Source organism: Myotis nattereri (genome assembly GCF_964212035.1).
Source record: "Myotis nattereri genome assembly, chromosome: 8".
Classification (NCBI taxonomy): Eukaryota; Metazoa; Chordata; class Mammalia; order Chiroptera; family Vespertilionidae; genus Myotis; species Myotis nattereri.
The window spans coordinates 19820249-19892337 of record NC_138083.1 but is presented as its reverse complement, the minus strand read 5'-3'; the positions used below and the strand labels follow the sequence as shown (position 1 = coordinate 19892337).

General features: G+C 41.5%; 3 protein-coding genes across 3 annotated transcripts; 2 read left to right on the top strand and 1 right to left on the bottom strand.

Moving 5' to 3' along the window:
• Positions 1-36400: 36400 nt before the first annotated feature.
• Positions 36401-38731, bottom strand: LOC308523685 (pleckstrin homology domain-containing family G member 5-like; the record flags this gene model as incomplete). Its single annotated transcript, XM_081097696.1, is given in 5 exon segments — positions 36401-37018; positions 37020-37239; positions 37241-37479; positions 37483-38629; positions 38631-38731. Coding segments are annotated over 5 exon segments (2274 nt in total). The 5' UTR covers positions 38681-38731.
• Positions 38732-51310: 12579 nt separating this feature from the next.
• SNRPB2 (small nuclear ribonucleoprotein polypeptide B2) lies at positions 51311-59829 on the top strand. Its single transcript, XM_081096979.1, has 7 exons — positions 51311-51359; positions 53230-53319; positions 53705-53877; positions 56309-56449; positions 57223-57273; positions 58912-59000; positions 59471-59829. The coding sequence occupies exons 2-7, from the start codon at positions 53256-53258 to the stop codon at positions 59628-59630; spliced, it is 678 nt and encodes a 225-aa protein (XP_080953105.1). The 5' UTR covers positions 51311-51359; positions 53230-53255; the 3' UTR covers positions 59631-59829.
• A 6476-nt stretch (positions 59830-66305) lies between these two features.
• OTOR (otoraplin) lies at positions 66306-68785 on the top strand (the record flags this gene model as incomplete). The annotated part of the gene is made up of 4 exons (XM_081096980.1): positions 66306-66420; positions 66791-66930; positions 67843-67953; positions 68762-68785. The coding sequence occupies 4 exons, from the start codon at positions 66306-66308 to the stop codon at positions 68783-68785; spliced, it is 390 nt and encodes a 129-aa protein (XP_080953106.1).
• Between the last annotated feature and the right edge of the window lie 3304 nt (positions 68786-72089).

The following is a 72089-nucleotide window of genomic DNA, read 5'->3' as shown; positions in this document are numbered from 1 at the left end:
GTTCCCCTCCACTCTCCTCCCGCCTCCCTGTCTTCCCATCTCCTCCTTCACTAGCTCCCTCCGCTGCAGCTGGTTTCCCGCCATGTTCTACATCACCTCCTGGTGGTCAGAGCACATCGTAGCAAGCGATCGAACTCCCTGTCTCCCAGTCAAACTCCTGAGGGGACACTTTGCATATTAGCCTTTTATATAGATTCTGATGCTTTGCCAATCCCTATAGATAGTAAATAACTCACCCATGAGTACACTTTCCAAATACAAGCCAATCAACCCAGAGCCCACCCCTCCACCCCCCTTATCAGGCTCTTGCACTTGGGGCCTCTATCCACCTGCCTCATCATCCCAGGGCCAGGTACCAGACAATCACATACAGTCTCAAAGTCCCAGAGCCCATTGAAATTATTCAAACCATCCAACCCTAAACCTGCTTACCTTGCCCCTCCTATTCCCTCCTGTGGAAACAGCAATGAAGGCTCTTGCCCATAGTCCTCCTCACTCTCTGCCTGTGACCAATCTCATGTTTTCTCCTATGGTCCCTATGACATGGTGTTTCACCTCCTCTTGGGAACTGTGAATAGCAAACTCTCTTTTTAGTAACAACTGTCTCCTGATATGTTGGTGTTTCTATATCTCAAATTTTCAGTTAATACACTATATTTAAAAGCAAGTCTCTAGATATTAGAGCCTGGCTTTACCTTCTTCTGAATATTGAAAGTTTTTTATCTTAGTGATCATGCTGATGATAGCCTCTGTCACTGTTAATTTTATCATTATATGAACAAGTTCAAAGTAATCTGTGGAGGCTTATTTTTTCAAAGATGGTTGCAATATTGTCATCCATTTATCATGCTCTTTTTAATAATGTGGCTTTGTATTCCTTCCACATATTTCCTCCCCTTGAATCTTGTGATCATAGCAGAAGTGATGCAATATGACTTCTGAGGCTAAGTCATAAAAGGCAGTATAGCTGCCATCTGGCTCTTTTGTGGAACACTCACCCTAGGAACCTGGCCACCATACTGTGAGGAAGCTCAAGCAGCTTGAGGAGAGGACAACAGGGAGAATAACCAAAGCTTCCAGTCCACACCCTGGCTGAGCTCTCAACCGACAGAGAACCACCTTGACAGCCATGTGAGTGCACTATCTTAAACGTGAATCCCATAGTCCCCAGGTGAGCTGTCCCAGCTGATGCTGATTGGAGCACAGATTAGTGGCCCTTGCTGACACCTGTCCAAATTGCAAATTTAAGAGCTCAATAGTGTTTATTGTTTTAAGCCACTGAGCTTTCAGGGTCATTTATAATGCAGCAGTATATAACTGGAAAGCAACCCCGTCAAAGAGGTTCCTTTCATCCCACACTAAAATAGACAGAAGATTGTGTACTTACAAATGTCGCACTTGTCTGTTTGGTATACTTCATTGAATCATTTCATACTAAAAAAGTGATACTAGACAGCATGTTTGGGAAATAAAGGGAAAAATTAACCCCTAAACTCACTTTTAACTCTTATTCCATGTGTAAGTCTCTTAACCTCACTTTTCTCATGTTTAAAAAAGAGGTAATAATAGTTACCCTTGTAACTATATGTTTTTTTTTTTTGGGGGGGGGGACATGGGGTCATGGACATGAGGCTTAGAATATGGGATAGTAGATTCTCGCTGCCAGAGCCAGGCCATCTTTGTAAAGAAAATGGTCAGGAGAGCACTACTCGGGTCTGCTCAGACAGAAAGGGAGGCCAGAACAAGGGAGATTAAGGCAAATTTCTTTTGCAAGAATCTGAATTTGAGGACTTCAAGGCTGATTAAGATTTATGTGAGTGGGCTTATCATCTAAAGGGAGAGAAACGTTTAGACATAGAAATAACGGTAAGAAAGTTTATAATATTACACATCATATTTGCATTTCACTTATGTGAGTTCAATTATGCACATTTGGCAAATTTACACAAACACGGAGCTCTGGAAGGGAGCATGAGTTAGGAGATGAGCATCATCTGTCCCCAACTCCCACTCAGTTCTCTCTGTGAGACTTCTCGGTGACAAGTGTAATTCCAGTGTTTAAAGAAGCAAGTATTTTCATACCACACAGCCTCTAACTGCACACCAATGACTCTACGTCAATCACTCACGGTCAGGTGGCAGCAGTAAAATGGGCATCACTGTTGGGTGCATGTGTCAAAGCTTGCAGAACTGGTATATAAAAGAAAGTTTCTCTTTATAAAACTTCCAGCCATTAAGTGAAGAAGAATTATAAAATTGGAATAGCACCTTTTGTTGCAACTGCTAATGAACTGATGGATCTTGGCACCGAACATCAATGGTGACTAACATCACAAGAAGAGACCACCAGACGTATGTGCCTATTGATGGAAGAATTCAACACTCCCTATGAAGTGTTACTGGCAAAGAAAATCAAACCTCTCTGTGATCAAGCCTTTAGATCAAAAAAACAATTTACAGGAAATACAAGGGACAAAGGGACCTGTTAAATTACACCACAGGGATAACATCAACAAAATTCAAAAGGTGACAAACAATCCATTTTCTTTAATAAATAAATCACAAGAAAAAGGGGAGAGAAAATGAAGGGGAGCCTGTGGATTTAAAAAGAAACCAAAAGACATATCAATAAACTACCATGTGTGGACTTTATCTGGATCTTTATTTTATTTTAAAGGTTTTTAAAAAGGTTCTGACATTTATGAGATAATTGTAAATTTGAACATTGCCTGGATATTTGATGATGCTAAGGAATTATTAATTTTCTTTGTGTTCGAAAAGGTATTGTCATATTAAAAATATCCCTATCTTTTCAAGAGGCATACTGAAAGATATATACACGAATGTGTCAGACATGTGACAGAATGAGGTGTCATGTGAAATGATTTGTCAGACATGTGTTTGAAAATTGTATAAGAGGAAAGAAAGTGGATGTCGGTGTGGCTAGGAACAGTGGTGGTTGATGGTTGTTGGGTGATGGATACACAGGACTATGGTTCATTATTCTATTCTGTTACTTTCATTTATATTTGTTCAAAATTCTCCATAAGGAAAAGTAAAAAACAAACCAAAAAAAACCCCCACAAAATAAACCAGGCAACCATATAATATGGTGTTGGTGGCATGAAAGAAAACCCTGTGGACAATAGTGGAGCACATGGTTTAAGGAGTGCTTCATCACCATACTCTGGTATAAAAGCTCTGGCAAAATGGAGTTGAAAGGAGTCAGAATTAAACTCCAGATGTGAAGAAGTCTTAAGAATACCTTAAATATTTATTTCTGTATACTTTCCTTTTCTAATACATGAGAGTAATAGATAATAAAGAATATGCTTAAAAGCTCTAGCCCAATGGTTCTCAACCTGTGGGTTGCGACCCCTTTGGCGGCCAAACGACCCTTTCACAGGGGTCGCCTAAGACCATCCTGCATATCAGATATTTACATTACGATTCATAACAGTAGCAACACTACAGTTATGAAGTAGCAATGAAAATAATTTTATGGTTGGGTCACAACATGAGGAACTGTATTTAAAGAGCCAGAAGGTTGAGAACCACTGCTCTAGCCAATTTGACTCAGTGGATACTGCAGTGATGGCGAACCTATGACACGCGTGTCAGAGGTGACATGCGAACTCATTTTTTTGATTGATTTTTCTTTGTTAAATGGCATTTAAATATATAAAATAAATATCAAAAATATAAGTCTTTGTTTTACTATGGTTGCAAATATCAAAAAATTTCTATGTGTGACATGGCACCAGAGTTAAGTTAGGGTTTTTCAAAATGCTGGCACGCCGAGCTCAAAAGGTTCGCCATCACTGAGATAGAGGGTAGGCCCACAGACTGAAGGTCCCTGGGTTCAATTCTGGTAAAGGGCATGTACTTGGGTTGCAGGCTTGATCCCCAGCCCCGGTTGAGGCATGTGTTGAAGGCAACCAATCGATTTCACATTGATGTTTCTCTCTCTGTGATTCTCCCCTTCCCTCCTGTTCTCTCTAAAAATCAATGGAAAAATATCCTCACGTGAGGATTAACAAACAAACAAACAAACAAACAAACAAAAAAGAATATGCTTAAATGAATTGAATTCATTTAACAGGGATAAAAAATTCAATAGGGACAAAAATTCTCTTTCATTAGGATAAAAAATTCTAACTGATAGAATGCATCATGTCTGAGGGAGAATTGGTGATTTTTTTGTTTTGTTTTTTTTTGAGTGGTACATAAAATAATAGTGTTATTAATAACTTTTTTAGTTTTGATGAAATACAAAACTTCATTCAGTGGGCCAGTTAGCTTTGGTGACTTATTCAAATGCCAGATGAGGGAAGAAACTGCTTTAATGGATTAATTGACAAATTTTCCTGTGCTATTCTTACTTGGCAATTTAATAGTTTTTAAGGGATTCTTTGGCTAGTGACTGATTTGAATATATACAATACTCCTTCCTAAAGTCTGGTCAAGATGGGAAGGCTCTGGGGGACTCTATGGTGGCAACCTTGGTGGCAGCTTTTATATAGATACTTATCATCTCTCTTGCTTACCCACTTAAAACAGGAGAAGAAAATATAAGAAAAGATGCTGGTGTCAGCTAAGAACTCCTGTCTGTAGTAGTAAGTTTTACAGTGTATGCATTAGTTACAACAGAAATATTAGGGTACTGCTGGCTTGTAGGAGACATATGACTATAGGAGTTGGTAAGAACTTTAGAGGTCATCTAATCGTCCATCATCATTTTACAGATGAGGAAATGATGCTTAGATTTCTGAAGGTTAAACAGCAAGTTGAACCATGGCTAGAAATAGGTCTCCTGGACTCTAAGAATCTGATCTGTGCTAACGAACACGCTTCTGAGGCTCCCTAGAGGCAGAGCCTGAAATGGGTGTTTTGTGAAGGTGATTTGTTGGGGAAGAACTCTCAGGAGAAAGGAAGTAAGGGGATCAGGACAGGGAATAAAAACTAAGCAAGGATGTGCTTTCAGGTGCAGAAGAGCTTCAGACTGAGCCCATGGGAAGTGACGAGGAACGGATTCACCTCAGGGTGGGTATGATCATAGGCAAGAGGGCTGCCTCTGGAACCCTGTGCCAGCAGTTGTCTGTGGGCAGCTGGGATTGGGCAGTCACAGTGCCCTGTAATTATGGGTTAAAATACACCCCCCCCATTCATATGTTGAAGTCCTAACCCCCAGTACCTCAGAAAGTTACTGTATTTGCAGACAGGGTCTTTAAAGAGGTAACTAAGTTAAAATGAGTTCATTAGGATGGGCTCTCATCCAATGTGACTGGTATTATTATAATAAGAGGAAATTTAGACACAAACATACACACAGAAGGAAGGCACCGGAAGAAGATGACCATCTACCAGCCAAGGAGAGAGGCCTCAGAGTGAAACCGATGCTGCTGACACCTTGACCTCAGACTTCTAGCCTCCAGAACTGTGAGGAGATAAATTCCCGCAGTCTAAGCCACCTAGTGTGTGGTGCTTTGTTATGTCAGCCCTGGCAAGTGACTGCCCCTTGGACCAAGGGCAATTCTCTGGAGAAAGAAGAGGCTGTGCACAGTGTTATCCACCAACACTCCCAGCAGCAGCGGGATAGCTGGTCTGGTTGGTAAAGAGATCTACTATCTAAGGTTATGGGGCAGTACCAAGGGATCTCTTAAGAGGGTGCTCTGTGAGCCTTTAGAAACCAGCATTCATTCAGCTTCTACTCTGGGTCATTCTCAGAGGATTCAGGAGAGAAGGGGAGATGCAATGGGTTATTTGATTGCTGTGATCTTGCAGTGTGATGCTTCCAGCATTTTTCCAAAGCAAAAATGGACGGAAGATGCAGTCTGATGTGAAGCAGGGGAGGGAGAGGGTATGGCACTTTTCTTAATTAGGAAGTAACAGAACTTAATGTGTAAAGAGGGGCTTCTAGAACAATCTGCTACCTCTCTTCAGATCACCAAATAAAGTATGAATCATATTAATGACATAAGTTGGGCATTATGGGGCAGTCGGCCTTTCCTCATTACTGCCATCCACTCTCTCCTCTAATGTTTTTACCACAGTTTTTACTCTTGCCTGCTGGGTGAAAATTTTTCAAGAAGGCGGATTAAATTATGGCTGAGGTTTATCAAGTTGATTTTTCTACGCACTCACTTTCTGTGCTTAATAAAGTGAAGGAAAAGTTATTGATTAAAAAACTTCTGGAGGACACGTTATGAGCAGGATAGTGAAACATGATTCTTCTTAATAGTTAGAAAGTTGGCTACTTCAAACCTGCCATATGATTTGCAGCAGTGAAACAGAACTCATCTTTTCAAGTATGTATTCCATTTTTGCTTTTTACCAACTGTATTAAATTGCTACTGAGCAAGAAAAATTCCTTCCATAATTTGGATAGCATATTTGGGGGCAAGATCACCTAAATTTTACTGCAACAAGGAAGCTTTCTTCACCTGGCATAGCAAGGCCATCATAAAGGAAAACGGTTATGCCCCTGGAGGGGGAAGAATGCTCAATGGCTCCACTAAACAGAGTCAAGTCTTCCTATGTGAAAAGACAGGTGGAATCCTAATGCTTTTCCTATCTGTGCAGAAGTGGATATACTATAAAGCAAGTTAAACTTAAGCTTACATGATCACTTTCAAGGCTCTGTACCTAATTTTGTGTTCATTAAAGCTTTCTGTTCATTTCTTCTAAAATGGAGCCCAAATTGAATCCTCACCAGGATGGAACTGCCCCATATTTTGCCAAAAGAAATTATTATGGGTAACACACGTAGACCAGTGCCTCTGAGGCACCGCAGCCTGCAAGGGGAAATATCCAGTAAATACACCCATTGCTTTGAGTACATAAAACAAACCTCACTCCTCGAAAGTGACTATTGTGGGGAGCCCTCCATCAGCTACTTGCTGGTACACATTGTAAATCCATTTAGACAACCACATGAAGATAACACTTTCTGAAATACATTTATAAATACTTAGTCTCTTTGTTGACCAGTGTTTCACAAATGGAGGTGATTTTGCTTTTCAGGGGACATTTAGTAAAGTCTGGAGACATCTTTGATCACTGTGACTGAGGGAGTGCTACTAGCATCTGGTGGGGAGAGAGAGGCCAGGGATGCTGCTGAGCATCCTACAACATGCAGATCAGCTCTCTGAACCAAATAAACATCTGGTCCCAAATGTCAGTGGTGCCACAAGCAGACAGCAGAGGTGAAGATTCTGGCCTTGGAGCTTATAGATCCAAACTCAGGCTCTTTCACTTGCTGGATCTTGAAACCTCAGTTTCCTCACCTGAAAACAAGGATAATATTAATATCACTCTCACAGGGTTATTAAGAGGGTAGCATGAGGTAAAGAGGTAGGATGCTTAGTCCAGTGCCTAGCCGGTAGTGCTCATAAAGTGCTGGCCATTCGTGCTATTATTAGATTTATATCTTACTATTTTATGTTCTTGGAACAATTATAAATCTTTTCTTCTTTCCAAGCATTAACCACTTAAGGAATCGATTTATTTAAAACAATAAGAAGGAACTTAATAGTGGTACTTAAACTTGGCTCAAAGGAGTCAGGAGATTTAGTAACGATGTTCCTTCTCCCTTCGCCCCAGAAGTCCCCAATGGGGGAAGGGGCAGGGTGAGCCAGTGAACGGAGTTAGAAATCCCCAGCTCTGATTCAGGTAGATCAATTAACTTTTATCTGTTTTGTTTTTGCTTTGAGTAAGGGTTTAAAAAAAAAAAACTTTGAAAAATCATTGAACTAAAAGGGTCATTCCAGCTAAAACATTTTATGACCATGTGATAATTTTAAATACTTTCAACATCTGTAAGCACACATAAATGTCTGAAGCATTTTGAGTAAGACAAAAGATATCGAGGGACATCTTTTTCCTTGGAACTTTAACAAGTTTTTATGTGAAGCATCATAAATTCCGAGAGAAAAAGATCTTGGCCAAAATCTTGATCCTCTTCTTCATACAGGAATCACCTCATCCAGGTAACCATGTAGAAACACGCAAACAGTGGTTCATTGGCACCTGGGTTGTTGTCTGCAAGGAGAAATCTGCCTTGTGTTGAGTAAACAAACATCACCAAATAGAAAGATCCTACAGTGGGTTCTGGTAGGAGTCTCCTGTCTTTAACCAGGGGCGTGCTCTGGGCTGAGCTGGACTTTCTGGTGCATTTCCCAGTCTCACAGGCTGGTCTGCTTGGGATCATCTGCTTTGTGCTGCTAATCGCCCATGTTGAGGGCTGTGCCTGTGGCTCCAGGAAAGACTAACTTGCAGATGCTGACATGGCTCTGTGCCTGCTCTCTTTTTGGAGGGACCACTATTCTTTTCTGGAGCGACACCTCTCAGTGTGCAATATTCTAAAGACTCTCTGCTGGGAACAGGTTCCTTGGCCTGAAGACTGAACAGAAAAAAGAATCATGCCTTTGTGCAGAACTTGCTGCCTCCTGGGCAACAACATTAATTACCTTCACAGCCACACCGGCTCAGGGTGTCCTGATCATTGGTCCAATGCACCATGCCTGTGATGGCCTGCTTTTCATATGTGTAGGACTGCCACAGGGATACAAAAGGGCCTCGGCTATGGTCTGCCCTTTCTCTTCTTACCCCTGCATCCATCCTGCACAGAAAGGGACCTTGTGCACATAGTTGTGGACACCCCAGCCTACAAGTCCAAGCCCCATCCATATCCTCACTTTCTGCCCAAGGATGTATAACCTAGCATGGCCAGCCTTGAGAGGAAAGACTAAGGAAAGAGGTTGAAACTGGGTCAGGGCCATGTGAGCAAGATATTACAGGAACTCAAAGTCTGAATGAAGACACACTGGCTCTGGGTGGGCATGTCCCTTGAGCCCTGCACAACCACTTTGTGGAGGGGGTCCACCTGGAACAGGGCCAGAATAAAGTCCTCCAAATCACAGCGCCCAGAGCAAGGAATCCTCTTGCCTAGGTCTAAGGATGGTACTGCACTCCAGAAATAAGATTATATCATACCAACTTTCTTCTTACTTTAGTCATTCAGTAACCACAAGTAAATCCTTACATGGCCTCTGTTATAGCTCTAATTTGTTCTTTTTCATGCCTGTATAATATTTGGTCACATAGATGTATCATAATTTAGCCAGGCATTTCTCTGTTAATAAACACTGATCTTGTGTTCAAATTTTAGCTATGAACACTGCTGGTATAAGTAGAATTACTTACACGTCATGGGGTTATTTCTTTGGGGTGTATTTCTAGGAGTGGAACTGGTACATGAAGAACATAATTTAAATTCTATGGATGTTGCCAAGTAGTCAACAGGCATACAAAAAGATGCAAATTCACTAGTTATCTGGGAAATGCAAATTAGCCTAACTAAGAAACATTGTACCCTTCACCTTGGAAAACTGTGAAAAAGAGTTATTACATCTATATACCTCTGGGGAGAAGCATAATCTCATGCACTGCTGATGGAAATACGAAGTGCACCAGCCTGCCAGGCAGGCAGCTTAAAGATTATGTATAGGGTCACAAAAATAAAACCGAAGTCCCTCATCTTTTCCTGTTTCTTTCCACTTCTGTGAATACATACACGTTGACACTACGAATGCTCTCCCTCACAGGGAGTGCGATGGAAAGGCTGAAGAACCGGGGACCCTATGGACCTTCAGCATACCTCACGCGAGCTCTTAGAAGCTTGTCTCTTGATATTGTTCTGTGGGACCCAGAGGAATGAAATGAAAGTGAAAAGCTACTGAGGGATGGGGACTCAACAGGTAAGTTCTGAGGAAAGCCCTCCTTTCCTTGGATTAGCACGTTTTCCGTGCAAAGATCCTCTCCGGACATGCGGAGGTCCATGATCCTTTTCCAGAGGACTCTCCAGCTGACTGCGTCCTTTCTAGCCATCAGTGAACAGTGGCCTGTCTTTTCTTCTGGGTCAAACAGGCTCCCAGCCTTGGAATCCCCCCACCCCACCCTGTCTAGCAATGCTATTGATTTTCGGCAGGGTTGATAAAACACAGAGAACAAAGGCCCAATTTAATTTCTATGATAAATAAGACTAATTAACTATAAATGTCAAGTATCCACCATTTAATTAATTCCAGTTTATTTAACTACTATAATTAGATATTTTCACAAACAAAGCAGCAGTCTGTTTTCGAAGGTCATAGACTAATACTACAATGAACAAGGCTGAAAGGCCTGCTCATGGGATGAAAAGTAACTGATGGCTGGTGCCTGTGGGGAAATTACCACACAAAATAAAAAATAATTGGAAGGCTGATTAATAGAGTTTGTATGAAATGTATACATAATGCATCTTTGATTAATAGCACCAATGAGCACTTGAAATTAAAACTTTAAAAATTTTAGAGACTTTTTATAATAATGAGAATTTAAAAAAAAAATCTGACTGGAATTTGAGTCAGATGGACCAACAAGAAGCCAAAATCCCAATTAGTGAGAAATGTCTCTTTAGTTTCAGAAAAGCAATTTAAATGGGCATGTTCTATTATATAAGTCAAGTCCTCCAGGATATGATCTAGATAAAGATAAATTTAACCAAAGAAGGGTTAACTAGTTTGCCATAAAAAATAAAAAGTTTGGCCCAGCCAGCATGGCTCAGTGGTTGATTGTAACCTATGAACCAGGAGGTCACAGTTCAATTCCCAGTCAGGGCATATGACTAGGTTGCAGGCTCCATCCCCAGTGTGGGGTGAGCAGAAGGCAGCCGATCAATGATTCTCTCTCATCATTGATGTTTCTATCTCTCTCTCCCTCTCCCTTCCTCTCTGAAATCAATACAAAAAATATTTTTTAAAATTTTTTACAAAAGTAAAAAGTTTGAAGAGGCTGGTGGAGACTTCTAGTGCCTGGGAGGGGGTTTTGAGGGATATTTGAAAGGAGGCGAAGGAAGGGGAGATCTGAGCTACATGGATGGCAGCAGTGAGAATCTGCAGAAAATAAGAGAAATTCCCCAAGGAGTGAGTGTAGTCAAAAAACTTGAAAATAGAGATATCTTTTATTTAATTTTAATTAGTTTGTTTTCTGGGCTTCTTTCTGCCACAATTTCCCTAAGAATTCAATTGAAATCTCCCAAATGGAACTGGCTTGTGCAGTAGTGTGTTTGGGGAAAAGGAGGGAGCCTGTATCCAGCATGGGCTGAAGACCTGCAAGGAAGATGGCAGCCGTGGGGGCAGGAGGAGCTGGGTGTGGAGGCAAAGGGGGGAAGGAAAAGCATCTGCAGAGAGAACCAGTTCAGCAGAGAGATTGCCTCCCGGCATCCTCAGAGGTCACCGGCCAGGACCCTGACCTTGGCATGGGGCACAGGGCTTTTTTCATGCCTCTTTATGGACTCATTCCCTTTACTTACCAGTTTTTAAAACAATGTGTTGGTTTACTTTAATTCTTCCATGGTTTCCAATTAATTTTTAAGTGATTATGAACTTACATATTTAAATATATTTGTTAATCATTTGCAGTTATCTCAGATTAGCTCATCTCTGGCCCCATGGGGCCTCTTGAAATTGCACAAGCCATTTTTTTAAAAATATGAAGAGAAAGTGTAACTGTATAAAGCTAGAAACTGAGGGATATCAAGGCAGCAGACACTTGGGTTACCTTATTTATCTGTGAACTGGAATTCTTATGACTATTTTTCATCAGCTTTTTCCTTCATCCCTTAAAAAAAAATAACTACACCACCTTAGCTCAAGCATCGTATCATATTTAAAGGAAAATATGACTCAGTTTCCTTTATGTGTATTTATTAAGTGCCCACTATAGTCCCAGGCTGTGCCGGGCAATGCTCACTTCTCTGGCGGCTGGACTTTTGACTCCCATTTTCTGATGTGTTACATCATTTCGGAATGTAGTCACAATGATGACATTGTCAACATGGTGTAGGCTGTAACATCGCGATACGAATTGACACACCGGATTAAATGGGGTGAGGTGTCAATGAAAGCTATCCTGAAGGTAATCAGTCTTCAACAGTTTAGGTAAATGGTTTCTTTCTGAAATGGTTTGCCGTGGTTGCTATATAAGGGAACTTCATCCCTGTGGGAATTTTCCAAATAATAGGTTATTAGTTTCATGGCCCATGACCAGAGTGGGCAAATGAGATGCCACTGTTGATGGCATTGCTGGCCATCCTATAACTATGATTAAGGTGGTGAAGCAGAATAGAATTTCTTCTTCCTAACAGCTCTAGCTGTTTATAAGAGCAGCCATCAGGGCTGCATTCTGAGACATCAAAGATGAGTTATGTTTCAAGCTTCTAGAAACCTTCCCTCTAAACTCTTCTTGGATTATCAGGAAGGGTATCTGTCTGTCATACTCACTTTCCCAGATGTTCAAGGGCCAAGACCTCTTCCTGGGGCTTATTTTCTGTGGGCTGCTGCCTTTGTAAGACCCAGATCAAGGCCCCAGAGCATACAGGCGTCATCAGTGAAGACAATGACTTTCTGCTCTAATCTTTCTTCTCTGTGGCCTGTTCACTGCCCACCACAATGGCCTGGGGTGGAGGCAATAGATCAATTCAAAGTTTTCTCCTCCTTGATGTAGAAAGAATAGTCAGGCAAATTTGAATCTTGGCTCTACCATTTGTTGATTATATAGACTTGAACATTGTCTGGTGTTGGATTCTTTCTTAAGCAGACTCTAAGAAGAAGTTTACTTGGGAGGAGATTCTTGGATTCCCAGAACTCGTACGGAAGTATGGAAGTGAGGCAGGGAAGGGAAGGGAAATTCTACAAGATATATTAATGAGCAATTTATAACTGTGGGCAACTGGTTATATTTCCATAGAACTCTGGGAGTTGATGAAGAACATGTCTCGGTGTAATGCCACACAACAAGAGAGGATGCTAACATCTATCTATGGGATGACTGAGGACTACTCTCAGGGGCATTAACAAGATCTGTAAGCTTGGTTTCATGTAAAAAAAACCCGGATATAAATACTAACTATTTTGCAGGTCTCTTATGAAGGTTAAAAATCTAATGTGCAGGGAAAATGCTTGGCATGCAACACTCAAAGTAGGCACCTGCTGCATATTTATTTGCTTCCTTTTTCTTATAGACTCTCCATAGCATGGCATCATATAACCTGGCAACCAGGTTCTATGCTTTACATAATTGGGTGGTAAGAGGAAGTGGGGTGGGAGCAGTGGGTAGACATTAGACCCAGCAATGTTGACAAATAGGAATAAAAGCATAGGTACAATATTGTATACTTGTCCATGGGGATGCTTCAATATGTTTGCATAGAGATATAAGATTTCTGCAGTTTCTTCACAAAGTCTCCCCACTGGCACCTCTTTAGTATAATTCGCAATGTGTTGCAAAAGCTAAATTACTGCCTGATTTTAAAATGGAATCTTTGCTTTGGGATCAGACAGCAAAACATGAATAATAATTTGTCCTAACATATCTTCCATTCTTCCAAAACTAAGCACTTTCTATTATTAACTCAAAACACCTCATACTTCCATTTGGGAGGGAAAATCATCTCATTAGCATTTGAGATGCCTGTCAGTCTTCCTGCTTCTCCATTTTATAGTTGGAGAGACCAAGAAATCTACAGGTACATTCTGGTAAATGGTGTCTGAACTCGCCCTGGAAAACTCAGGTTCCAGTTACACCAACTCTAGTCCGCATGAAATTGTAACATCCAGGGCTTCATAAAAGAAAGCGATAACATTATACTCAGCTTCTAAAATTGGGCTGTGGTAAATGGGTGACACATGGCTTCGAATCTTCTCTTGTCAAGGAAGCAAGGCAGAGCAGCTTGCATGCGCTGGAGGGGTAGGTGGGGTGCACTGTATATTTTTGTTTTGTTCCATTTTCATTGCATGTGCATGTGGATTTGAGTTTGTGTGTAGTAAATGGCCAGGGCTAGAGAATAACTGATCAGAGACCTAAACCATCATCTTTCCTTTTGTTCCTACCTTCAGAATAATGTATCAGTTAGAGTAGTATAGGCTATGCCAAAATCATAATCAGCCTCTAAATTTTAATGGCTGACACAAAGGTTGATATTTTGTTCCTTCTACCTGTCTGTCAAGGCCCAGCTGGCAACTGTTCCTGGGCCTCTGTATCTGTATAGTTATTCTCTCCTGAGGACCCAGGCTGATCAACAGCCATTACCTGGAATGTTTCCTGTAACTGGAAAAAATGGAGAGCCCTGGATGGTTTCCCATCAATAATTAAAAGTTCACCATACATCACTTGTACTCATAGCTTATTGAGCAGAATTGGTCATGGTTCCCAATCAACCAGAAGGGCTTGAGGAAGTGCAATGCTGGCATGTGCCCAGAAAAGAAAGAGAACTGGAATATGTGAACACCACAACTTGAGTTTTCACTGCACGGCTTAGAGTCATTATTGCTCTTCTGATTTTATATAGCAATGCCCCCACCTAAAAGACATATTATCGCTATCTTCAAGATATAAAATTTCAATCACTTACTTCTAAACCAGCTCTGTCCAATAGAAATTTCTGCAGTAATGGGAATGTTTTTTGCATTGTCCAATAAGATAATCATTAGCCATGGGTTATTATTGAACACTTGAAATGTGGCTAGAGTAGAACTGAGGTACTGATTTTTTTAAATTTTATTTAACTTTAATTAATTTAAGTTTAAATTTAAATAGTCATTGATGGCTACAGTATTGGCCAACATAGTTTGACACTACTGAAATTACAGTATAGATTTATTTTTTGTCCATCAGCAATAAAAATAGCAATACCTACTCCTCATATTTGCATTGCATTCTATATCTTTCACAATGCTTTTATATATACCATTCACCTTATATGATTATACCAATATCGCTAGGAGATAGATAAGGAAGGTAATATTATAATACCCATTTTATAGATTTGAAAACCAAGATTCCAAGAGTTTAAGTGATTTGCTCATGATAATGGGACAATTAGTGATGCAGGTACTAGAAACCAAATTTCTAGGCAGAAGTATGCCTTGTTTGTCATTATATACCCTGCTCAGCACTAGGCTTGTCCCTCAATAAATAATTGACTAAACACTTGAAACTTCTGAGAACGTCAAAGAAAAAAACATCTCTCCTTTCTTTGATACACTTATTTTCATAAGCACTTCCATAGCACTTTTTTCGATATTACACCTTATTAATCATAGACTAAGCTTATATTAATCATATTCTTTCTTGAATTGGTATCCATCAGTTTCATCTGTGAATTTCTTTGCTTTTAACCCAATTAAGTTGTGAACTCCAAGTTTAGTAACTTTTCTTTTTTTGGTAACTTCCTCAGATCCAAGTAGAGTGGTTATTATTTCAGTTTGCCTGAGAGTGAGGGATTTCTCAGGATGCAGGACTGTTAGTGCTCAAACAGAACAGTCCCAGGCACACTGGGATAAGTGTTCATTCTGCACAGGCTGAGTTCACAGGTTGAGCTGAATTGAATATAAAAATAGGAAAGATGTGCTTTAATCACAGCTTTTACTATAGTCACCTGAATATTATAGATGCTCCATATATGATTTATTTTAATTTTATGATTAAAATAATAACATTTTGCATATGCTTCCTTATGTCCAAAGAGCAAACTAAGGAAATGGATTTTAGAAACTCTTTGATGCCAGTACACCTTTCTTTTTATATTTCTACATCTGCTTTGAATGTTACTTCAAAGTCAAGAGTAAGGAGCAATTATGTATTGCTGATCTTGGATGTAAGAGGCATTGTCAATACCATGTGCAAGTACACACACACACACACACACACACACACACACATACACACACACTATCAAATGATGGGCCATTCTCAAAAGCTTCCATTGACTTTACAAAGTATTCTGAAGTTCAAATGCTTATTTTCAAACTTTGATGCTTTTCTCATTCACTGAAATAACCACAACCTTCTATCTCTCTAGGGAACAAGGCCAAGATCTTGCCTTATAGTTTTTGAAGCCTCTATTCTTACAAGCAGGACCAAGCTTTGATTTTGATCTATGGATTTCTTTTGGGGGAGGGGCTCATTCTCTATTGTGCCCCGAATTTCTGAATGGCTCAGTAACTACAGCATATTGATTTGCACAATTTCTTCAAATGAGAAAGTTCCTTTTGAATAGCAATAAGGTAAGTCTTTGCCCACTTCCTGAATAACAATCTCCTTCTGCATTTGTGTGCAGAACAGTAATGCCTTGAGTGTTTCTCATTACAATAGGCTACTTCACTAGATTCCACGTCTACCACCTGGTGAACTTCACTCATCAGATGGCCAGCATTTTATCCAATTTTTTGAAAAACTGGGTTTATGAAAAACTGGGGGTTAAACTAAGTTATGTAAATCAAATGCTTTTGCCACATATCTGCAAGGGTGTTTTGTAAGACAGTTTATGCAGGATGAAGAGGGAGTATGTATTGAGGGACAAGTGATTCACCCCTCACTGCAACATCTGAGATCATGTGAGTCTAGATCTCTTTTAATTCTTTATTTTACTGATAAGTAATTTTAGAGATTTTCACTTTCATTCTTTAGTAATCTTCAATGCGCAATGGCCCCTAATACTGTAACTTGTTTAGCCTTATTCCCACTGCAATGCCCAGAACAGGATCGCAATTAGCAGGTATGTCATGCACTTGCACAGTTGGACATCTATGATGGAGAAAAAAGGTAGTGTTGCCAGGATTGCCTGCCATGAAGTTGATAGAGGCAGAGATTGCTTTCTTAGGTCCTTTTGAACAATCCTTAGTGTCTGTGGACATGCATATGGAGGTGGGAAAGGGAATGCGAAGAATGTCAGGGCACCTTAGGCCTAGGCCACATCAAAGATGCAGAGTGGAATTTTTTAAGCAAAATGAATCCGAGGAATGTAGAGAATTCAATCGAGGAATAAAATTAAGACCCATCAAGGAGGCAGTGCTGAAGAGTTTGGCATTTAAGCATTTGTAATCATAACTCAAACCCTCCTTTGAGATCAACTGATGCCCAAGCTAAACCCCAAACCAACCGAGCCAGAATCACTCAGTTGGGCAAATTTAATTTTTTTAGGGATTCTGTGAGCTAGTTTTTATAACATCCATTATTAAAAATAAAGCTATATAAACTTACAATTAAATAAATTGTAGTTTTAAAAGGTGATAAATATGCAAAAGCCCATCACCTCCTAATGATTTTACTATTATCTAAATCCTTGAAGTTATGTCTATTGTGTCTAAATGATGGAAATACTACATAACGACATGCTACTGTGGAATTAGTAAGTCAGGTTCATAGCTTGAAACAGGAATGCTGGGGTATTTACACCATGGAAATGAGCAAACAGTACAAATCAAGTTGGTGGGGTTTTTTCCCCTTGAAGGAAGCTAGTTGTTAAACATTTTCCAGCATATCCCTGATCACAACAATCCCACATTTGAGGCAGTCTAGTTACAGAATTATAAATGAGGAAACTCCAGCTACTAAAACACAGGACTCAAGCAAGAACTGGGTCTCCTGGCTCCTGAACTCGGGCTCTTTGCATGATCCCACACTGCCTCTCTACGCACACATGAGGAAATACTACAGCTCTATTTCTATCTCAGCCAGGCAGCCCAGATGAAATCAGATTAAAAGGGACCTGTGCGTTTGGTGAGGGTCCTGCACCCTGCCTCGTCAATTTCTCTGCCCAGAGTGGGAATTGCGTAAGTCTCATACCCAGTAGAATGGAGACCACTTACTATAAACCCTAGGGGATGGGGGAAGGCATTGGGGAGCGCTCTTTCACAACTACAATTTGCAGTGTGTTGTGAAGTTCTTTAGTGTGTACGCAGTGTAGGATTTGCCTGTGTGTTTTTCCTGCTTGGTAAAGACGAACGAGGGGCAGAGGGCTCTGGGTCCAGGCACCTGCTGGAGTTGGGAGCAGGAGCCCTGACCGTTTAGAAATGGATTTACAGAAATGTGGACTGAAGTCACAGTAGGAAGTCTTCAAAATAACTCTCAGAGAAGCTTCTTTGATGAACTGAGGCAATTCAGCAACGTCTGCAGTGCGCATTCATAAATCAGCAGGATTTGCAGGCATTGCAAGACGACTCCTACTCTATGCAGTTAAAGAAAAAATGGTCTCGCTGCAGTAGCAAGACCATTAAAGATCAACTGCCAGGTATTTTGCTCAGGTATCCTGCATTTTAAGGGACGATTTGATTTTTGTTGTTGTTGACTTGATTGTGCGCAAGTTTAAAAAGGCTAAGTATTGAAAAAGAATCTTGGAGAAGTCATTTCCTCTAGAGACTATACCTTGGAAATTCTTAAAGACTTAAACGTATTCATTTTTAAAAATAATATTAGATTTTTCTATCACAGTTAATGTACAATATCATTTTAGTTTCAGCTGTATAGCATAGTGCTTAGATATATAACTTATAAAGTGATTGCCCTAATCTAATACCCATCTGGCACCATACACAGTTATTACAATATTATTGACTGTATTCCCTATGCTGTGCTTTACATCCCTATGACTATTTTGTAACTACCAATGTGTGCTTCTTACTCCCTTCATCTTTTTCACCCACCCCCCCAACACCCCTCCAATCTGGCAACAATCAGATCGTTTTCTGTATCTATGAGTCTGTTTCTGTTCTACTTGTTTGTTTATTTTGCTTTTTAGATTACACATATATGGCTTTGTCTTTCTCTATCTGACATTTTACTCAGCACTATATCTTCTAGGTCCATCCATGTTGTTGCAAATGGCAAGATTTCATATTTTTTAATGGCTGAGTAATAGTCCACTATATAGATGCTCTGCTTCTTCTTTACCCGTCCATCTATTAATAGACATTTAAGTTGTTTCATATCTTAGCTATTGTAAATAATGCTGCAATGGACATATGGATGCATATGTCTTCTGAATTAGTGTTTTGGGTTTCCTTCAAATAAATACCCAGAAGTGGAGCTCTAGGATTCTTCTTTGTCTCTTGTCATATCCTTTGTTTTATTTATTTATTTATTTATTTATTTATTGATTGATTGATTGATTGATTTTTTGAGAGAGAGAGAGAAACATTGATGTGAAAGAGAATGATTGGTTGCCTCCCATATGCACCCCAACCCAAGAATCAAACCTGCAACCTTTTGGGTTTCCTTTGAATAAATACCCAGAGTGGAGTTGTTGGGTTCTTCTTTGTCTCTTGTTTTATCCTTTGTTTTATTTATTTATTTTTAATTGATTTTAGGAAGGGAAGAAGGGAGGGAATGGGACAGAGAGAGAAACATTGATGTGAAAGAGAACATCAATTGGTTCCTTCACATATGCACCCCAGCCCAGGGATTGAACCCAGAACCTTTTTGGTATATGGGATGACACTCAACCAATGGAGCCTCCTGGCTGAGCTATATCTTTTGTTTGAAAGTCTATTTTGTTTGGTATAATATTGCTACCCAGCTTTATTTATCCTTCCATTTTCATGGATATCTTTTCCCATCCCTTTACTTTCAGTCTGTGTGTATCTTTCAATCTGAAGTGAGTCTCTTATAAGGAATAGCATACGTAAGGAACTTGTTTTATTATCAGCCACCCTGTGTCTTCTGATTGGAGCATTTAATCCATTTGCATTTAAAGTGATCATTGTTAGATATTTACTTATTGCAATTTTATTATTTATATTTTTATATTTCTTATTTCTTTAAAATATATTTTTATTGATTTTAGAGAGAGAGGAAGGAAGGGAGAGGGAGAGAGAAAGAAACATCAATGAGAGAGAAATATCAATTGGCTGCCTCTGCAAGCCCCTCACTGGGGATCAAGACCACAACCCAGGCATGTGTCTTGACTGAGAATCCAACTAGTGACCACCTGGTTCATGGGCCATTGCTCAGCCACTGAGCCAAACCAGTTGGGCTCTCTTATTTATCTTCTTAAAGAAGACCCTTTAACATTTCATGTAATATTGGTTTGGTGATGATGACTCCCTTAGATTTTTCTTGTCTGGGAAGCTCTTTATGTGTCCTTCAATTCTAAATGATACCTTTGCTGGGTAGAGTAATCTTGGTTTTAGGTCCTTAGCTTTCATCACTTTGAATACTTCTTGTTAATCTTTTTATTCTAGCCTACAAAATTTCTGTTGAGAAATTAGCTGATGGTCTTATGGGAGATCTTTGTAGGTAACTAACTGCTTTACTCTTTCTGCTTTTAAGATTCTCTCTTTGTCTTTAACCTTTGGCATTTTAATTATGGTGTGTCTTGGTGTGGGCCTCTTTTGGTTCGTCTTTTTGGGGAATCTCTGTGTTTGCTGGACCTGTGTGTCTATTTTTTTCTTCAGGTTAGGGAGATTTTCTGTCAATTTTTTCAAATATATTTTTAACTTCTTGCCCTCTCTTTTCTCCTTTCGGGTCCCACATTTGATGTTTTCCCAGAGGCCCGTTAAACAATCTTCAGTTTTTTGGATTCTTTTTTCCTTTTGGTTGTTCTAATTGGGTGTTTTCCGGTACCTTATTTTCCAAATTGCTGATTTGATCCTTCATTTAACCTACTGTTGATTTCTTCTAGTGTATTCTTCATTTCAGTTATTGTATTCTCATTTCTGACTGGCCCTCTTTTATGTTTTCTATCTCCATTTTTATGTTTCTTGTCTCTGTTGAAATTCTCATTAAGATAACTGAGCATCCTTATAACTAGTGTTTTGAACTCTGCATCTGGAAGATTGCTTGTCTCCATGTTGTTTAGTACTTTTTCTGGAATTTTGTCCTATTTTTTCATTTGATACATGTTCATTTTTCTCCTCATTTTGGCTGTTCCCATGTATTTGTTTATATGTATTAGGAAGAATCACTGTTTCACAATCTTAGGAGAGTGACCTTATGTAGTAGGTGTCCTGTAGGGCCCAGTGGCACAGCTTCCCCAATCACCCAAGCAGGGTACTTCAGATATGCCCCTCCCCCGTGTGGGCTGTGTGCACCTTCCTGTTGTAGTTGAACTTTGATTGCTATTGGCACATCAGTTGGAGGGATTGACTCCCAGGCCTATTGGCTATGATTATAGTGAATAATCTGCTGTGCAGGGGCCAACCCCACGAGGTAGGATTCCCTTCAGTGGGGCTCTGGTGCCCACTGAGATCCCCCCTTGAATGTGTCATTCATGGAAGTGGCTGGGTGGTGTTCTGGCATGGTCTAAAGCTATACCCTGGATGGCTGGCTCTGGGGCCTCTGGTTAGGTCAGCTGCTGCCTGTGCCCTACCAAGGGACACCCAGCATGAGCTACAAAGCAATCTGTAGATGGCTGCTACTTAAAGTCAGTGAGTCTAAGTTCATGTGCCTAACCTTTAAGAAAAAAATGTCTGGGACTCCAGCAGCCCTCTGTCTTAGCCACAATTGCTGCTTGTTTTCACAGCCAGAAGTTATGGGGACTTCTCTACCTGTACCGGAACTGTGGGCTTGGGGTCCTGGTGTGAGGCTGAGACTCCTCCCTCCTCAGTGGGCACTCCACAGCTGAGATATCCTTCCTGATATTTAACTGCCACACCTGGTTGAGGAAACAGCCTGTTCAGCATCTTCACCTCTCTTCTGTGGCTTTTTCTGTATATCCTTAGTTTTAGGACTTCTGTTTAAAGACTTTAGGCAATTTTCAATGATGGTGTTCTGCAGTTTAGTTATAATTTTGATGTCATCAGTGAACCATACAGTACTGTGTTTACCCATTCTGTTTTTTGACCAGAAGCCTTAACTGTGTTCTTTCACCTGTGAAGTGAGATTATCTAAACTTGAACCTAGGATGTGACTGTGAATCACCTGGAGAACTTCAGAAATCCAGATGCCTGTGTCCCACCACCTCAGACATTTTGACAGAAATGGTCTGGCCTGGAAGTTTGGATCTTTAAAAGCTCTCCGGGAGAGCCCAGCTGGTGTGGCTCAGTGGTTGAGCATCGCCATACGACAGTGGTCGGCAAACTGAGGCTCGTGATATTTCCACAAAATACCACGTGCGGGCGCGCACGTACAGTGCAATTGAAACTTCGTGGCCCATGCGCAGAAGTCGGTATTTTGTGGAAGAGCCACACTCAAGGGACCAAAGAGCCGCATGTGGCTCGCGAGCCGCAGTTTGCCGACCACTGCCCTAAAACCAGGGGGTCACAGTTCAATTCCCAGTCAGGCCACATGCCCAGGTTCTGGGCTCCATTCCAAGTCAAGGGTGTGCAGGAGGCAACTAATCTATGATTCTCTCTCATCATTAATGCTTCTATCTCTCCCTCTCCTTCCCTCTCTGAAATCAATAAAAATATATTTTATAAAAAGACTCTGGCTGCTTACCTTAAATTTAAAAACATACATTAAAAGCTCTCCAGGAGGTTCTCACGGAAGATCAAGTTGGAAGCCACTATTCTGGAACCTTGCTTCTCCAAATTCAGTGGCTCCATGGATCAGCAGCATCTGCCTCACCAGGGGGCTTGTTAGAGATGCAGAATTTTACCCCAGACACACTGAATCAATCTGCATTTTTGCAAGATCTCTAGATGATGCAATTGTGCAGCCACATTTGAGACTGTAAACAAATAAACACAAAGAATGCTAGAAGCTAATCCATGAAAGTTACACCTGTCTTCCTCAATTCAGGCTAGAAGTGGTTTTTCTCACTTATTCCCCATATCCTTCAGGTACTAAGTCCTGTGGATCTTCCTTTAAAATCAATCTCTCCTATGTTTCATAAAGCTGTTCCTCCCAGCCCCTTCTGTCTTCCTTCAGGGATACCGCTGAAATAAACACTTTCATTACCTCTGCTCGAAAACTTTCAATGGCTTACTCTTTTTCATCATTTCAAATGTGAATTTCTCCATCTGACTCCAAGGCCAGCCTGCATCTAGCTCCAGGTGACCTGTCTAGCCTGATTTCCCCCGTGTGTCTCTGATTCCAGCTGGTCTTTTCAGTAAGTCACAAGATGCCTGCCAATTCCTCTTTATCTTGGCTCCTGGAAAGCCATTCACTTTCAATCTTGCCTCAGCCTCTCCAAACCTCATTCATCTTTCAAGGCCACTTCTTTAGCTCTGAATGCCTCCAGCACTTAGAATCTGAACTACTTATTTATTAGCTTCGAATCTCATATTGGTTACCAATTTCCATGTGCCTGGAACCAACTGAGCCTGAGCATGTTTGTAAGAGTTTTATAGAGTATTTTAAAAAACTATTTACTGTAAAATGAAACATAGATACAGAAAAATCAACCAAAGCAAATAAAGCAAATACCCTTATAAACGCCACCCAGATCAATAAACATAACCTCATTGTGGACCTTAGAACCCTTTATGTGTCCATCCTACTCAGAACCTCTTTATTCCTTTCCTCATAAAATAAAACCATTATTTTAACAATTTTTATTAAAAAATGTTTATTAACAATTTTTATTTTTAAAAAGTGGTAAAAATAGATAACCACTATCTATCTCCAGAACATTTTACCTTTCCCAATTTAAACTCCGTACTTGTTAAACAACAACCCATCCCCCCCACCCCCCCAGCCCCCCAGCCCTGGTAACCACCATTCCATTCTGTTGCTATGAATTTGACTACTCTAGATAACTCATATAAGTAGAATCACAGTGTTTTCCTTTGCACATTCCTATGTAACGTGACTTTGTAGTATCTTCCATCAAGAGATGAAGATGGAGGCTAGCCTGGTTTTGTAACTTGTTTGGCAATGACCTGACTGTACAGGAGAGAAAAAAATTGGTATTCACCAGTAGAGAAGTGATGGGGAAAGCTATGGAAGGGAATGAGAACTCTGGGAGGCAAAGCATATTTATTAGGTGTAGTAGGTTAAATTAACCATCAGTCATGGAACGTATGTTTGTGTAGAGGCTCTCTTGATTTATGTTTCTATTCCCTTTTACTTCACCCTTCCCCATTCATTTCCCCATAATTGCTAGAATTATCTTTAGAAATAGCCAAACATTTGGAGGTAAATCTGGTGATTAAGGTGGATAATTGGTCAAGACAATGACATTTATTTCAACACCAAGTAAACTGCCTCTTTCAGTGGTGGTTGTTATAATCTGTCATAACTCATTCCAACAAATATTTATAGAACATCTACTTCATGTCAGAAATCATTCTAGGAACTCAAGATTTGGCAGGGAGCAGGGAAGACATGGTTCTTATTCCCACAGATCTTATATTATAATGGAGTTACATTATGAAAATTATAAACAGATATGTCAATAGGATAAATTCAGAAAGAGATTCACAAGGTAAGTAAAACAGGAGGATGTGACTGGTTTGGGGTGGAAGTTACCTGATGAGGTGAAACTTGAGCTGACACCCAAATAACAAGAAGAAACTTCAAAGGTCAAGCCAAAGAAAGAGGGTCCCAAGCAGAAAGATCAGCAAGTGCAAAGTCTCTAAGGCAGTGGTTTTCAACCTTCCTAATGCCGCGACCCTTTAATACAGTTCCTCATGTTGTGGTGACCCCCAATTTCATAGTTACAAATTGAACATAATTAAAGCATAGTGATTAATCACAAAAAACAATATGTAATTATATATGTGTTTTCCGACCCAAAGGTTGAGAACCACTGCTCTACTGTTTGGAAACAGGTTCACTCAAGGAACAGAAAAGTTAGCATGACTGAAATAGGCTGACTGAGAGGGAAAGCAGGAGAAGAGGCAGCTGGAGAAGTAGGCAGGGGTCAGTCCTGTTGGCTGTGGTAGATTTAGATTTTAAGTAAATGCAAGAATGAAGATGTCCGTGGACAGTACCAAGATCTGAGTTACATTTGGGGAAAGCATTTTGTGTTCTCTGTGGAAACTGGATTATGGGGAAGCAAGAGTGGCCCCTGGGTACAGTTAGGGAACTGTTAGAAGAGTGTTAGGGAAGATGACAGAGGCTTGGAGCAAGGCAGTGGCAGGTGCATGGAGAGAAGATAAGTTTGGGAAACAGAAACCAATAAACAGAAGAGTCACTTTCAGTTTTCAGAACTCAATAGTATGAGCTTCTTAAATGAAACATGCCCTTAACACACACATACTATAAATACACAATGAAATAGATATTATTAAAGATGAAATGTTTACCTCATTTTTTTAAACTTACGTGGTGAGAAATAGGCAATTGATTGAATTATTCCAACTCCTCAAATACTTTGGAGGCTATAATGTTTCCGAAGAAGAAATGATTATGTTTGATAGTGAAAGTTTTTAAATTTTCATTTATGGGCAGATTGAAATGGCAAGTAATTTTCCAAGTAGACTATTTCCTCCTTCTTTAGGGAAATGAATGCTGTTCAATTGATGTCATTATGATAGAAACCAATAAAGAGGTCAGTGTGATATGACCTGGATTGAGAGGGAGTTGCTATCTATACTGAATGTGCAGGCAGTTGAGTATACTGTCCATAGAATGACCTCTCTTTTAAGTGTGTGCTTTCTCTCCACACACTCAAAAGAGCTTTATGGCTATTTTAGTGTCATTTTGCATTTTACTCTTGGAACTCAATAAACTGTATCTGACATAATTACTATCATAGAAAAATATTGTGATTAAAGCCATTTCACTTGGACACAACCTCACTTTTGTGATATGTCTGCCACAAATATTGAATGACTCTCTTCATGAGAAAACAGCAGACAAACCCAAATCAGAGGAACAACCAGCCTGTACTCTTCAAAATGTCAAGGTCATGAAGAACAAAGGCTGAGGGACTGTTCCAGTTTAAGGAGCTACAGATAAATGTCAACTACATGCAGTGTTTGATCTGAAACTGGTTCCTGGATCAGAAAAAAAGTGCTATAAGGAATATTATTGAGACAGCTTAAGTAGTTTGAATATAGACTGTATATTACCTAATTGTACCAATAACTAATTGTACCAATAACTAATTGTACCAATGTAAAATATTCAAGATGTGATCATTATTTTATAATTACACTAGAGGCCCAGTGCACTAAATTCATGCTCTTGGGGGGGGGGGGTCCCTCAGCCCAGCCTGCACCCTCTTGCGGTCCAGGAGCCCTTGGGGGATGTCCCCACTGGGAGCAGGCCTAAGCCAGCAGTCAGACATCCTTAGCACTGCTGTGGAGATGGGAGAGGCTCCTGCCACTGCTTCTGCACTCACCAGCTGTGAGCTTGGCTTCTGGCTGAGCGGTGTTCCCCCTGTGAGAGTGCACTGACCACCAGGGGGCAGCTCCTGTGTTGAGCATCTGCCCCATGGTGGACAGTGCACGTCATAGTGATTGGTCATTCCACCATTTGGTTGATTTGCATATTAGCCTTTAATTATCTAGGATATTTTAAAAAGTTCTTGTTCTTATGATATGTTGCTGAAGTAATTAGATATAAAAGGTTGTGATGTCTGAAATTCCAAGAAACAAACAGGACCTTGTATGCATATATGCATAACCTTTAGACATGGGCAATTAGGTTGTGAAAGCTTAGGGTGGGGTGGGGGTGGGGGTGGGCTGGAGGGGGCTAATGGGGAATAAAAGGGGATATATGTAATACTTTCAACAATAAAGTGGTTTGTTTTTAAAAGAAACAGGAAAAATATAGAGAGACGTAGAAAAACATTTGGTAAATTTAGACAAAGAATATACAGGTATTCATTGAATTTTTTGAAACTGTTCTGTGAGTTTGAAATACAGTTTAAATAAAATGTTTAAAGCATTATAAAAAATGTTTTACTTTACAGGTCACCTTGTATAGACCGTAGCTTATTCCTTGGGCAAAGGCCAAAATCAGGTATTTCTCATTGTGACTACTCACACAGGAGGCAGCAGTCCCAGCATAAAGAGAAATGAGTGCCCTGGAACCACAGCAGAGGGTTCTGGAGTCTTTATCCACAGCTTTCGGGTGATGATATCAGAACCTCTTCTCTCCCATGTCCAGCCCCAGCTCTGTTTTCTGGATTGTTTCAGGATCTAGCCTTTCTCCATCCATTGGTGGTGAAATGGCAACAGGTATTAGATCTCAGCTCAACAACCTTGGTACTTGAGGCTAAGAAAGAATGCAGAGGCAAGACTCAAACTATAAGAGAAATGTTATTTAGAAAATCACGGAGGTAGAAGAAGTGAGCCGTAGAAGAAATGGCTCAGGAAACGAGTTACAGAAGCAAAGGAAGGGCCCTTGGAGCTTAAGAGAGAGAGATACTCATCTTGAGAGACAAAAGAGAAAGAGGGAGGATAGGTGAGGGGGGAGAGAGAGAGAGAGAGAGAGAGAGAGAGAGAGAGAGAGAGAGCACATTCTCTGTATCCCTGTCCTTAGGAATTGTACCTGGAGATCTCAGGGGAGGATCTCAACAGACTATTCATCAGCTCTCCAGCTGTGCCTTCTCAGGGTCCCGAGGTGCTGCACCAGGGCAGGGGGTCATTAGTCAATGCAGCTGCTCTTGATGTCACCCTGGGCATGGCTCTGTCTGATGTTGCTGCTTCTCTGGGCCTGGAGCTGAAACACAGCTTAGGCGTAGATATCATCCCCAGGGATTAATGCTGAAGGCAGTGGTCATGCGAGGGCCTGTAATTTTGCCCATTGCTAAGCACCCTGGGCTCGCTCTCCCCGTGACTCTCTCTCTGCACCTGGCCTGTCATTCCTACTCAGCTCATGCCTATCTGACTATCTACTCTCTGGATGACTGCTCTCTGGTGTTCTCCCCTCAGCACCTCTTTTAATGACGGAGGGCCTGCTTTCTGCTCCTGTTATCACATCTGATTTTAGCACCCTTGTTCTGGAAAAGCTGACTGGGGTGAGTCCCTGTGGTCTTCTTCAAGGAACATTACATGGTGATTGAGGTGCTGGTCTCTGAGACCTCGAAGGTACGCCCCAAGGATGGTGCAGCTGAAAATGATGTGGGGAAGAGTGTGGAGGGGGTGGGCTGCTTAGAAGCTGCAGAAGACTCATCCTAGAAGATACTTTCCAGGGCATGGCATAGGGATCCAGAACAGCTGGGTTTCAAACTCAACTGTTAAGAACAGAGCTCTGTGACCTGTGATCACTCCCTTGACTTCTCTGGGCTTCATTTTCCTCACCCATAAAATGATTGCTGAGGTAGGTCCTCCCAGGTCAAAAATAATTACGATGTTTTAAACTTTCCAATTCAAATCTCTCCTCGTGACACCACAGGATGTTGTAACCTGATGATCATCCATGATATGTGAAATCATGAGTTAATTATGGAAACACGTGTTGATCAGGTTCGATGTGTTCAGACCTGTTTACAGGGATTAAAATTCAGAATCCTGAGTCCAGCACACCTACTTTCATTATTTCTGTTCTTCCTTGCTCTGGGAATTTGAACAAGTTATATAACCTGACTAAAACCTTAATTACCTCAGCTGTAAAATAAGATCTATATTGATACTTATCTAAAAGGGTCATTGAGTAGATTAAATGAGATAATGCATATAGTGCCACATAATAAGCATTTATTAAAGATAGTATTTCTAAATACTCTTCATAATGTTCTACTCTGAAACAGAATATGGAAAACATCCCTTTCATACAGAATATTCTAATTGAAGTTACATGAGTGAGTTTAACAACTGGAAAACAGTGCAGAAAGGCAAGAAATTTAGTGATAAAAAAATGTATGGCAGAGACAAACAAGATTTCAGTAGATGGAAGAGAATGCCCAATTTGGGCTGGAATATGAGTTATTCCTGGCTTAAATATGTCAAAGTACTATTAAGTATGAAACACCTTAAATATGTATATATCTATATGTAGATATATGTGTATTTATATATATATAATTATATATATCATATATATATAATCTTCTCATTTTTAAAATGCATTAAATGCAAAATTAATACATGGACACATCTAACTTGTAAAAATAATTGCAAGTAATACAGATTCAGGAAATGTCTTCTTTATTGTCTAACCAATATCACTCTCTGTTATAATCACCATTATTAGCTGGGATGAATTTGTTAAAATTTTGTTCTTCTATTCATTTTTGTTTAAATATTCTAAAGCGGCAAAATACTATGCTCAGTATATGCAGAGAAGCCTGGTCAGTGAGGGAACAGGCCACGAATTTATGTTACATTAATGTCTAGTTTGATGTTCAGCCTATTACTTACTTTTTAATAACAATACATTTAAAACAATTTTTATATCTTTAATTTTTTTGTGTGGTTACAATGTGCCCTTCGATTTATCTGAAAATAGGGGTTATAATTATTCTAAAATCTTCTTTTGCTTGCCACGTAAACTGTTTGTTTCTTTTTTAAATTCTTTTTATTGATTTTAGAGAGGGGGAGAGAGAGAGAGAGAGAGAGAGAGAGAGAGAGAGAGAGAGAGAGAGAGAGAAGGAAAGAAAGAGAGAGAGAAGTTCCCGTGAGAGAGAAATATCCATCGGTTGCCTCCTATACACACCCAGCAAGGGACTGAACCTGCAATCTGGACATGTGCCCTGACCACAAATAGAATGTTGCTCAACCAACTGAGCCACGTTGGCCAGGGCTAAACTCTGTTTCTTCATTGTTGAGTTTGGTGCCCATGAGTTTGGTCACCCACTCAAGTGACTCCCTGATTTCCTATTGACCTGAATCTGAATATTATGTCTGTTTGCCATGTCCCTCCCATGAATGACTATGCTGGATGAGGGGGATCTGCTTCTAGGTGGAGTGGACTGCAGCCACTCCTCCAGGTTTAGGAGTTGAAGTCAGGCACAAGATGTGTTGTTAGGCAGGGCATGCCATCTTAGGAACATGAGTAATTTCCAATCCTCCTTTTGGTCACCATCTTCCTGAGTGTTGTCTTGCCTCTCCCACCCAGATGCCAGACTCAGTCTGTTTGGACTAAGACAGTCCTGTCAAGCACTGTGCAGCCCTGCAGAAGAGTGGAACGGGGGGAAGGGTCCACTTTGGCTTGTCTGTTGGCAGTGATTCAGAAGCTGCCTCACCCCGGTCCGCTCCTTCTCTAATTTTTGCTACCTCTGGGCTGAGAGCACCCCTGATGGCCCTAAAGACACCCATATTTTATAGGTTCTCTCCTTAACTGACTTTCACTTTTTATGGTACAATCTCATTTTCATATGGTCTACCAAAAATATCTCTTCTTGTTTTCTTTTTCTAATATATTTTTTATTGATTAATATATTACATATGTGTCCTTATCCCCACATTACCCCTTACTTCCCCCCCCCCCCCCCCCACCGCTCATGCCCTTACCCCCCTGTTGTCCGTGTCCATTGGTTAGGCCTATATGCTTGCATATAAGTCCTTTGGTTGATCTCTCTCCCTTACCCCCACCCACCCCTACCTTCCCTCCAAGGCCTGACAGTCCAATCAATGCCTCTCTGTCTCTGGATCAGTCCTTGATCATCAGTTTATGTTGTTCATTATATTCCACAAACGAGTGAGATCATGTGGTATTTATCCTTCTCTGACTGGCTTATTTCACTTAGCATAATGCTCTCCAGTTCCATCCATGCTGTGGCAAATGATAAGAGTTCCTTCTTTTTTACAGCAGTTTTCTAATCTGATTATATATTTGTTTTTAAATATATTTTTTTCCTATAATTTCTAAGATTGTGCAATGGGGAAAAAGAAGTTACAGAATATTGTTGGGAGCCTCTCGCTTTCTGAATAGACTTTAGAAACTGTTTTAAGTTGTGTTTTTTTTTCCTCAAAGAGCACAGGAAATAGTGTTGCATTTATTACAAAGAGTTATCTTTATATCCCATCAGGGTTATATTTCAACTCCTTGAAAGCATATTGCAGTAGAGAGATGCTCTTGTTAAAAGAGAAATCTTTGAAGAATGCCAAGGGTTATCCTGGCAAAAATCCATGGTAAACAGAGGTCTGACTCAGAGAGATCCCAATAAGCAGTCTCCCGGATGAATGACCCTGTGAGAGGAGGCTCAATTCTGCATCTGCCAACAGTGCGTGTGCGTGTGTGTGTGTGTGTGTCGGGGGGGGGGGGGGGGGGCATGCGATTGTGTTGGCTTTTAATAGAAAACTTTAATTTGAAATTTCATGTTAATTAATGATCAGATATTGGTCAAGATTTGAAATTCAATTAGGAAATAAGTTTAATGAGAACTTGTGTCTATCCCATGAAGAAGATTCTCCCAGGAAGAAAAGATAAAGTGTAACTTTGGCATTACCTTCATACCATAGAAAATTGAGCATTAATTAAGGTTCTACTGTTTTGTATATAAAGTCTATATTTCAAAGGAAACCTCTAACAATTTACTCTGACTAGCAACACTGTACACTTCCCTCTTGAATTCACTTCTTCTATGCTTATTCATTCTTATATTCATTGTGTTGTTTAATTTTTGTTTTGCAATGAACCACCCCAACTACTAGGAACTTAAAACAATAGCCATTTAATTAGTTCAGCTATTGGCTGACGTTCTTCTGTCTGGTCTGGGATTGGCTGAGCTCAGCTGGGCTCATTCATGCATCTGTAGTCAGTTCGTGATTTGGACTTATGGGCTTAGGTGACAAGGGCAACTGGTCTAACTGCTCTACATGTCTCTCATCATGCAGAAGGCTCTTGTCTGCTCTGTCGCTTGGAAGCTGGGTTCCAACAACAGCAAGAAGGCAAGCCTCAAAGCATGAGAACTCTGGAAGCCTCAGTAGTCTCACTCTTGATAATGTCTTATTGGTTAAAGCCAGTCACAAGGCAAAGAGTATATTCAAGGGTGAAGGATTAAAAGAATCAGGACCATTTTGCAATCTAACAAGTCATACTTTAATTAATTCTATTAATCTAGTTTTTCTGCATGCTTAAAGATTTCTCCACAAACTTGAAGTTATTAAGAAAAAATATCATGGGGAAATTACAGTAAGTAACTGTAATTTTTTTATTCTAATTACATGGGTAAGAAAACAATTCCAGACCCAGTTCACCATTTTTTTAATCAATTTGACTTTTGACAAGTTATTTAGGTTTGGAGTTAGTTAGGTTTTTTTAACAGTCACTAAAATAAAGGGGTTGGATTGGATAATCTGAGTTTCCTCTTCTCAGTCCATTATTGGTTAAAAAAAAATCGACATAAGATAGATCAAAGCAAACAGCTTTATCTGGAAGAATTTACGCACAAAAAAAATTTCTTCTGCATCCAGCAGAAGTACCGGAATTTTGATTCCAAGAATATGAGGTTTTTAAATATTCCAAGATTTGGACTTTAGATAGGTAATTCCCAAAGAAAAGAAAAAATTTATTGTCTCTCAAACCTTCTATCTGTCCTCTGAGTCTTTGACCAGATTCCTATGAAGAGGTTTGGGCTGTACCTTCTTGCCTTGCTATGCTGCTCTCCCACCCTAGATTAACTTTGCCCTCATTGAGGCAGACTATGTCTTATACCTTCTTTTTGTTCCTAGTAGCTAGTAGAGTGTCTCATGTTGATCATCAATAAACATCGGTTGAATTAACAGAGTAAAATTGACTTGATTTTCCTCACTGAGTAGAAGAAGGTGTTCCTTTGAGGAGTATTACGGCAGATGTTTTGGAAAACTGAAAAACAGTGGGGGCTACACTATTGCCCAAGTTAGCGGTTTGTTTGTTTTTTTTACTTTCAACAAGAAAGTGATTTGACTTGCTATGGCCATGACAAGGGGGAGGCAAGTTGTTCTATGAGGTGGAGGAAGCCTTGTGTTCTTCAGGACACAAATCAGAGATCCCAATCTGCTTGGAATAAAGAAAACAGTAAGAAAACCTCTGGGTCCCAACAACAGCAAGAAGGCAAGCCCCAAAGCATGAGAACCCTGGAAGCCTTAGCTAGTCTCACTTTTGGCTTCACTGATCTGGAACCTTAAAGTCGCGTAAACCACAGCTCTCTAAGGTTGAGCTTAGAACGGGGCCAGCCCTGCCAGCAGCAGGGAGGCCAAGCCATTTGGGTAGCCCTGTTGGTCTACATTTGTATGCTCCAGCCCATTTCCCACCAACAGAGTGAACACCAGGAGGGAGGGAGGGAGGAAACAGCTCTATCATGGTTATCCTAGAAAACCAGCCTTTGGATAATCAGCAGGTGATCAGAGAACTTTTTTTAAGTTATTGACTTTACATCCATTTTTCTGTCTTGGGGCTTTGGCTAATATTATCTCTAAAGATAAAAGATGGAAATAATCAAACTCATATTGGACTATGGGATTCCTGGCATTTAATTTAAATAAACAGCAACAATAACCAAAAAAAGAAAAACTTAAATAGCAAAGAAAAAATTCTTATCATTTTCATTGACTCACAATAAAACTACTAAATTTAATGCAAGATAACTTATTGATTAACTCAGTGACGCAGGTACTAAAAATCAGTCTTGCAGGGGGGGAAATATATGATTTGGGAAAATTATATTTGAAAGAGTCATATTCATTTTAAACCTCAATGTGTGACTAATAATGACAATTTGAGACCTACCCTTCTGATTAAAATTGATTTGGCATGGCCTTACCCAAAGCTAAGGAAATGCAATAGAAATCCTCATTATCTCTCTCACATGGTTATTCTGCAATTGATTAATTAACCCTTAATTGTTTGGAATAATACTCCTGTGATCGAGGAACCTGCTCAAGCACTGCCATCTTAATGAGAAGGAACACGAGGCCATGGGATGTAAAATGATCTCTTAAGTCACAGAAGGAATCCATATTAGATCTCAGCACAGAATGTGCATCCTCCCGGTTTCTCCTGTGCAAAGAGGGGCTTTTCCTGAATAAGCAGATGGTTGCTCTTCGTTCTCCACCAAAGGCAGCCTTTTTAACTTAAAGCTGGGAGTTAGACTCTGCACCAAATTCTCGGCAACCTCCCAAGCCCAGCAGCTATGACGCCATGTAGTATAGCACCAGCACCTGCATTTACAGACCTTGAATATTTACAAAGGGTTTGAAAAGGAGAGAGAAAAAGACACGACGATCTTTATATTCTTATGACTGGCTGCATCTGAGCCGCTTACTGCCTCTACGGGGATCTAGAAATTCTGAGTTGGGAGAAGATTCTCCAAGCATGGTGCAGGCGAGGCATTGTGATTGCTCAGCCAGTCACATTCTTTTTAAACATTCACAAATGGCTCTTGCAAACCATCTTAAGGGATTGAAGTAAATGAATGTTTTGGGGGATATAATATCCTCCTGGGTCCAAAAGCCTTTATTTCGAGTTTAAGGAGACTAAGAGAAATTATAATCGGAATAAATCCGCAAAGCTGGAAGGAGTAGGTGCTCTTAATAAGTTGGCAGATAGACCGTGAAATCCCATCCAAACAGTGGGAACAACTTGACTTCACAGCACTGCCTTCATTCAAATTCATGGCAGAGTAAATCACCACCATTTGAAGGACCACAGAGCATGCATGAGCATGACAGGCACAGAAGGAACTACTGGAGGCCCGGATCCAGCTTCGTGTGGCAGGGTTGCTGAAATCCCCTTTATTTACTTTTGAACCATTCAGAGGAAAAAAAGAGAGAAAGAAAAATACAGTAGAAGCAGATGTTCTCTTTTCAATAGTTTCAGCAAACACTCAGGGCCTTGGCCATAGCTGCTTCCCGTGGTCCACACAAGCTGTCCTTATACTCCAGTTGGTGGCCTGTTGGATAGCAAACAACATGGGGAGATCGCTCCAAGGGCGTTCGGGGTTTGGATCTTTCTGTACATCCTGATGTCTGGGGGAAAGAATCTTTGAGCCCCAGGTAAGAGGAAATGAAGTTAAGATCCTATGATCTTGGTTAAGGAATCAAATTGTCTTCTCAGCTGTTACGGGCTAAATTGTGTCCACATCCACCACATCCATTCATATGTTGAAGCTCTAACCCCCCCCCCCCCCCCAGTATCTCAAAATGTGGCTGTATTTGAAAATAAGGCCTTTAAAGAGTCAATCAAGTTCAAATGAGGCCTCTAGAGTGGGCCCTAATCCAGGCTGACCGGTGTCCTTGTAAGAGATTAGAACACAGAGATATCAGATGTGCCCTCACAGAGAAGAGGCCATGTGGGGACATACCCATCTGCAAGCCCAGGAGAGAAGCCTTGGGAGAAACCACATCCTGAGGACTTCCAGCCTCCAGAACTGAGAGGAAATACAATTCTGCTGTGGGAACCACCCAGTCTGTGGAGCTTTGCTACGGCAGCCCCAGCAGACCGAGGCGCCGGCTCTGATCCTGCCTACTGCTCAGCACCACCTGCAACTGGGCAGACGGCCTGTGTCCAGGCAGCAGGAGGTCAAACATACTTTTTGAATGAATAAATGAATAAACGAATGAAGGAAATTGACATTCCTCTCCTCCGGTTTCCTTATTTCTTCTGAAATAGGCATAGTTATAGTAACTCTGTCACAGGGTTGTGGTGGGAAGTACCTGTCAAGTGCTTAGGATATTGTGGCTGGCACATGGCAAAACCCAAAAATGTATTTGCACTGATGACATTTACTATTAAGCTTGATATTATATTTCATCTTTTGGTGGCTTTAGAGACAATGATCTTTGAAGTAGTGGGGTACATTCTTGGGCAACATAAGGATTTTACTGCATGCCTTTCCAATAGCACTCAGGTTGTTTTAGTCTATTATATCTAACTAGAGGCCCGGTGCATGAAATTCGTGCACTGGGGATGGGTAGGGGGTCCCTTAGCCCAGCCTGTGCCCTCTCACAGTCCGGGACCCCTCCCTCCTTACCACCCACCTGCTTGCTGCTTCCTACCGCTCAGCTTGCTGCTCCTTAGCGCTGCTGCGAAGGCCTTGGGTCTGCTGGGTGCAGGGCCTGCGGGTTTGTGTCTCTGATACCCCCAGCAGCCCCAAAACCTTGATGGCGGGGCTTGGGGCTGCTGGGTGCTGGGGTTGCGGATCTGTGTCTTCGATCAGGGCCCCAGCAGCCCCAACACCAAGGTGGTGGGCCTTGGGGCTGCTAGGTACAAGCCCTCCCAACATGTTTGTGTCTTCTATCAGGCCCTCAGCAGCCCCAGCACCGAGGTGGTGGGCCTTGGGGCTGCTGGGTGCCCAGCCTGCAGGTTTGTGTTTCTGATTCTGCCCCCAGCATCCCCAGCTCCATGATGGTGGGGTTTGGGTCTGCTGTGCCAGGGCTGCTGGGTGCCGGGCCTACTGGTTTATGTCTCTGATCAAACCCCCAGCAGCCCCAACATCGCCTCAGCAGGGCTTGGGGCTGCTGGGTACCGCGCTCCCCTTCATGTTTGTGTCTGTAATCCGGCCCCCAGCAGCCCCAACACCGCCTCAGCGGGGCTTGGGGCTGCTGGGTACCGCGCTCCCCTTCATGTTTGTGTCTGTAATCCGTCCCCCAGCAGCCCCACAGGCCCAGCACCGCCTAAATAACTTAAGGGAAACTTTATTTAGCCTTCTTTTAAAAGCAATCTAGTTTAAAAATGAGTTGCAGTTAAGAGAGAACAAAGAACATGGTACCTAAGAGTGAGATAGACAGACAGAGGAGAGGCTGGGCACTGGTCAGGGGCTTACATGCCAACTGTTCTCCACCTGGGAAATGATGTAAAATCGGTTTCTTTAGTTTTCTGCTCAATGGTCTTCTCCAGCGAGTGGAGTGGCATCTGCTCCCTTCTCCCTGGGGCCTGGCGTGGTGGTCGCCTTGGGGTCTGGCTGCGCTCCAGCGGGATCCGCAGGGGCCTGCCTGCTCCGCCTGGCCCTGGCCACACGTTGCTTCCTCCGAGTCTTCCTTGGGCACAGCCCCGGTCCATCAGCAACTCCTGTGTCTCCCATGGCCAGGGCCGATAAAGAGGCCCACACAGAGTTCAGGTCTGCAAGGAGCTGGTCCTCTGCTTTCAGAACCTTCGGGATCTCCGCTTGCAATTGTTCCCTTCCATGACCTTCCGTCCCTACCTCTGGCATCTTCCCGGAGCACTGCATGCCTGGCCTCCAGCAGCAGGTTGTCTTTGTATGGCTTTCAGGGCAGCCTTCAGGGCCTGGTGGCCGCACTGTGGCCCTTCCCCAGCAAGTCCTGCTGCACCAGGCGCACGTGCGCCCGCCCCCCACCCCCCTCCACCGCGCCCTCCAGGCATGGCGGCTCCATGCTGTGCTCAGGGCCTGGGAGTTAAGCAGCAGGGTGGTCCTGATGCGGTAGAGCTGGGCCAGCTGGGTCAGCTTCCTGTGCTGGGCAGAGATGGGGGGGGGGGTGCGGCTCAGGCTGGACCCTGGGGGAGGCCCCTGAGGGCAGCTCTCTGCTCCTCCTGGCGGGCCCTTTGGGCTCCCCGGCCAGGCAGGTGGTCCTGCCCTCCATCTCTGATAGCTGGGAGCCACTGCCAGGGCTTGGTGCGCCCCTGCGGGGCCCAGCTTCCTGAGGGGAGCCCGGAGTCCTAGTGCGGGTGGCTGTGGCAGCCAAGCAGAGTTCCCACAGGCTGCAGTGTGGCTGGGTGCGCCCCCTGGGTGGCGGCCCCTGCCAGCAGCTGCAGGAGGCAGGCCTCAGATTTGGACTTGAGCAGGTGGGGCAGGCGGGGCAGCAGCTGGACAGGGGTGCAGTGGCGGAGGCGGGGCGAGGGCGGGGGTGAAGGGGCCTGTGGTAAATCTAGGGGCCAGGGCGCTGGCTTCACCACAGGGCCTGGGGTCGCAAAGTCTTGCAAGGAGGTGGGGGAGAGGGTGCCTTAGGCGGAGTCCATGGAGCAGGAGCTGCCCTCCCCGGGGCCCAGGGCCAGCAGCTCGCTGGTCGGTGTGACAGATGAGGCAGTGGTACTGAGGGACATCTCGTCCGACTGGGAGCTGAAGGGGCCGCCCTCGAACTCGGGAGAGGAGAGCGTCTCCCCGGGCTCCAGCACCACCATGGCCAGGGTCTCCGTGAAGCCATCTGAGGCGCAGTGCTGGGAGTCCAAGCTGTTGCTGCTTTTGCGAAGGATGGTGTGGGAGCTGGCGGTGGAAGTGCTACTCTCCCCACCCTCCTCTTCCTCTTCCTCCTCCAGGCTCTGCAGGTGCTGCTGGCTGCCCGCGTGCTCCTGCACATGCAGCTGCTGCAACTGGTTCTGGGCACTGTAAATGGAGTCCACCCAGCCCTGGCACAGAGCCTGTCCGCTGGCCTGGAATGTGTAGGCCCCCACGGCGCTGTGGAACTCCTTCAGGTAGATGAGGAGGAAGGAGCCAGGGTCCCGCAGCTCCCGGCACACGATCTTGTCCACCAGCAGTGGTGGCCTGATGACCTTGGTCCCCTCAGCCTTCTCCACTGCCTTCGTCACTAAGAGCAGGTCCGTGAAGAGGAAGCAGTACACATCCATCTTGCTGTGCTTTCCCTCCTTCATCCTCAGGCTGCCCTCCAACAGCAGCTGACACATCTCCTCTAGGGAGGCACCAGGGATGGGCGCGGTCAGGTCCAGGTGCAGAAATTCCTTCAGGAGCTTGTCCACCTTGTCGTTGCTACCCTCCACCACCTCATAGGCGTCCATGTGGCTCACCATGGCCGCCAGCTGCTGCCGCATACACACGTTCACGTGGTGGATGAAGCGCTCCACGGAGCTGATCATGGTGATGACAGCCTCCTTGGCACACGGCTCGTCCATCTTCTTCAGCACCGACTTGAGCATCAGCAGGTACTTGGTGAGCCACTGGTGGGGCTTGGCGAGCATGTCGCTCAGCTTCAGCCGCTGGCACTGCTGGTGCTTCTCAGCCCACGTCATGTAGGACTGGAAGAGGTTGTTGTCGTGCAGCAGGCTGTGCGTGTACTCCATGCAGCCCTCCTCCTCCATGCAGTACCGGATGTAGGGCTTGAAGAGGGAGCCGAACATCTCAAAGCCTTTGAGGAGGTCCCGGCTGCAGGAGCGCCCGTGTGCGCAGCACCTTCTCCACCATCGGTGCCATCACGCTGCCCCACAGCCCGCGGTGCAGACGTGTGATCTCGGGGATGTTGCTGAACAGGAGCGGGGCGTGCAGGTGTCCAGACTCCTCCCCAGGGCGACCCATCACCTGGGAGTCCCCGCCGCTCCATTCAACCCCTCAGCCAGCGGGGAGTGCCCTCAGTGGGTCTGCTGCTGTGGGCGCTGGGGAGGAGGAGGCCACAGAGGACGAGGCCCTGAAGCAGGAGGAGGCCGCGGAAGGCAGAAGAGGAGCCCAGGACTCACAGCGCCCCTGCCACCACCCCGCGTCCCTCTGGGGCCTGCACCCAGGAGTGCCATGGCTGCAGCAGGGCCACTGGCTGGGCTTGGAAGTGAGTCCTCCATGCACAGTCCCAGCAGCCTGCCTGGTGTGGGTGGGGATTTTGGGTCACCTTGAGGGAGGCTCTGGCCTTTCCCTGCTCCTCTCTTGGTGGAGTGGCGGGACTCCAGCCCTGAGGTCAGAGGTGCTGCCTTCCAGCCCCCAGGCCGCTTCTCAGAGTTGGAAGTTGCGCCATTGGCCTCTACCTAGGACCGGACCTCTGCACCCCCAGGGTGCATAAACACACAGGACTTCCATCAGGCTTCGCTGATCCCGGGGCATGAGGCCTCGCAGCTCTGCTGATTCTGGGGCCCTGAGGCCTCGCTGCTCTGCGGCTTTGGGGCTGTTTGGCTTCGCTCCACCACTTGGAGCTTGTGTATGCAAATTAATCGCCATCTTTTAGCTTCTATAATTGAAACATTGTATCTTTTGGTGCTGTTGCTTCAGGAGCTCAGAGCCTGGCAGCAGGCAGCGGCAGGCAGGGAACCTTGGCTTCCTCCATCGCTGGGGCAACCAAGCCTCCTGTTCGCTTCAGCTGCCTGGCTGCCGTGCCATCTTGGTTGGCAGTTAATTTGCATATCGCCCTGATTAGCCAATGGGAAGCATGTTGGAGGTACGGTTAATTACCATGTTTGTCTATTATTAGATAGGATTGCTTTGTGGACCAGAAAATCACAGAAATTAGAAGTGGATGAGTCAGTTCCCATCACATCTGGTTCTTTCTTTAACGGTTGGATTAGGTTATTTTATAACAATTTGGGGCGGGAATGGTCTGTAGGAGGAACAAACTGGCATTCCTTACTTTTCCCCATTCTCCAGTCCTAGTAAATGCCTTGGACTCAAAACAGGCAGGACTTGGGCCTGGATTGTACATTGCAGGGTCGGGGAGAAAGGTCAAGTTCGTACAACAATGCTTGAAGTATAATGAGAGACAAAACATTCACAATTGTTGTCTTAAGTCTTCCACTATGAGCTAGATTTTCTCTGTTGAAAAATTTTCTGAGCTTCATGTGATTACCCTTATTATTCTTCCCCTCAGTAATAGTCTCCCACAGTAAAAATTAACAGAGCCCATTTTTGTTCCTTCTCTCTATTTCCTGGGTACAGAGCCAGCCTGCTGCATGCTGCATTAACCATTCAAACCAGCCTCAGACTTGAGCTGCACTGAAAGTGTTTCTAATTTCAACCTGTCTGCCTTCCATGAGGCTTTGTTTATGCAACGGGCACTGTCTCAGGGACCCGTGGCCCCTCTGCCATTTCTGTTTCATCACTGCATTAGTATTAATTTGTGATTTCTCACTGTTGATTTACCTGTTGATTTGCCCGTATCCTGCAGCACTTTTAGGTCAGGAGCTCCTGGAGAGCATGCTGGCATCATTGCGTTTTCGGTAACCTCTCCCCATGTGTGAGCAGAGTGCTTAATACTTAAGTGAAGGGATGGGAGGTGCTGTTCACAGGTCCTTTTCTACCTTCAACCCTCCTGCCCTCAGGGTCACCTCTATTCTTTATTTCCTCCCCTTGCTCATTTCTTTCTGAGCAGTAAGTGTAGCAAAGCTCACTGAGATCAACAAGTATGCCATTGAGAGGTAAGGCAGAGAGGGAGAGTGTTTTACATTTTTTACTTTAAAATGCCGTGTGCTGCCAGAAAAAGTAAACAGGGTGGGGAACACATCACACATCCTGATTTCTTTTTTGAAATTAAACTTATTGAGTGACATTGGTGAATAAAATTAAATAGGTCTCAAGTATACCATTCTATATTGCATTGTGTGTGTTCACTACCCAGAGTCAAATCTCCTTCCATTACCACATACGTTACCTCCTTTACCCTTTTATACCTCTTCCCCATCCTCCTTTCCCTCTGGTGATCACCATACTATTGTCAGTGTCTAATAGGATGATTAGTTTGTCTGTTTTTGAAATTTATATAAATGAAACCAAACAGAAAGGCCTATTTTGTGCTTGGCTTCTTTGACTCAACACTACATTTGTGAGATTTACCTATGTTGTTGCATGTAGCAGTAGTTTGTCCATTTTTGTTGATGTAAAATATTCCATTGTGTGAATACATACCTTGTTCAATCTCTTTACCTATTATACTTACAGGTGGTTTCAGTTTGGGGCTATTATGAATACTGTTCGGAATACTACTGCATGCTTGTTGTTTTGTTTATATTTCTGTTGAGTATATAACTCAGAGTGGAATTACTGGGTCATAAAATATGCTTTGTTCATCTTTAGCAAGTTTGGTTAAACATTTTTCCAAAATGGTTGCACAAATTTACATTCCCACCAGCAATGTATAAGCAGTCCCATTATCCCACACTTGGTACTGTCTGCCTGTCATTTTAGCTATTCTGGAATGTGTGTTATAGTTTTGTTTTGAGATTCAACGATTTGGAGTAAATGCTGATGCCTAGTGCCAGATAAATCTATCAACCTGGAAAGATTTAATACCTAAAATGAAATAATACAAAAGGAGTATGAGGCACTTAAAGGGCTCACACTAAACTTGGGAAGATAAGAAATTTAAATATGACCCTAACATATTTAAAGTGAAGTAATGAAGTGTCTGGGACCAATGTTTCCCTCTTTTTTTCTAATCTTCACCCAAAGATATGTTTTTATTGATTTTAGAGAGAGAGAAAGGGAGATAGATAGATAGATAGATAGATAGATAGATGATAGATAGATAGATAAAAACATTGATCAGTTGTCTCCTGTAAGTGCCCCAACTGGGGATCGAGCCCACATCCTAGGTATGTGCCTTGGCTGGGAATAGAACCTGCAACCTTTTTGGTGTATGGGAGGATGCTCAGATGGACTGAGCCAACCTGCTGAGGCTAAATGTTCTCTTGATGTTTGTTGAATGTTGGGTATAAATTGTTCAAAACAAACAGTAGAATCAGTCCCTGAACAGAGAGAGGACAGATGATAGAGCCCTGGTGCTGAGAAAAGGAATGAAATGGGACTTCAGCTGGGCCTTTGGTGTAAGATGTTTGCAGGTGAAGAAAACTGTGTGAGTGGGTGTGCACATTTGTGCATGTGTAACACTGAGATCATATTTTATTATCTACAATTACCTAACTTGCTAACACCTTGAGAAGAGTTGAGATTATGTCAGAAACACAAGGTGCAGGGATCAGCTCATTGAATGTTTCAAAGGATGAGTGCCATCCTTTATGTTTCAAACTGTCCTCTTCTCTCTTGCATTAGCTCTGACTTCAGACATTTAGAACCAGAGCAAAATGTGCTTTGAAATTAGGGGGGAAGTTTGAAACATGACTTCTGTTTTGTTCTTAACTGTTTAGAGTGGGGAAATGGATTGTGCAAAATCTATTTCTCACCTCAGATTTTAAAATAATAAAGTAAATCTCTCATTTCTTATAGACATTTAAAAAGAAGAAATGTTATTATAATCATATACCACTAGATAGGTCTTTATGATGCTTTTATCTTCGTTGGCATTTTTTCTAACTTGATCTCATAAATAGGAAATTTGACAGAGAAGGCTTCTCACCTCCAAATGCTAATTTTCACTTTTTGTATTTAGAAAACAATACTTTGGGCAACATCTCCTGCTAAGAAACTACATTTCCCAGCTTTGTTTATAACTTCAAGAATCCATAAAATTAAATTCTGGCCAAACTAATATAATAGAAGTACAATTTGAGTCTTCTAAGAGACAGTGGGATTAAACTTCTTCCTTCCTGCTACCTGGAATATGGATATAATGGCTGTAACTCCAGCAGCCACTTTGCCATGAAGTAATCTTTTGAATGAGAGCGGAATATAAAGCAAGAAAATAGAGCATACAAATAGAGGGAAACTTGATTCATGAATACTTTGTGCAACCGCCCTATCCTGCTGATTTTCAGTTGTCGTTTATATAAAAAATTTTTGTGAGTTTTAGCCACTGCAAATTAATCTTTGTTGTTAGCATTTGAACATGATTCCCCACTGATGCAGAGAGGTAGAAATGTGTAATCCATACTTTCCCAACCTACAGATAAAAAACAACAACACATTATGCTCATTATGGATGTCCAGGCCAGCACGCATCAGCTCACACAAGCTGGGAAGAAGTTCTATGACATGGATGTGACAAAGGTCGACATCTTGAATTCGGCCTGGTGGAGAGAAGATGGCATCTGTCCAACTGGTTCCTGACTATGTATGATGTTTTGAATGTTGTCAGCAAAATGGGGATCATCTAAACTGAGTCCAGCTGGCTAATTCTAAATATAAATTTCTCCAACATAAAACAAGAAAAAGATGGCTCTAATAGTATCTCCTTTACCTTCACTCTCTACAGGGTGAATTTGCCATTCCCATATCAAGAAATGGAATCTAATTTCCTTCCCCTGAATCTAGGCCGGCCTTATGACTAACTTGTAACCAACGAGAAATTGCTAAAGGCTTTGTTGTGTGACTTTTCAGGCTGCTCCAAAAAGGTGATGAAACTTCCACCTTATTTTCTTGGGACACTTGGTCTGAGGGAACCTGACCCCTATGTAAGAATCCAGCTACCCACAGACCATCAGGCTGGGAACACCATGCTTGATGCTCCAGTTGACAGACATGTGAGGGCAGTCTATTCACCACTCCTAACCACCAAACATGTGAGGGTAGACCAACCCATCCACCAGCTGAGTCCCACTGAGTGAAGAAATACCCAGCCGTAGTCTGACTGAATTCCTGACCCACAAAGTCCATGAGACATAATCAAATAGCTATTGCTTTAAACCACTAAGTTGTGGGGTAGTTTGTTCTGCAGCAATAGTAACGGGAACATCTCCACAGTAGTTATTCACAAATATTTACTTATCCAAGAGCCTGGCAGCTCCATGGAGGCAGGTGGCCTGCCTGTGCTGCTCACTGTTACATCTCCAGTAGCCAGCACAGGATTTGCTATGTTGTAGGTGTTCAGAAAAGATAAAAGTGTCCCAAAGTCTTAGTTTAGTTTTAAGCAATATAAAGCTTAGCACTGCACAATGACTTCTGGGATACCCTGTTATTAAATGAACGAGAGATGAGCTCTTTCAGTCGTAGCCACTTGTAATGGAATCTGGCGTTTGCAATTTCAGTCGCAAGGAAGTAACTTAGAACTAATTTCTTTCAGGCTTCCAAACTGACCAGTCTTATTCAGAATCTTCTACAGAAATGACAAAATGTATTATAAGTTATATTAATATCTTTCAGGAGCTGAAGTAATTTAGTAACACTAAATGTCAGAAAGTAGCTTCATATTAAAACTGAAAGAAAAAAAAACCACCATGATTAAAGGAAGACTACTCAATATCAATTAGAGATGAGCACTATTTCTTATTTTCACTATCTTTTTTAATAAACTCATTAACCCATGTAATGATATTTCTGGCAGTGGATATTAGAGAAATTTACAATAGTTGAATTGACTCCCATTCACCTTAAACAAAATAGAATAGGAAAGACCAGTCTCATTTACATAATTGTTTTGGATTCTTTAGATAGAAATGATTTTCTGGGTTATCTTGTCCAAACAAATTTGCAATTGAAACTAGAGGCTTCATTCCCCCCCCCCAACTTCTTTATGATAAGAATCTAAACTGTCTCATGATGCTACATCTTGCCTGAAATGTTTTATACATATCCTGATCTTTTGTTGCAAGATGATTCTGACCACCCTAAATTAGAGTGTGAACGTGACATCTCTTTATTCCTTCGGATCCTTTCTCTGAAGGTATGTGAAAATGCTACCAACCATGAATTCTCTCAGCTAGGCCTCAAGATAATTACTTCTGTAGCCATTTTACAAAGGTGCTCAATAAATCTAGGATTAAATTACTCAATAAAGGTCACTCAAAAGATGGATCATATTGATTTTCCCTTTAAAAGGCAAGAGTCATCTCAGATACATGACCTCTTATGCACTCAGAAACCATCTGTGATTGGGAAACTGCTCACGTAAAACTCTTTTGAACTTTCTAAGAATTATTTCTCAGAGGGGGTTTCAATTAGTGTAAAAAGTCAGGATGGCCATGATGCATTAACAGATACCCCCCTAAAGCTCAGTTTATTATTTCCTGCTCATGTTATATGACCAATTTGAACTGAGTAGGAGAGGTGTTCATTGTAGTCACTCATGGGCCTAAGGGTGACAGAGGTCCCATTTATTTCCAAGATCACAAAGACAGAACAAAGGGCACATGGCAAATTGTGCACTGGCTCTTGACACTTCTGCCTGGAAGTGATGCCTAGCTAATATCCCTACACTTCATTAGCCAAAGCACGTTACCTGACCATGCCAATTTCCAGAAGGTGTGGAGAAGTGCAAGCCTCTGTGAGCCTGGCAGGAGACCAGACCAGGACAGTTGTGCACAACATTAATGACTAACACTAATTAGAGGGTGACCCAGGGCCCCACAAAGAACCAAGCAATCTCTTGTCAAGAGGGAACAAAAATTCCAAACTTTCTCACTCTCACTGGATATTGAGTTCCAAATGCCCAGGAGAAGGCAGTTAAAACAGAGTTTTAGATAACTCCTTTGAAAGAAATAGTTGATTTGTATTTGTAAGAAGAAGATGGTATTCTGTATCTGGTAGGAGCACTATGGCCCCCTCAGCTAACTATTGTACAATACTGGGTAATCTACCAGGCATTCTTAAATCTGAAATGCTCAGGGTCTTGCTCCCCAAAATATGGCAGGGGACCAGCAGCATCAGTACCACCTGGGTGCTTGTTATAAATGCAGATCCTCAGGCTCCCATCCAAGCTTTATCAACTCAAAATTTGAATTTAACAAAATCCCTAGGTGATTAAAGTTTGAGAAGCACTGGATTAGGCCACCTGGGATGTGCCTGTGAAATCAATGGTACATGATGCTGGAAATTACCTAATTGAGAGCCAACATTTTCAAAAAGGTCTCTTTTTTAAATTTGGATTTTCAAATTGTCACAGGGCTTACGACTCCAAATACTTAAGGGCGTTAAAAAAAATTAACGGCGTTGAATCATAAAGGCGAAAACTCTTGTAATTAAGAATTTTATCTGCATAGTTTTATCTGCTGCACTTAATAATTTAATCTGCTTGTTAGGTGGGCCTCATGCCACTAGCATCTTATTGTTCCAGTTTTGAAGAGAATGGCAGTCCTGTGTTATTACTTTAGTGGACTTCAGGGGAGGTCAGAGGGACACCGTGCCAAGCACAACTTCCCATCTCATAATATTGAACAGTAAGATGTCCAGTTTTCTCCCACACATCTTTAGTTATCTAGTCTTCGAAGGCAAACTACTGCTTCCAAACTTTATGAGATGCATACATTATCATAGCTTATCTCAGATTCCTCCCATTTTGGGGAGAAAATGGTGTTTTTGTGTATGGAAAGGTACCCCACTATTAACATTAGCACAATAGTATGTTTCCGAAGTGATAATAGCTTTTCGTGTTTTTTTTTTCTCCTAAAACAATATTTCTTTTTAAAAATATATATATTTTATTGAGTTTTTACAGAGAGGAATGGAGAGGGATAGAGAGTTAAAAGCATCGATGAGAGAGAAACATCGATCAGCTGCCTCCTGGACACCTCCTACTGGGACTGTGCCTGCAACCAAGGTACATGCCCTTGACCGGAATCAAACCTGGGACCTTTCAGTCCACAGGCCGACGATCTATCCACTGAGTCAAACCGGTTAGGGCTAAAACAATATTTCTTAAAAAAACAAACATAAGGACTGAAATAAAATGACAAAATAATTGCACAAAATTATTTCCTCCCTGAATTTCAGGGCTGGGGTGCTTCTTAGGAAGTTTCAGTCAATATAATCCCAACCAGCTAGGACAAGGTAAACCTGATATGGTGCTCAACAATGATGCCTAGATTTGTTTAGTGATGGTTGTGAAATAATTTTACTCTACGTAAATTTCTTAATGAAATCACCACCTGGAGAGAGAAAGAAAATAGAAACAAACTGTCGTACATTCTGTGACTCTATCTAACATAAATGGGCCAAAATTTATCCACCAGTTTTATGACGCATTTTTCTTTAAACCTGGCTGCATCTCAAAAATACTGCAGCGAGATACTGAAAACATTTAATGAGAAACATAAAACACGGGCAGATAAGGTAGGAAAATATATGTGCATTCATAGTCACTACGAGCTGCCTCGTTTATCATGCTTAGGCAATAATTTAGATGTCTTAACACAGTTTTACTCCCAACTGTTGGTAGTAATTTTGCTGCTACCTCTAAAATAGGCGAGTTTCATCATCAATAGATAGGTAACAGTTGTCTAGAGTGTTGTAGTGCTGCTTCTGGGTTTAGTGCCATAAAAAGCAAAACTGTTTCACAGGAAAGTAAATCAGGTTGCCTCACTGAAATATGAGAGACTGGACTGAGCAGAACTCCTAAGCAAATCCATTTGTTTTTCTCTTCTGTTTAAAAACAGGTGAGTTTTGGAAATATCGGATTCCTGATCTGACCCTCAAGAGGTGAATTTAATTATAAAGGGATGATGGTCCCTTTACAGCTCATCTGACCAAAGTTTAGATGTTATAATGCTCTTAATATAGTTATATAACCAGGTCATTCAAGGCATCTCACAAGGGCAGAAGAGCTCCTCTCCCCGCTTCATTCCTTTCTCAGTCCTGCTTTCAATTACTGGCTTCTCAAAAGCATTTAAGAAATCACTGAGGACTAACAGGCCATTGGAAAGCCCAGACCAACTGCCCAAGGACAGAAAGGGGCACTGGTTCTGTTTAGAAAAACCTGGGGAATAGCATGTAGATCATTGCCACTGAGTTGGCCATTAGATGAGTTCCTTCTCACAGTGTGATGAATAGTAGCCATTTTTTAGTGGTTAATAGAACCCGATGTGTCGTCTGATTTGAAGTCTCTGTGTTGTTGTTTTATTTTCTTTTTCTTTCCAGGTGGAGTATCTTTGCAAAGTCCCATCTTATCCTCTGTTTGTTTTTGGCTTTTATTAATTTTATTTTATTCTTGTCAGTATTAGAGATGTCTCCCATTTTCTCCACCCAGCCCCCACCCCTTTCCCATGCTATTGCCTGTATCCAGGGGTTATGCATATATGCATATATGTTCTTTGGTTAATCTTTTTCTGTTCCCTCTCTCCAAACCCCTCCCTTCAAGGTCTGTTATTCTGTTCCATGCATCTATACCTCTGGACCTATTTTGTTCATCAGTTCATTTTGTTCTTTAGAGTCCCCTTATAAATGAGAACATGTGATATTTGTATTTCTCTAACTGGCTTATTTCGCTTAGCATAATAGTTTTCCAGGGTCATCCATACTGTCTCAAAGAGCAAGAGACCCTCCTTTTTCATGGCTGCATAGTATTCCATGGGTAAATGTCCCACCGCTTTTTTATACATTCATCTACCAAACAAAATAGGCACTTGGGCTGTTTCCAGATCTTAGCTATTGTAAATAACCCTACTATGAACATAGGGTGCATATATGTTTTCTGATTAGAGTTTCAGGATTCTTGGGATATATGCCCAAAAGTGGGATCTCTGGATTAAATGGCAGTTCCATTAATTTTTTTGAGGAAACTCCACACTGTTTTCCACAGTGGGTGTATTAGTCTGCATTCCTACCAGCAGTGTACTAGGGTTTCCTTTTCTCCAAAAGCTTCCCAGCATTTGTTGTTTGTTGATTTTTTTATAGTAGCCATTCTGATAGGTATGAGGTGATACCTCATTATAGTTTTAATTTGCATATCTCTGATGATTAGTGACTTTGAGCATTTTTTCATGTGTCTATTGGCCATCTGTATGTCCTCTTTGGAGAAGTGTCTATTCGGGTCCTTTGCCCATTTTTAAACTGGATTGCTTATCTTCCTGATGTTGAGGTGTATCTTGAGAAAGAACAGAGTTAGAGGTAACAAAATATCAGATACCAAACTATATTACAAAGCCATTGTAATAAAATAGTGGTACTGGCAGAAGAAAAGGCATATAGACCAATGGAACAGAACAGAGACCCCAGAAATCAACCCACACAAATATGTCCAATTAATATTTGACAACAGAGGTAAGAGCATACAATGGAGTAAATGGTGTTGGGAAAATTGGACAGGTACTGTATTTTTTTCTTTCCAGGTAGAGTGTCTTTGCAAAGTCTCACCATTAAAAAAAAAAAAATGAAACTAGACCACCAACTTATACCATACACAAGAATAATCTCAAAATGGATAAAAGACTTAAATGTAAATTGTGAAACCATAAAAGTCCTAGAAGAAAAATAAGCAGTAAAATCTCTGGCATCTCGATAAAGCAGTATTTTCACCAATATATCGCCTAGACAGTGGTTCTCAACCTTCCTAATGCTGCAACCCTTTAATACAGTTCCTCAAGTTGTGGTGACCCCCCCCCACCATAAAATTATTTTCGTTGCTACTTTATAACTGTAATTTTGCTTCTGTTATGAATCGTAATATAAATATCTGATATGCAGGATGTATTTTCATTGTTACAAATTGAACATAGTTAAAGCATATTGATTAACACAAAAACAATACGTAATTATATATGTGTTTTCCGATGGTCTTAGACGATCCCTGTGAAAGGGTCGTTCGACCCCCAAAGGGGTCGCGACCCACAGGTTGAGAACCGCTGGCCTAGAGCAAGGGAAACAAAGAAAAAAAAATAACAAATGGTACTACTTCAAACTGAAAAGCTTCTCCACAGCAAAAGAAACCATCAACAAAGTGAAAAGGGAATCTACTGTATGGGAAAATATCTGATAAGGGTTTAATATCCACCTTATCCTCTCTTAATAGTTATGATGCGCTCTTGGCCAGAATGACTTGCATAATATAGTCAGGTTACAGTTATTTTCAGAAAAATAGGTTAGCCATCGTCATTATCATCAACATAATTAATTGGTCAGATGTCCATATTAGTGTGCAGGGCAGCTTGTCCTTTGCTATTCAAAAATTTTTTAATTTTGTTTATATTTCTTTTAATGTAGTAAGGGTACTCTCTCATAATTCCTTAACTGAGACAGAACTATTCACATTTCTTCTCAATTTTACATCCATATTATAAAATAATGCTTTTCTGTGATTAACATTATTTCCTACACTTCTGTGCATCTTCATAAAACATCACATTTGTTTGGTGTTGTCTAATTTTTCCATGAAGCTTCATTTATTCATCCCTTCATTCAATACATATTTATCAGCCACGTTTCTAGTTACTAAAGCTACCTGAGTGAACAAAGCAGACAAAAATCCCCGCCTTCAAAAAACTTACATTATTTCAAAATATTGCAACTTTAGGCGACCTTTTAAAATAAAAATCCCTATCTTATAAGACCCATCTGTTTGGTCCCTCCATGCATACGTCCAGCATTTAAAAAATAACATTTATGAACCATTTCTTTTGTGTCTAATCACTTTATATTGAGTGCACTTAATCCTCACAATAACTCTAGAAGTAGTTACTATTATGATCCCTAATTTACATATGAGGAAGTTGAGGCGTTAAGGGAATAACAAGATTAGATTCCCCTTGGCTCATAACAAACATTTCAGATGATGTTTTACATGTATTTGACGAATGGATGAATGGGTATGTGCCCTTTTTTGGAATTCCCGTTCAGCTTGGCCTAAACACCAACAACTTGTCTTACCCTAGAACAATATAGGCATTTTGTGGGGAGATGGGAAGGATGATAGAAAATTAATGAGTTCTGAGTGTGTTTAGGCTGATGATCTTACAGGTGTTTGGTCATTAGTCAAGTGTGGTTGCCTCATAAGGTGAGAGAGCTGGACAGCGACACAGACTCCCTCCACTTGAGGCCTCAAGCGGAGGTGTCCCTGGGATTCAAGCCCATCAGCAGTGTTGGAGAGTTCCCAGGAACCGGAGGAGACTTGTGGGGTGCTGGCTGTCCTGAATGTGAGGTTAAACCGGGGGCAGCCAGAGCCCAGAGAAGGGCGCCTGCCCTGGCAGTGGGCATGGGCGGCCGCACCTGTAAAACTGTATAGGATTTGGAAAGATGGACGCTACCTTTGCGTGGTTAAAGCTGCGTAAAGTCGTGATGGGGAAAATGAATCATTGCTCTCCCCTATCCTCTCACTCTATGGCCCCAAGATTTGTTTCACCCACACACTTCCCACAGGCTCCTTCCCCTTCCTTCCCCACAGCCCCTACCCACGTTTTCTCCCCGCTCGCCAGGGCGCGCATGCGCACAGCGATTCCAGGAGCAGCCGCGGGGCATCGATCGACTCGGTGCTCGGCTCCTCCACCGATCTGAGCTCCATTGAGGCTCCTGGTACAGTCACTTCCGGTTTCTGGCTCCGCTTCCGGCTTTCCGTTGTTACGGGACGCCGGGCGGGCCTCAGGTGAGTTTGAATGAGTTCTGTCCCGCTGTTTCGGTTTCCAGGCCGCAGGTTGGCCCTCGGCCCAGCGCTCCCTTGTGGGAGCTGCGAGTGGATGGGGCGGCGTGGTGGGGCTGCATGCACCGGACCTGGGGTTCGCGGAAGGCTGGGCCAGCGGGCGGGGGAGGAATGCAGGCTGCAGCGCCGCTCCGGCGAGGCCTCCCACGTTGTCTGGAGTCAAACGTGTAGGGTCCGGGACCACGGGGCTACTTCCTTGGGCTTCGGTCCGGGGCCTTGGGCGATTGTGCTTGTGTCGGGAGAGGAGGGATGATTGTACGAAGTGAAGGATGATTATTGTCCCTTTGCTGGTTCCAGCTCGCTCTGAGCTTTCGTGTAGCTTCCGGAGGCTCCTTTTTGGATTGAGAAGCTTCCCCGGTGCCCGTGCAGTCGTCCAGGCAACCTCCAACCTACCCTGAGCCTCCCCTCTGATCATGTCCCTCCTCTTGGCGACCTCAGGTTTCAGATGAGCAGCCCGCAGGTCTCCGAGAAGCCTGCCTTTTAACGTATTGCCCGCACAAGCGGAGCCCCGGTCCGCGGGCCCTTTCCTTGCCAGTCATCCTGTGTTCTTCACATACAGTGGGTGAAGTTAGGTATTTGTGAAGTTAAAGGATATGTGGGACGGCCCCTAGGGAATAAAGCAGGGTCAGAATTTGCAACTCAAAACGATGTGAAAGATGAAATATTGAGGTGAGCGTGGAAGAGGAGTGCGGAGACCAGAAGGCAAGGGCGGATTTCCAGGCCTGCGGCTTATTAGCCGCGTGACCATAGGCAAGTCCCTTCATTAACCTTTAATAGCAGCGGCTTTAGGCGCTTACTGCCCAGGCAAGAGCTGTGCTGGGACTTTGTCTCATTTAGTCTCCTGAGTTCTCCAGGCTAAATGCTGTTGACCACCATCCCCATTGTACAGATGCGGACCGGAGAGATTAGGGGACTGTCCCCAGTCACGCAGCTAGCCAGAGGCACAGACTGGGTTTGAATTCAGATCTGGCTAATACTAGAATCTGAGCTCTTAACCATCGTGCGGTACTGATCTCTCACAGCTCCATCCCTTTGTTTATTTATTTTTTTAAAAATATATTTTGTTGATTTTTTTACAGAGAGGAAGGGAGAGGGATAGAGAGTTAGAAACATCCATGAGAGAGAAACATTGATCAGCTGCCTCCTGCACATCCGCTGCTGGGGATGTGCCGGCAACCAAGGTACATGCCCTTGACCGGAATCGAGCCGGCGACCCTTCAGTCCGCAGGCCGACGCTCTATCCGCTGAGCCAAACCGGCTAGCGCTCCATTTCTTTAATTGGCTCAAGATAACTGTGGAGTGAGGACAGGAAGTGGTGATGTGTATAAATTAGTGACAGATATGAAAGTGCTATGTAAGTGTACACATGAAGTAGTAGTACTTGGCAAACTTCATTAATGTTCTAAATGGTTTTTACTGGCTGTACATTTGCTAGTTTCTTTTTCATTTTTCTTCAAATCTCGGGTTTTAAATAATTTAAAAAGAAAAGTTGTTTTATTAGGCAGATGGAAAAACATTATCACTTGGTTATAAGTGGAAGATAAGTATAAAATTTATTGAATAAAGTAATGTTAAAAATCTTACTAGGTACTAGTGCTCCACCGAGCATTATTCTCCTTTTGTTTAAAAAAAAAAAAAAAAAAAGGCTAGCAAGAGTTGGAGAGCTTTAAAGACTACTGCCAAACTGATGTTTTCCGGCATTAGGAAATGAAGGAGAACTGAAAAGTTAGTAACACTTGTGTTGTGTCCTACTGTCACACCAAGAGTATGAGTTAAGTCTTCCCTGTTTGTAACAGAATATTTACTGTCTCTTCAGGCTGTTTGGACAGCTTAACCTAAAAGATGGATATCAGACCAAACCATACAATTTATATCAACAATATGAATGACAAAATTAAAAAAGAAGGTGAGTGTGCTTTAAAAAGATTTGTTCATAGCCAAAATGTGCTTAATTACTACTGGCTTAAAAGTTGTACTGCTTCAAAACTTCTCATTTAGTTATCTTTCTCGGTGCCCTAAATTTTGGTTTATCCCATTGGGTAAGGATTTTAAGGCTTAAAAATAAAAATAGGTAAGGGCTGAAAAATGTGTTGAATCTGTTTTCACTCATAGATAAAATGATTTAAAATAACTTTTTAAATCAGAGCTAAATAGTCTGATGTTATTAAAATGTATAACTGTATAAATGAATACATGAATGGTGGGGAAGCACTTAATTCAGCGTCGTTTTATGAAGAACTTTGTCACTGTTTCATTCACAAATAAGTTGTTTCCCCTCTAATTTTACACAGAATTGAAGAGATCCCTGTATGCCCTGTTTTCTCAGTTTGGCCATGTTGTAGATATTGTAGCTTTAAAGACCATGAAAATGAGGGGGCAAGCCTTTGTTATATTTAAAGAATTGGGCTCATCCACAAATGCCTTGAGACAGTTACAAGGATTTCCATTTTATGGTAAACCAATGGTAAGTTGATTTCAGTATTTTGGCTTTAATCTCTACTTGTGGTATAGTAGATATGTAAATATACACTTGAAACTATAGCTGTTGCTTTCTGGTTTTAACTGTATGTTAGAGGGAGTTTGGGTTTGTTTTATTTATCTTTATAGAAACAGTGTTAGAGTTTATAATTTACTTTTTAATTTATGACAGTTCATATGGACAAAACCAATATAGCTTGAGAGGTACTGTAGGATTTCCATTCTCTGCCTTCACGAAGGTAGCACATACCTGCTGAATTTGCGGCATCCTGGGAGAGGGAGAAGAACATTCTTTGAGCCATCTTGTTTGTACTGATTGAGGTGGTTATAGTTGCTCTTCATACCAATCAGAAAGCAAAATTTGCTATAACTTAGAACTCAGAGCAAAATTATTCTCTGATTCAAGGACATTTGATCATTTAATGCCAAAAATACCTAATAAAGAAGAATCACCCTAAAGGGCTTCTGTGGCGAAACGTTTGATTAAATGTAAACCTTGCCTCTTCTCAAAGCTGCGGGTGGGCTTTTTACCCTTTATCCATGGTCTCGACCAGGGTTTTTCAACACTGGCACATTGACATTTTGAACTGAATCATTTTGTTGTTGTTGTGGAGGTCTGTCTTGTTCATTGTAGTGTTTGATAGCATCCCTGACCTCAGCCCACTACATGCCAGTTTCATGACAACCAGCAGTGTCTCCAGTTAACATTGCCAGCTATCTCCTGGTGGGAAAAATCACCTCTGGCTGAGAACTACCGTTCTAGAACAGCCAGCTAAAAGCGATGGCTGAGATCAGAGATTGTCACAGGTGATTGTCAAAAGGACAGACACCAGAGATCTGCTCAGGTCAGGGAGAAGATAGAAGACCCAGGGAAGGGGATTGGGAGGGAACCCTTGGAATTAAGTTGTCAGAGTTAGTCTAAGCTCTCAGCCTACCTTTGGTCAAATGTTGATGTCTGAGACTAGCAGCGTTGCTTGCAGGGATAAGTACACTTAGAGCTACTCTAGCACAGCAGCCCAGACCAGAGGATGCCTAGTGGTAGCCTGGTCCCCTCCTGTTTCCCCAATCCATTCATCTCTAGATGAAGTGAACAAAAAGAAAAAGAATTGCTCTTGGTTTTGACAGATTTGTTGTTTTCAAACCCACCCTACTTTAAAATGTCACTTGTTCCTTGCATACTGACATTGAATTCTTGCTGTATAAGACAGTTTTGAATAGTGATTTGTTGCATATCTTGTTTTTAAATTTTTTTAATCTTCACCTGAGGATATATTTTTATTGATTTTAGAGAGAGAGAAACGGAGGGAGGGAAGGAGAGAGAAAAAGGGAGATAAATATCGATTGGTTGCCTCCCTTATGCACCCCGACCAGGGATTGAACCCAACACCCAGGTATGTGCCCAGACCTGGAATCAAACCACATCCTTTTGGTGTAGGAGGATGCTCCAACCGACTGAGCCACCCATCCAGGGCTCTTGTGTGTTTTGATTGTTGTGCTTTGATATGCTCAGAGACAGAGTTTCGGCTCTTATGGCTCCAGGGAAGCGGTGTTTGCGGTTTTGTACACTGTAGATAACAGTTTAACTCATAGCAAAAGTTTCGGGATAGTTATTTGCATTGACTTCAGCCCTGTGATAATGCTTTAGGCCAAGACCTAAAAACTACTCAGAGTGTGGCAGCCATGCCAGTAGTATCACCCACACCTATGCATTGGAATCTGCGCTTTTACAAACTCTTCTGGTAATTGGATTGCACATTCTAGTTTATGAAATGCTGTCCTAGACCGATGTTTTTCAACGCTGGCCTGTAGTCTTCGCTGTGCATACCGGTCCTGCTGGCTGTGGCCTAGTAAGAATGAGCCAGTGGCCTGGTTGCACAAGTTGTGCTGCCACGTTTTTGTTTCCTTTCAAAGCATTTTAAGTTCAAGTTGATGCCACTATTAGTTATTTTATTTAAGAATAATAGAGCAGATTGAGAAGAAAGTCATTCCCAATTTTTGGTGCTTTAACTTTGGAAGTAACAAGTTCCGAAGAACACATTTCACAGCTAACTGACACACCCTTCTACTGAGAGTCCCTGCTCAGGGATAGGCGACTTTCTCTATTCAAATGCAGTTTTCTCTATTCTTTCATTAAATGGAGAGAGGCAGTGGTACAGCTGTTTCACAGGCATATTTTTCTCATGAAAATCTATGGTTTTTCTTCTGAAAGCACAGTTGAATCTAAGTTTGTATAAGTTGTGAATCATAGGCCACAACTTATTTTTATTTAGCACTTAGCACATTTCACAGATTCCCTTAGGGATGGGTTTAAAATTATCTTGTAGTGTATTTGGATAATGAAATTTGAAATGTTAATGACTAGTGTAAACAACCTTGAGCATAATGAAAAGTAACTTGTTTTCAAATAATTAAAACAGCGAATCCAGTATGCAAAAACAGATTCAGATATAATATCTAAAATGCGTGGCACCTTTGCTGACAAAGAAAAGAAAAAAGAAAAGAAGAAAGCCAAAACTGTGGAACAGACAGCACTGACTGCTAATAAGAAGCCTGGTCTGGTAAGATGGACAGAAATTCTTTATTTTCTGGTGTTAAATTTTGATAGGGATGTCTTTGAGGTTCATGCATGAACATCTATGTAAATGTGTTTAAAGGTGGATTTTTAAGAAGCTGGACTGGTTGAGTTCTAAAGTTCCAATATTAATGTTTAAATAAATTAAAAGATAAACCTTTACATGTGCAGATTTATGTTTGATAGTTTTATTTGAATTTGTATGACAGTTCATCATTCACAGAATATATTTATATCTATTGACTTATTTCTCAAGTTCCACTGCCTATAAACCATATATATTATCTTTAATCATGAGTACTCCACTCAAACCTGCTTTCTTTGAACAATTCAGGAATTCAAATTTTTAATTTAAAATAATAGGTAAAGTAAAATTATCATCCATAAGTAATTACTTTTAGATTAAAAGTGGTTAGAAGTCAGTTTCACAAAGTATAGTGCTTGACTTTTGTCTAATTGTTAAAAAAAAAGCTAAGAAAAATTGTTCCCTTGTTTTTTCTCTTCTATATTTCTTCATAACTTTAAGGCATAACTTTATGACATACTATCTAAAATTTAGGGTTAGACCTTTAAAAAATACTTGACAAGCCAAATACATGAATGTTTGAGTCAGAGCTAAGATGTAAATTCTTAAAGTAAAACTAAATGGAATAAGAAATCTGTTTAATGTTATTTTTATGTAGTAATTATAAATATAAACACATGCTGCTTTTTTTAGAGGGATTGAAATTTGTAACTGTTCCTCTTTCTTTTGTTTAGGGAGCACCAAATTCAGTTAACCCCCAAGGAAATGCAACGCCAAACCCTCAGGTAGTATTTTTTTGTGTGTGTGGTGCTTTAAAATAAAACTTTATATAAAGCAGTAGCAACAACATATAACAACTTGCATGTCTCCAAAAACTAAAAATAATTCCGTCTGTAAGATATAACATTAAGTTGTATAGCACTTTACTGTAGAAACTCACTCGGAATATTTTAATCTCCTTGAGGAGGGAGAAAACCAAGATGACTTTATTCCTCACTTTGGCTAATGAATCAGTGAGGGAATCAAAGTGACAGATTTTGAACTGTGAGGGCAGGGAGCAGACATTCCGTAGCCAAGGGCTGTACAGACACATGGCTCCTTTCTATTCCAGTTGGCTGAAGGGCTAAACCAGCTTTTCCAACAGACTTACACAAAGTTGTTTTCACCGAGTTGTTTCCTTTTTACCCTTGCTCTTTCTTCCTCGGCATAAACATACTTAAGTCTCCTTATATAGATAGCTTACAAACTCTTCCGGATCTCCTTGCTAGCGGCCTCAGAGGAAGCCTCAATTATGTACTCATGGTTTCCTTCTTGTCTCCTAGGTGCTAGGGTCTGACAACATTCTTTTTTAAAAGTTATATTTTGTTTTTATTGTTGACATTATTACAGATGTCCCCATTTCCCACCCTCATTCCCTCTGTCCCCAGATCCCGCCTTCCATCCCTTTGGCCCTCACCACATTGCTGTCTGTGTCCGTGGGCTGTGTGTATATGTTCTTTGGCTATTCTCTTTGCCTTCTTTCATCCCATTCACCCCGCCTACCTCCCCTCTGACAGCTCTCAGTCTGTACCATGTATCTTTAATTTAGAGAATTCCTTATATCACTGAGGTTTTGCTGCTCTGATTGTAAGTTATTTGCATTTTCTTTATTACCTATTTTCCTTCTTTGAACTCTTGTAACAATTATACTCTAGTTTACAAATGCCAGCACTGAATTCTCTAAGCCTTAAATTGTTCATTTAAGTTGTTCTTTATACTTTATCTTTTTCCCCCCATAAAATTAGCCAGAGAGGGAAGCTTTTTCTTATAAACAGGATGATCTCCCTATAGATCCTTAATACCTGAGGATGGGGAATCAAACAGTTTTTAATATCTAATAACAGGGCTTGTTTCTACTTATTTGTGGGTAACTAGACTCATGTACATCTCATTTACTTGCAAAAAATATTAGAAGTCACCAAATAGTGGTTCTCAATTTTCTTAAATGCTGGAAGGTAGTGAGCAGTAATGCAGAAAATTGAATATCACTGTTCTTGGGTAACAAGCTATAGGAGGGTGATATTGCCACCTTCTCTAGTTTTGTTAGGATCTTTCAATTATGTAACCCAGATGACAGAATCCTCCAATTATGACAAAATTTAAATATTGGTTTAAATATTTTTAAATACTTAAAACTGATAAGATTTATAGTTTGCCAAATTTGTGTTAAGTGATTTGAATGTCTACTTAGTTACTGTTAGGTTTATATTTATTCCTCTGGTCTTGATTTTCAGCTATAGTGTTTGATGCATGCAGTAAGTTTTCATATTCCCTAATAAACTGTACAATGTAGCTCTCTTGAGTTTAGATTTTATGTAAGAGCCAAATGGTTTATAATATTTTTCATACTTACAAGCTAACTTTGCCTTTTTTCCTTTTAATAGGTCCCTGATTACCCTCCAAACTATATTTTATTCCTTAATAATTTACCAGAAGAGACTAATGAGATGATGTTATCCATGCTGTTTAATCAGTAAGTTTTATTATTAAAAAGTCTGTGTTCCAAGATTCTCCTGATAGGACAAATAGCACTTTCATGAGTTGAATCCATTTGTGTACCATACAGCAGTAATTTCTTACAAGCCCGTTGATTTGGTTTGGGATTAACCATGAATTAAAGTTAGTCTGCAAATTTAGCAAATAAAGACATGAATTACCACTGATGTTTGAATTATGAATTCTAATTGATGAGTAAAACTGAAAACAAAGCTTGGATACAGTGACAAGAATATAATTAGTTTATATTAATCCTGCAATTCTTCTAGTGTTAATTATATTTTAATTATAATATTATTAATTATCTTTATCCTACTCAGGATTCTTGGTAGGAAATAGTACTTTCCAGGAAGTTGCTTAATAAGTTTAAACACAGAGTAAACATTTATATATGTATTTACATATATATAAATAATTTACATATATATAAATTGCTTTTCTTCACAGGTTCCCTGGTTTCAAGGAAGTACGTTTGGTACCTGGGCGGCATGACATTGCATTTGTTGAATTTGAAAATGATGGACAGGCTGGAGCTGCCAGGGATGCTTTACAAGGATTTAAGATCACACCATCTCATGCCATGAAGATCACCTATGCCAAGAAATAACATTTGGGAGAGTTGTCTTTAAAGGACTTGGAGTTATTTATAGTGTTTGTTTTCATAACAATTGGTCAGGCCATTCTAATAGTTGGGGCTGGAAATGCAAGTAAAATTTTTGTGTAGATTTTTAAAAATTACCTATTAGTGAACTATGAAATGTGAAGGCCTTAATTTTGTACAATAAAGTTTTATACATAATACTTCATTTATTGGCCCACTGTCCTATTGTCAAATACTTGTGCTAAGTCTAGAGCACATGTTAAGGTAAATAAAACTGTAATAGGATGTTTTTCTGGTATTGGAGCAGCTAATGAGAAACTGAACCATTTTAGTAAAAGCAAAGGGGAATTAGATCAAGTTCTTGATTAGATTTTCTGTAATGTTATTTTGTATGCATATGAACTGGGCTGGAGCTAAATTTGATCTTAATATTCAAATAAATGAGCATAGTATTTTGCTAGTAGTAGGCATTTCACAAATCTTTTTGCTCAGTGTTGAATAAAGGCCATTTAGGAGTAACTGTACTTACTGTTTTCTGGGAAAACAGCAAAAAAATGCTGTCTGTAAACTTCACATCTTGTGCTCTTACCCTCTTGAGGCAGGACTGTTCTAAGGAACACCTGTGTGGTTAATATTGAAGCTCTATTGAAAGACCTTAAGGTAAAGATTTTACAGTCTACAGTCTTTTTTGAGAAAAATAAGCTGACTTACAAAGGGCTGCCAATCCTAATCTTGCTGTTTTTGTAAGTCTCAAATATCAATGTTCAAATATTTTCAACGCTATGTTCTTTAGATTTGATTTATATCTGAGGCCATTGATTCAGGCCCCTGCTTGTAAAACCATGGTATCTAAAGAAGTGGGCAGTTTTTTCATGGATAGTACCTATTAAAGTGACTTTAAAAAAAATATATTTTTAATCCTCACTGGAGGAGGGGAGAGGGGGAAAGAGAGAGAAACATCTATATGAGAGAGAAACATAGATCAGTTACCTCCTGTACACACCCCAACCAGGGATTGAACCCGCCCTGACTGGGAACTGACTCTCCAAACAACTGAGCCACCCTGGCTAGGGCTGAAGTGACATTATTGGTCATTTTTTCATATTCCTGTTTTAATATTTCCTTGAACAAAACTTACCACTTAGAATTTGTATTGGTTTTGTTCTTTCAAATTCACACTTGACTATTAACAAGCCACCAGGTCAATTTCCCTCCTGCTCTCTCTAAATTATTGCTCTTAACTTTACCTCAAGCACATTTTTGTCCTTGTTTTCCTCTTTGGAACTCAAAGGCTTGTGATCCCATCTTGCCTGAGTCCTCCCTTTCGGTGGCCAGCAGCTGCCATCCTCCCCTCTCTGTGGGGTGTCAGTCCAGTCTTTCTGCTTCCGACTCTTCTGCAAGTCTGCCATGAAGTCTGTGCTCTGTGTCAGGCTCTGAATTCTCTCCTGGCTAAGAATGTTCACTCCTGAGTGCAATAGCTTCGTTGCAGCTTTATAATAAGTGGTCCCTGGTTTGTTGTAAATCATAGCATCAGTACACATAAGCTTGAAGTTATCCTTCAGTTCTGTAGACTGGTAGTCGGTCTTTTTCATGGTACTGAAATCTATGGGTGGTTAATGATCATGAAGTAGCTGGGAGCAATAAAGTCAGTCACAGGAAATGAAAGCACTTGGGTCTTTTATTTGCAACTGTCTCATCAATTGATTCATAGAGGTGTGTGTTCTACTTGTTTGGCTAAGGAGCTTGGGAGGCTTCTCAGGAGGCAAGTCTAATCCTGCAGGGGCCTGGCCCTGGAGGTCTTTTTCTGCCTCATTCTCCACATGATCTGGCTTCTTTCTGTCTTCCTTCACACGCTTCTGTGTTTCTCCCTTGAACCTGCTTTTCATCCTTCTCTTTTTCTGAGTTCTGTCCTTGTGTTCGTCATGATCCTTCTCTCAAAGAGGCTTGAGTCGTGCCCCAAGCTGCAGGTGGAGAACTTGTTGACATCTTTCCCTCCTACTTGGAGGACCAGCTTCAAGGGCTTCTCGCATGTTCCTAGTAGAGGCAGGTGTTTGTAAGACCTGTGCTTCTTGCCCATGTCCCACCAGAACCGTGGTGCCTGCCCCTCGAGCCAGGCGCAGGCCCTGCAGCACCACATCTGGACAGGGCCAGGTGAGGGAGGGCCCAAGTGGGCCTGAGAGAGAGCTCCAGCCCGAGAGCCTCATGATCTTAATTTTATAGAGAAGATCTAGACACACCTGAACACTTATTCTAGCCCCCCCTCCCTGCCCTTATTTGTAACTTTCCACCAGTCCCATTAACCTCAATGCATTTACTGACTTGCTCAAACCTCCCTGTATGTAATCAAACTTTAGAAAGCAAGGCTTCATGAGGGAGGAAAGCGAAGGAAAAAGGAGCTAATTATTCTTTGAAGAAGACATGTTCAAACTAGGCTTTTCTGACCTTTACCCATCTGTGGGAGTGGGAGTGTCCAGGAGCATTTGGAGGGAACGGTGTTGCTACCCATCTAATATAGTGGTTCTCAATTTTGAATTTGACTTTTGACTTTGGCTGCATATTAGAATCATCTGGGAAGCATTTTCAAACATTTTCTAATCCACACTCCATATCAGTTAAATCCATGGTGAAACCCGTTCATCAATCATTTTTAAGCTCCTTGGTGGTTCCAATGTGAGTCAAGGTTAAGAAAGAACAAAGTAGATTTCTACCGTACAAGCATGTTATAATGATTAGATCATTCTTTCAAACTGTGTTTTTCAAAGGCAGTATAAATACAAGATAGAATAAAAGTGAAAACTTGTGAAAGGCTCACATCTCCATTTTAAATTTTAACGCTTGAAGTATTTTCTGTTTGGGTATTTAATAAGACTTTTGTCTTTGGAAAATGTATCCAGCAAAGACCTAATGTAGAATCTGGAGCTCTGGCTAAAACATTTTGCTTTATTTGACTTGCCCTCTAGCAATTCTTCTCAAGTTTTAATGTTCATATTAACCCTTTGCATATCTTGTCACAACGTAGATTCAGCTTTACGAGGTCTGGGATGAGGTAATAGAGACTATTTCTATAAAGTGATGTCAAAGTTGCCTGTCTGAGGACCATATTTGGTGGCCAGACCACTGAGTCTCTGCCCTAATAATTTAGTCAGTGAATACTAATTTTGGAAGAATGAGCCTCTTTTTGATGATAAAACCTAGGGACTTTGCCAGGAGCCTGTCCATGCTTGCTGTTTCAAGGGACCTGGCATATATGGCATACTGTTCTTAAGATGTTTGCTCACCTTCTTGGCACTATGTGTTTTAACCAAGGTCTCTGAGAAAGGTTGTTTCCCCAGGTAGGGATTTTCCCCTGAAGTTAGGGAGGGAATAAAACCTCTTAACTAAGTGCCAGGCGGGTAATTAATCACTTTAACTACGAACAATCATGCTTAAGCTACATAATCTTTACTCCCTGGAATGGAGATAAGAAACGCCCTAACCTTTGGAATAGTGATAGGATTGGAATCAAATGGTATAAATACAGATGTAACAAGGCAGAACTTAGAAGACAGAACTTAGAAGACAGAACTTAGAAGACAGAACCAAGAGACACAGAACCTAGATAAAGAACCTAGACACAGAACCTACACAGAACCTAGAGACAGAAAAACTTCGCTGGAGAGTACATGGCAAAAGATCCTGGACTGAACCTGACTACAGAAATTGGCAAGAGAACCTGACTAGAACCTGGTGACTGAACCTGGCTGGAGAACCTAGCAAGAGAACATGGACACAGAACCTGGCTGGAGATCCTAACCAGAACTTCGCTGGAGATCCTGAACAGAACTTGGCTAGAGATCCTGGCTAGGCTGCTGATCAACTAAACGCTGTCTCCGTGTCATTCCTTCTTCGCCGACTCCGTCCACACCTTTGGGGACCCCTGGACCTGCTGGTGTTGGACCCCGGCAGGACTTTCACCAGAAAAAAAAATAATGGACATGTGCAGGTATATACCTAAGCATACTATTTCAGGGGACTCATGCATTTATTCAATGAATACCTATTTATGAGTAATAAGTATTGTTGAGTGCTAATTATAGAGTGATGAGCAAGATAGACAAGATCTCCACCTCAGAGCTTTGGGGGACAAAACACCACCAAGTAAATAAAAAAGGCATGCCACATGCCATGGTCCCATGATGGAGAAATTGGTTGGAGGAGTGCAGGAAGTGGTCTGGTAAACTGGTCTGTTTGTGGAGACATCTTGGCCAGAGACCTGAACACCACTCACTGGAGGGAAAGCATCCCAGGCGATAAACTGAGAGGTCTGAAGTGGAAACGAGCTCAGCATTTTCAAAAGACAGCAGCTGGTATGGCAGGCACAGAGCAAGTGAGGGAGAGTGACAGGAGGTGACTTCAGGGGCAGAGGCCAGATCACGCAGAGCCTTGTAGGTTGTTACAAGGAGGTGGCTTCCACCCAACCCACTTGCCCAAGCCTATTTCTAGACCCTAAAGGAGACACAGTCTCCATTTCACGAACTCCAGAGGGAGATGCTCATTTAGGAAAAAATGTCTTATGGGGGTTAAAGACTCAGAGAATACATCTGAAAATACAGAGGCCAGAGCCATTTTCTAGACCCTCAGATGGGCAGTGTCTCGAGTATGGCTGTGAGGCACAACTGCTTGCTGAATTATTGCAAGTTAAAGTTGCTATTTGCAAGCAACATTTTACAGAGGCCTCTCTCTAATCAGCATCCTGTCTCTGCCCACTACAGAATGCTAAGGCATCCCAGGCCTGCCCGCGATACACTCAGTAGGCTTGACATCTCTTTACTTCTTCAAATGGCCAACAAGGGCTTTGTATTTGCTGAGTTGTGAGAGCTTGGATGTGGCTTTATTCAACATGTCACTCTGCTTTGGGGAGCCTATATACAGTGTGGCAATCTGGCTTTGCGCAGTCTCCATTTCTTCAAGTGACTCAAAAGGCAATTGTCTTTGAGCTCTCCTATGTTGATGGCTGGCTTGAGAATGTAAACAGTCTGTAAAACAGCTGCCCCATCAGAACTAAGAAGATTTAATACTTTACTTTTTCCAGAGATCCTCTTAGATCCCTAAATTAGAGGAAGGAAAATGCACTGGCATTCTGATTTCTAATTCATTCTTTTCTTGAAGTGAATCTGAAAATAAAGAATTCAAAATCCCAATTCTAATTTGAGAGCTGACGTGTAGAAACAGCACTGAACCACAGTCCTACTAGGAAGCCTTTAGATTGTGTGGTTAAGAAGGCAGCCCTGGCCTTTACTGGCCTCAAGTTTTTCATCTATAATGAAGATATTGAATTAAACAAGCTTCTAAACCAGGGCCAGCTGTATGAAAGATCCTCCCCTGAAAATCACACTGCCCCCTTGTCCACACACAAAACAAGGAAACTTTCTTACACACACACACACACACACACACACACACACACACACACACACCAATCAATCAATTTTTAAAATTCTACTGTATCTATATTTTGCTTTTCCAGTTTCTCCCTTGGAGAATTATTTTGTACAAAATTAATTTGTAAGTCGAATTGTTGGCCTTCATTTTTTGAGGTGACTGCATTTGGGGGCTGGGTCGGAGAGGCACTGCTCTGAAACCTGGTCGTCCACCAAGTGGGCGGGGCATCCTGACAGGGACCTCTAGTCCATAAACCATGGAGCAGGGCACTTTTTGGGAGAGATGCCAACCCCAAACACTATATAAAACTAGCAACCTACTGTATGTCTCTGCTAATAGAAAGTAAACCTGTGGGACTACAGACTCTATTCACTCCTATGTCTCCAGTGTCTACAACAGTGCCTGGCACAAGGTAGGTGCTTAGTAAATTTGTTGAATAGATGGAGCCAGGCATTGTGCTTCAACTTTGGTGGCTTCTAGCAGTGCCACACTTTCCATGGGAAAGATGCCCAGGAGCAGGGAAGGGGTGGGAGTGGTAACTCAAACCTCTAGCTTTGCTCCCTTCTTTAGGATCCAAAATCCTTGAACATTTTGAGACTGACTTTCAAAAGTCTCCGATAAAGTAGGTGGAGAAAAAATTGTTTCATTTTTCCAACCCACCCATCTCTTCCTTTCCCCATTGCTAGGGTCTGAATGTGACTCCTGTGCTACAATCCATGTCTGCCCCATGGCAGACACAATTTCTAAGAATCCTATTATGAATGACTTCTAAACTCAAGAATCCTTTCATTCACCTGTTATATAAACCGAGATAGTCAATTGGATTTGTTTAAAACAAAATCCTTTGGACCAAAGATGTAGCTCTCACATTTCAACAGATTCCTACAGTGAGCACATTTTTGCTCAGAAGTTGAAAGAATATGAGAATTGAACTAAATTTTTTTAAACAGATTTAAAATTCTCCTAGTTTTCTCAACAATGCCCTGCTGATGCAGTAAACCACAGCTAAAGTGGCTTTAACAATGATGGACCAGTTGGAAATCATTTGTGTATAAAAAGAAGACATAGAATTTGAGTCTCTTTGGAAAATCAGATGTGAAGTAGCCCCTGGAGCCCAGTGGCTGTTATGAAAGCAGAGGCACCTTCCCATTGGCCGAGGGGATTTACCCAGATGTCTGGCTTCCACATAAAAGGCAGGAACCACTGAAGTCAGTTTCCACTTCCACTCAAAGGGCGATAACATAAGCAGCAAACAAGGCGATGGCAAGACTGTTGTTACTTTTCCTTCCAGGTCTTGTGGCCGTAGGCACCGTGCATGGAATATTTATGGACAAACTTGCATCCAAGAAGCTCTGTGCAGATGACGAGTGTGTCTGTAAGGACTTTTTAAATGCCTTTTATTATGTTGTTATTAAATAATTGAAAAACTATCCACTAATAGCACAACATCTGATTGTTCTTTGAAGTGAATCTTCTCTAATGTGTATGTTTGATTGGCATTGTTTTATCCTGGTCTGTATCTCTAGAGAGTTAACCATAGGATATCTGCTTGGCTAAGGTTCTGTTGGATGCAGCTTTAATGCTTTGTATTTCTTACTCCCTTTGAACTGACCAGAAGCTGTGAATGGGGAGGTATTAGTCACTCCGATTTCCGAGTTTTCTGCTCTGCTCTGCCTTTTTACTGTTTTAAAATCTAGGAGCCAAAAAGGTAGTCATTCAATGTTTTGTTTTGTTTTTCCTTCCAGATACTATTTCTCTGGTCAGAGCTCAAGAAGATTACAATGCCCCAGACTGTAGATTCATTAACGTTAAAAAAGGGCAGCAGATATATGTTTACTCAAAGCTGGTAAAAGAAAATGAAGCTGGAGAATTTTGGGCTGGCAGTGTAAGATGAGATTATTGAAAATATACACACATCTTGACATATGTTGCTCTTAATGTTCTTCTCTATTACCTATCTTCAATGCATTTTACATGTTTAAAACTGGCCGTTAAGAACAATGTAGAGATTGTAGATGCAAGTACAAAAACTCATGTATATTTGTTTTTATGGTATTTTGAAGAAACAATGACAATTTTATAACAGAGCCAAATGCAGGCTTATGTGATGTTTTTGCAAGAAAAACTAGTCAGATACATGGGAACTTGAGCCTCCCAAAGAGTTTGAAACTTACTAAAAGTTACTTGCATTAGCCAAGTAAAGGTATGTATGTTGGCAGTCGGTCTATGTTTCAATATTTTAAAGGAAACTTTAGCCCCTTCTTTAATTCCAAAGAATCTCCTTTTTTTAGTTAAAATGTGTAGAATGGGCCCTGGGGAGGGGTAAAGCCAGGACTGACTTACTGTCCTCATCGGTAGTGCAGCAGATAGATTCTCAGGTAACGAAGAATTAAATCTTAAATTCACTCAAGTATCTGTTCATTTAAATTTTTAAAAACTGAGAAATGCAAGTCCTTTAAAATAAAATTTACTTTTAAAAATTTACTGACTTTGTTTATTTATGATTCCAAAGTTATCTCAGGCAGCTCACAAGATTGCAGAAAATAAAGGCATGCTGAAGTAGTGAGACCAGTAAGAGACTGGGCCACAGATGAATAGATACACAACTTCTGAGGGTTGTGTAATTACAGACCTAATTCTGTAAGTGAACTTAAAATTTCAGTCTGAGCCCCTGGGATCTGGAGTGAAGTGCAAGGCATTGGCAGTTATGTCATTCTCACTAACAGCAGAGGGGATGCCTGAGGGTCTCTGGAGCCTCACATCCGCTTTCCCCTGACTGTTTCGTTTCTGGGCACAGGTGTATGGCAATGACCATGAGGATGAGATGGGAACGGTGGGTTATTTTCCCAGGAACTTGGTGGAGGAGCAACACGTGTACCAGGAAGCCACCAAGGAAGTCCCGACCACAGTAAGTGTCTCAGAGGTGGCCAGAGAAAGACTCAGCTCTTGGCATAATGCAGGCTGGTGTTTACGTGCATCATGTAACTCACAATATGTATGGAACAAAGCCCCAGGTTCCCGTGGGGACTTCTGAGACAGAGAGGTTTGGGAGAGCATCCATACCTACTACCAAGGTTGAAAGAGTATTGAACTTTCTCCACTGACCCCCCCTTTTGTTTTAGTTGAAAGTAAAGAAACCAAAACAGTATCATCTGACTCTAACTGATGGTCACATATTTATTTGCTCAAGACTTGGGCTGGGGAAAAAATATACCACCTGTATTTAATAAAGTCAATATATTCTGGTAAAATCTTTGAATACCTTATTTTTGTGGTAGACTCGACTTATGTATGAAAAAAAATTACACTCTTTCCAATGCCCTGGGGTCTTGTAAACCCAGGACAGAAATAAAAGATCCCCTTATAGCTACTTTGTAAGGTGGTTATTTTGAAGCCGTTCTCCTGGAGCTAACTGCTGTGCTAAATAATTTCAAAACATTGCCCAACCTAACCAAATGGAATTCACTTGTCATCATTTGTTAGCATTGAACTTGAATGCGTCAAATAACCATAAATTAAAAGTGTATTTGAGAACTTTCATTTTAAGTGATTTTACTTTAAAGTGATAATTAAGTCATAATCTTTGGGTTTCAACCTTTACTTATTTTAAGTCCAAATTAAGCTTTGATTAGGTATTATTTTAAATAAAGAATCTACATCTGTTTTCTGGCCCCACCTCTCAGTTCATCCTTTTTTTCCTTTTGTTTCTGTTCCAGGATATTGACTTTTTCTGCGAGTAAGAAATTAGACAAATCTGCAAGTAGAAGGAAAACACCAAAATTAAGAAAAAAGGCAAACAAACAAGAAACCCCAAATTCTGTGTCCCTTATTTTGGACTTTGGTTTCCAGGATTTGTTACCTTACAGGAGGACTAAGGTTTGGGGCCATAGGTGGCAGAAAAGGAAGGGCTTCAACTCAGTCTCATTTTCTATTGAAAATAGAAATTTCTATTGGTTTCAGCGCAAGTGGGTGATTGAAAGCAGAGGATTACTTGTCAGCCTTCTCTTACCGGGGGATGCATAGAGAAGATAGTTCATCCGTAGCTATTTCTGAAGAGTAATTCTTCCCCGCTCTTTGGCTCCCTGTATAAACCTGGTAGATCACACAGGTCTTTCCTTGGGACATGCTGTTTTCTTCCTACATGACTTTCTGGAAAATTGGAATGTTATAATTTACACAAAGGCGCTGTATCATCAGGGAATACTCTAGGATTGTTGTTACTTTTCGTCTTTGATGGCTTTGGGATGTGAAGTTGTTGGTGGGGGGAGAGCTATTCGGACTCACAGATGTTTGAACTATGCTTTTAAATTTATCTTTTTAAAAAGTCTCACAAATTATTTCATCTGAATAATTTTACCCTCTAAATGATCAATTTACCCCACTCCAAATTTTAAATATGTGTGTATACAGTGGGGGTGGGACAGTTTATAAAATATTTTTAACGAGATGGTTTCCCTTTAATATGTGCTACCACTTGGTGTTATTCAAGCTTCAAGTGAAAAGACACAGAAAAAAAAAATCTGTAGGTTATTTTCTCCTTCTGTTTCAACTTGAATTTCCTCTTCCTGTGCAAATTCCCCAGTCAAGGACGATGTGGCAAGAAAATCTGGTGAGGGACGCAGGTTGGGTAGTTCCAATTGACCCATAAGTTTTCCTATATTTAACTGGAAATCTGCTTTGGCTTTGTATTACTAATGTAATTCTTTTGATGTAGTCATAAATTTGTGTTGTTTGTCAGTTTACAATGTTAATAAAAATGTCTGTACTAGACAAAAAAATTTCACCATTTCTGAGTTTAAATTTATTTTAAAAACATTTTTACCTTAGTGTGTAGAAAGTCGGTGCCAGAGGAGGGGGGTGGCTAGAAATAGGGTTTGTTCCTCAGCTTTCTGTGGTCTGGTCATCCCACGACCATGAAGAAGGGGCCGTTCAAGGTAAGTTGGAGACTTACACCCCAGGGTCATTTTTCATCTAGGTCCACTGTGACTTTAGAGGAAGATGTTTTTACCAAATTATTATGGTAAATGATACACCCCTCTTCCCCCCCCAAAAGCCTAAAACCCCCAAACTAGATTATTTGTTTTATCTTACTGTATTCCATTAAAAGTTTCAGGCAGCATGTAGGGCTCTCAACACACTTTTAAGGTAAGAAGAGTTTACTCTACCTTTGTTTCTAGTTGTCTCTTGCCTGCTGGCTCCCTCATTCCAGATACTCCATCAGCCCTTGAAACACCCAGAAGCCCCATTGTCCTCTCAATCTGCCCAGCACCCCCATCTGTCTGGCCTCATGCATCCAGCCTCACTTTCCAACCACAGGGCTTCCAACTGCAGGCTCCCTCCTTGCCCCAGCCAGCTCCTACCCACCAGGACTGACATCTACCTTGAGAAAAGGGGGCTGAGTAGTGAAGGGTGAGGGTTGTGGGGGTGGGGGGGGGTCACTTAGGCCTCTGGGATCCATTCTCACTTGGGGAGTTTTCCTTCCTTTCTTCCTTCCCACTAAGAGCAAAGACATTTTAACAACTCAGAGAGGCTATCACCACTGACATTGTTGGTTCACAACCTCAGGAGTTCCCGGGGTTAAATCTGAAACTGGGCCCTGTGCCCAGAGGGCAAGGAGAGTGGGAAGAAAAGGGCAGGCCACTCCAGTCCGGTAGATGGCAGGTTAGGAAGCTAGAGGACTTGCATACGAGGCTGCCAGACCTCTCAGTGTGACTAAGTTCAGCAGCCGTTTTGGTGTCTTAAAGCTTTAGAAAACTCTGGCAGATTTCCTAGGCTTTGAAGAAAGAGAAGTCAAAGGTGCCGTTGCCTTTAGCATCACGCACCCCTGCCCCGAGATAAATGTGGGCATTTATTGCTTCTCGTGTTTATTGGTTGAGGAGACACTCGTGCCCTCGTGGATCTGATTCAATACAGGGACATATTGAGCTCATCTGTGTGGTATTTAAACAAATCTCTGGAGGGAGCGGGTATTTCAGCTCTGAATGGAGAGAAGAAAAAGGAGCTAGCACTAGGAAGCAAATCTCATTTCTTCAACCCTCAGCCTCATCTATCTGAAATGATAAACAAAATAAGAGAAAAACAAATTATACAAGCTAATACCATTCCACATTGTACCCTTGAAATGCAATTTTCGTGACTTAAAGGCCTTCCCATGCTCTGATGTCGTCTCAGCTGTGTCCCCTACAAACACCAGGATATATCAGCAATTCAATCAGGAAATGACATATTGATCACATGCTTTATATAACGACCCTCTAACCCATCATTAACTGAGACAGAGAATGCTCCCCAACCCATGATTTAAATATTTTTCTAAATGGGAATGACTTTCCTGTCACACATGAGCAATTGTTTTAATCATTTTTTCGCAAGCATGCACTATCCTAAAGCCAGTGTGTGTGGGAGGTAAAAAATGAGGTGGTGCTCCTCATAGCTCACCCTGCTTTCCCACTGCTCATGTCCTGTTATCCTCCCTCTCCCCTTTTCCTAGTTGCTTCACCAGGTGAATTTATTCTGGACACAAGAACCAGGTGAGGTGGGAATGTTAATTTGAGTAATCCTATGTAGACATGGAAAAAAATAACAAGTAAAACTTCTCTCCCTGCTCTTTCTCATCTTGGGTACCTTATGACTCCAAAGTGATTTAAAGATCTTTTTATCTGCTTCTAGATATTATTTTTCTGAGTCTTCAGATGCCACACATGGATAAAGCTCAAGCCTTGACCCCCATGGACCACAAGCACACACACTGGTTCCTGAGAAGTAGCCCTCAGCCACGCTCAGAGGGTCAGCAGGCAGAACGGGTCAGCTGGACAGAACCACAGGAAAAGGCAGAGGGGTCTGGGCCCAGGCTAGCTAACTTGCAAGCCCAAATCCTACTGATACCTGACGCAGAAAGAGAGAGGATCCTGGGGAAAAGGAACCAAGGGTTTTTGAGTAGGGACTGTAAACCAGCATCTGTGAGGAGGTTCCCCAGAAGTAGACCTTGAGATGGGGATTTAGGTACAGTGATTTATGAAAGAACTAGAGGCCCAATGCACGAAA

Coding starts and splice junctions, on each gene's coding strand:
- SNRPB2 (XM_081096979.1), top strand. CDS start 53,256: ATGGATATCAGACCAAACCATACAATTTATATCAACAATATGAATGAC. Junction 53,320..53,704: donor TGACAAAATTAAAAAAGAAG/GTGAGTGTGCTT, acceptor AATTTTACACAG/AATTGAAGAGATCCCTGTAT. Junction 59,001..59,470: donor TTATCCATGCTGTTTAATCA/GTAAGTTTTATT, acceptor TTTTCTTCACAG/GTTCCCTGGTTTCAAGGAAG.